The sequence below is a fragment of the Lepidochelys kempii genome, chromosome 1, assembly GCF_965140285.1.
Source record: "Lepidochelys kempii isolate rLepKem1 chromosome 1, rLepKem1.hap1, whole genome shotgun sequence".
Taxonomy (NCBI): Eukaryota; Metazoa; Chordata; order Testudines; family Cheloniidae; genus Lepidochelys; species Lepidochelys kempii.
In genome coordinates this window covers 2,461,944-2,534,032 of record NC_136380.1, presented here as the reverse complement: position 1 = coordinate 2,534,032, position 72,089 = coordinate 2,461,944, and the positions used below count along the sequence as shown (strand labels likewise).

The following is a 72,089-nucleotide window of genomic DNA, read 5'->3' as shown; positions in this document are numbered from 1 at the left end:
GATTTATAGACAGAGGCCTCCTCTCCAAACTCCTGCCTCTGAGCACAAGGTATATGAATAAAGAGTACAGGAGAAAACAAAAGATACAGACAGTTCATACAATCACACGTGTGTGAATAGGGTTAAATATCTCATCAATGTGCAATGGCAAGCAAAAAATCTAAGAGTGTTTGGAATCCTTAAGAAAGGATAGGTAATAAAACAAAAAATATCATATGCCTCTATATAAACCCCTGGTACATCCATGTATTGATTACTGTGTGAGGATTGGGTTGCCTCATCTCAAAAAAGATAGATTGGAATTGGAAAAGACACATAGAAAGGCAACAAATATTTAGGGGTATGGAATACCTTCCATATGAGGAGAGATTAAAAACTCTGACTTTTCAGCTTTGAAAAATGATGACGAAGGTTGGATAAGGGGTCTGTAAAACCATGCATGGTGTAGAAAAAAAAATGAATAAGGAAGTGTTGTTTAATCCTTCACATAACAGAAGAACTGGGGGTCACCCAATGAAATTAATAGGCAGCAGTTTTGAAACAAAAAAAAAATATTTCTTCAGTCAACCTGTGCAACTCTGGGCCAGAGGATGTTGTGAAGGCCAAGACTGTTTAGTATAGTTATACAAGGCACTGGTGAGACCTCACCTGGAATACTGTGTGCAGTTCTGGTCTCCCATGTTTAAGAAGGATGAATTCAAACTGGAACAGGTACATAGAAGGGCTACTAGGATGATCTGAGGAATGGAAAACTTGTCTTATGAAAGGAGATTCAAGGAGCTTGGTTTGTTTAGCCTAACTAAAAGAAGGTTGAGGGGAAATATGGTTGCTCTCTATAAATATATTAGAGGGATAAATACTGGAGAGGGAGAGGAATTATTTAAGCTCAGTACCAATGTGGACACAAGAACAAATGGATATAAACTGGTCACCAGGAAGTTTAGACTTGAAATTAGATGAAGGTTTCTAACCATCAGAGGAGTGAAGTTTTGGAACAGAGCCTTCCAAGGGAAACAGTGGGGGCAAAAGATCTATCTGGCTTCAAGATTAAACTCAATAAGTTTATGGAGGAGATGCTACGATGGGATAACATGATTTTGGTAATTAATTGATCTTTAAATATTCATGGTAAATAGGCCCAATGGCCTGTGATGGGATGTTAGATGGGGTGGGATCTGAGTTACCCAGGAAAGAATTTTCGGTAGTATCTGGCTGGTGAATCTTGCCCATATGCTCAGGGTTTAGCTGATATCCATATTTGGGGTCAGGAAGGAATTTTCTTCCAGGGCAGATTGGAAGAGGCCCTGGAGGTTTTTCGCCTTCCTCTGTAGCATGGGGCACTGGTCACTTGCTGGAGGATTCTCTGCTCCTGGAAGTCTTTAAACCATGATTTGAGGACTTCAATAGCTCAGACATAGGTAAGAAGAGCAGGAGTGGGTGGGTGAGATTCTGTGGCCTGCATTGTGCAGGAGGTCGGACTAGACAATCATAATGGCCCCTTCTGACCGTAGTATCTATGAACTGTATCAGGGCTCCAATAAGAGCTGGATACATTTATGGAGCGGCAATTAGCCACGATGGGCAGGGATGGTGGCCCTAGCATTTGTTTGCCAGATTCTGGGTGTAGACAACATGAATCACTTGACAATTTCCATGTTCTGCTCGTTTCCTCTGAGGCACATGGTATTGGCCATTCTCGACAAACAGAATACTGGGCTAGTTGGACCATTGGCCTTATCCAATACGGGCATTCCAATGTTCTTATGTAATCCCAAGGTTTATCTGCTCCCCTCTGGAACACACTCCCCTTCCAGAGCTGAGATAGAACCCAGGAATCCTGACAGGGTCCCTCTCTCTATAAAGATAGTAACTGAAGGACATAAATCCACACCGTGTAGAGGTCAAGCATAGGAGTTTATTACGTACAGCGCTGATGGAGTGTCACCTCTCTTATTAGGCTCAGAGACACTGAGGTGAGGCAAGGGGTGGGTTTTCAGGGGTCCAGTTAGCAGCAATTAGAAAGGTAACAGCCCATTATATTGTACGTAGACCAATTCCCCAGCTTGTCATGCTGACACAACACAGTGAGTTCAGGAAAGAGTTTAAAGTCTTTCTGACTCTCGGGTAAGTGATTCAGGGAAGATGGTCCAGCACCCTGTCACGAGCTAGCTCATCAGGGAGCTCAGTCATCTTTGTCAATGCCAGTCATGATTTAATATACCTCAATCATATCTCCCCTTAGCTGTCTCTTTTCCAAGCTGAGAAGTCCCAGTCTTATTAATCTCTCCTCATACAGAAGCCATTCCATATCCCTAATCATTTCTGTTGCCCTTTTCTGAAGCTTCTCCAATTCCAATATCTCTTTTTTTTTGAGATGGGACAACCACATCTACATTCAATATTCAAGATGTGGGCATAGCATGGATTTATATAGAGGCAATATATTTTCTGTCCTAATTTATATATAATCCTTCTGAGTGTAATATTGAATATTGTCCACGGACTTTTATTAAACCCATGTGTTGTGTTCCTGGGTAACACCCCTCTGGTAGATAGGGCCACATAGCTATGTGTTGATGGACCATCAAGGACACTTGGCTCTCACAACGGATCATAGAAGAAATACTCACTTGTAGGGAGCATTGAATTGTGGATGTAAATGCATGGTTACGCAGGCGGTGTTGGAGATAGGGCTTTGAATTCTTCGATCATGGGATGTTGATCTATTTCCCCATGTTAAGTATCCTCACACCTTCTTGTCAACTGTCTAAATGGGACATTTTGATTATCACTAAAGGTTTTTTTTCTCCCGCTGATAATAGCTCATCTTAATTAATTAGCCTTTTACAGTTTGTATGGCAACTTCCACTGTTTGTGTGTGTGTATATATATCTATATATACATATACTTCTTACTATATGTTCCATTCTATGCATCCTATGAAGTGGGCTGTAGTCCACGAAAGCTTATGCTATAATAAATTTTAGTCCCTAAGGTGCCACAAGTATGCTTGTTCTTTTTGCACAGGAGTACAGACTAACATGGCTGCTACTCTGAAACCTCCTTCTGATGAATTCCCAACCCATAGTATGAGAGAGAAGACCAGAGGAGAGGACAGAGGTAACAGGGCTGTGGTGAAGGAACAAAGAAGCCATCAGAGAGATGGAACAACTGGAAAACCCCAAGGAGTTGAAACTCTCAGGTGGTGCATTGGTCTCCAAGAAAGGGATTCAGGCAGAATTTTGAGATAAATTTAAAGCAGCTGGACTTGGTGAGAAAGAAGACCAGCAGAAACTGAAATCTTCAACATTGCGGGACTTGAGGCAGTGGTCATCTTTACGAACATGCAACTCAGTCTTTGTCTACACTACCACTTTTGTTAAGACTTTTGTCGGTCCATTGTGTGGAAAAAAACAACAAAAGTGTTACGTGTTCCTAACAGATGTAAGTAGGTCAACTGTCCCACTTTTTTTTGGAATTTTCATGGCTTATGCACCACCCCGGTGAATTTGGCTAGCAAAAGGATATGAGTCCTTGCTCTCACTCCATTTACCCAGAGGTCTGTCTCACCTCGAGAAATCTAATTCTTTTTTGAACCCGTTATAGGACTGGGCTTCAAAACATTCTCTGGCAAGGAGTTCCACAGTTGACTGTGTTGTTTGAAGATATACTTCCTTTTATTTGTTTTAAACCTGCTGATAACAAGAAAAAAGATCAGAACATGCAAAGCAACTTATTTGTGTTTCTAGTCTGTTGAGGTTCAGTAAAGAATAGGGACAACTGTGCATAATAAAGATTTACAAGCATTATATTATATACAAAAACATTAAAAATTAATAGAACATTTAACATCCCATGTCCACTTCTTTATACTAAACATGATATTCATTAAAACACAACTTAGAACCAATAATGGATTCATCTCAAGTTTAACATTACACCCCTCGTAGTTATCTGGGACCTTCTTAAGAGTGGTGGCTCATTACCCACATTTCCTATTCCCCTGTCTCTGGTAACACCAGGTCAATTTGAGGGATCTGGCCATTTTTGCAGGGTTTGAGTTTATCCCATTGGTTTGAGTCTCTATGCCTCCATGAGCCGTGAACAGACTAAAAGTCCAGTATTTTAGTGGGTCTCACCTTTGGGATAGGCAGTTTGTGTTTGTGAATTGTGCTTGTCTTTGCGATAAGCTGTATCATTACTCTGTCTAATGTTAACAATGGTATATCCGTAAAGTGTTTTGGCTTCACACATACAACCTCAGGATCACAGTCCTCCTCATTTTTGCTGGCTTAATGGAAGTGGCCTCAGAAAAGCAAACAGGACCTTCTGCAGGAAGTTATGTGGCAGTCCCTTGCTGAATAGCAAAAAAAATGCATGAGTGAGGGGAGAGCGAAAGGAGGGTACGCACCAAGAGAGCACAGCTGGCTGGCAAGAACCTGTGGAGCAGATGCTAAACATTGGGGAACACCAAGCAGACTCGATTCAGGCGCGCCTAACACTTTATACAGAGCAGCTCCGCCCCTGCCCCCCCGCCCCTGCAGTTCTTGTCCCAAAATTCTTTCCCCTGTGCCCCTATGTCACCTCCAACAGAGTTTGGCCACTGTCCTGGTTCATATCACCACCAGCTGCCTCCAACATCTCCACCTTCACTGTCGAGCCCTGCAGACTCCAACCATTACCCACTTCATTCAACCTCCACCCACAGGCAGTTCAGCTCGGATGAAGTGTTGCACTGCACTCCAGACAGCAAGGCTGCATATGACACCTGTATATACACAAATCTGTAATGATTCCAGACCCCCCGACCACCACATCCCTCCACTTTTCCCCCCCACTTCGCAGATATGTCATCCCATGTCTGTCTCGCTACTTTTTTTTAATATTAATAAATGCATTGTTTTGGTTTGAAAGCATTCTTTATTGCATTAAGTGAAAGCAAGCATAGCCCAGAAAAGCAGCAGGCACGGCTCGACAGTGCATCCTATGGAGCAATCACAGACTCCTAATAGCACTGGGACCACTGCACTCACGTGCATGGCACCAAACATTACTTGCTTTCAGCAACAAATTGCTGCCTCAAGGTATCTCTGATCCTCACGGCCCTGAGCTGGGCCCCTCTAATAGCCCTGGTCTTTGGCTGTTCAAATTCAGCCTCCAGGTGCTGAGCCTCAGTGGTCTATGCCTGAGTGAAGCTTTCACCCTTACCTTCACAAATATTATGCAGCTTCCCATACAGACTTCACCAGCGGGCTTTTAAAACAGCCAAAAGCACACTCAGTCATTCTGCACCGGCTCAACCTGTTGTTTGGCTGCTCCTTTCTATTGTCAAGGCTTCCCATGTATGGCTTCATGACCCACGGCATCCAGGGGTAGACGGGGTCTATCAGGATCACAGTGGGCATTTCAGCTTTCTTTACTGTGATCTTCTTGTCCGGGGAAAAAGGTCTCGGCTTGCAGCTTCCTGAACAGGCCTGTGTTCCGAAAGATTCCAGAAGGAGTCCAGGAGAGCTGGCTGTATTTCAAGGAATCCCTGTTGAGGTTACAGGGACAAACCATCCCGATGAGTCGAAAGAATAGTAAATATGGCAGGCGACCAACTTGGCTTAATGGTGAAATCCTAGCGGATCTTAAACATAAAAAAAAAGCTTACAAGAAGTGGAAGGTTGGACATATGACCAGAGAAGAGTATAAAAATATTGCTCGGGCATGTAGGAATGTTATCAGGAGGGCCAAATCGCACCTAGAGCTGCAGCTAGCCAGAGATGTCAAGAGTAACAAGAAGGGTTTCTTCAGGTATGTTGGCAACAAGAAGAAAGCCAAGGAATGTGTGGGCCCCTTACTGAATGAGGGAGGCAACCTAGTGACAGAGGATGTGGAAAAAGCTAATGTACTCAATGCTTTTTTTGCCTCTGTTTTCACTAACAAGGTCAGCTCCCAGACTGCTGTGCTGGGCATCACAAAATGCGGAAGAGATGGCCAGCCCTCTGTGGAGATAGAGGCGGTTAGGGACTATTTAGAAAAGCTGGACGTGCACAAGTCCATGGGGCCGGACGAGTTGCATCCGAGAGTGCTGAAGGAATTGGCGGCTGTGATTGCAGAGCCACTGGCCATTATCTTTGAAAACTCGTGGCGAACCGGGGAAGTCCCGGATGACTGGAAAAAGGCTAATGTAGTGCCAATCTTTAAAAAAGGGAAGAAGGAAGATCCTGGGAACTACAGGCCAGTCAGCCTCACCTCAGTCCCTGGAAAAATCATGGAGCAGGTCCTCAAAGAATCAATCCTGAAGCACTTGCATGAGAGGAAAGTGATCAGGAACAGCCAGCATGGATTCACCAAGGGAAGGTCATGCCTGACTAATCTAATCGCCTTTTATGATGAGATTACTGGTTCTGTGGATGAAGGGAAAGCAGTGGATGTATTGTTTCTTGACTTTAGCAAAGCTTTTGACACGGTCTCCCATAGTATTCTTGTCAGCAAGTTAAGGAAGTATGGGCTGGATGAATGCACCATAAGGTGGGTAGAAAGCTGGCTAAATTGTTGGGCTCAACGGGTAGTGATCAATGGCTCCATGTCTAGTTGGCAGCCGGTATCAAGTGGAGTGCCCCAGGGGTCGGTCCTGGGGCCGATTTTATTCAATATCTTCATAAATGATCTGGAGGATGGTGTGGATTGCACTCTCAGCAAATTTGCGGATGATACTAAACTGGGAGGAGTGGTAGATACGCTGGAGGGGAGGGATAGGATACAGAAGGACCTAGACCAATTGGAAGATTGGGCCAAAAGGAATCTGATGAGGTTCAATAAGGATAAGTGCAGGGTCCTGCACTTAGGACGGAAGAACCCAATGCACAGCTACAGACTAGGGACCGAATGGCTAGGCAGCAGTTCTGCAGAAAAGGACCTAGGGGTGACAGTGGACGAGAAGCTGGATATGAGTCAGCAGTGTGCCCTTGTTGCCAAGAAGGCCAATGGCATTTTGGGATGTATAAGTAGGGGCATAGCGAGCAGATCGAGGGACGTGATCGTTCCCCTCTATTCGACATTGGTGAGGCCTCATCTGGAGTACTGTGTCCAGTTTTGGGCCCCACACTTCAAGAAGGATGTGGATAAATTGGAGAGAGTCCAGCGAAGGGCAACAAAAATGATTAGGGGACTGGAACACATGAGTTATGAGGAGAGGCTGAAGGAGCTGGGATTGTTTAGCCTGCAGAAGAGAAGAATGAGGGGGGATTTGATAGCTGCTTTCAACAACCTGAAAGGGGGTTCCAAAGAGGATGGCTCTAGACTTTTCTCAATGGTAGCAGATGACAGAACGAGGAGTAATGGTCTCAAGTTGCAGTGGGGGAGGTTTAGATTGGATATTAGGAAAAACGTTTTCACTAAGAGGGTGGTGAAACACTGGAATGCGTTACCTAGGGAGGTGGTAGAATCTCCTTCCTTAGAGGTTTTTAAGGTCAGGCTTGACAAAGCCCTGGCTGGGATGATTTAACTGGGAATTGGTCCTGCTTTGAGCAGGGGGTTGGACTAGATGATCTTCTGGGGTCCCTTCCAACCCTGATATTCTATGATTCTATGATTCGTCCTTCGTGCACCTTTCTGGACCAGCCTGCGTTAATGTCCGTGAAACACCCATTGTGATCCACAAGCTCTTGGAGAACCATCAAGAAATACCCCTTCCTATTATTGTACTCGGAGACTCGGTGGTCTGGTGTCAGAATTGGAATATGCGTGCCATCTATCCCCTCTCCGCAGTTAGGGAACCAATTTGGGCAAAGCCATCCACAGTGTCACACATGTTGCCCAGAGTCATGTTTTTTTTTTTTTTTCTGAGAAGGATGTGATTAATGGCCCTGAAAACTTGCATCAACACGAGTCCAACGATCGACTTGCCCACTCCAAATTGCTTAGCCAACAATAGGTAGCTGTCTGGAATAGCCAGCAGGAATAGCCAGTGCGATCTCCATGTGCTTCTCCATCATCCTGGCAGCTCTCCTTCTCACGTCCTTGAGCCACAGGGTGGGGGCGAGCTCATCACACAGTCCCATGCAAGTGCCTTTTCTCATACAAAAGTTCTGCAGCCATTGCTTATCATCCCAGACTTGCATGATGATATCATCCCACCACTCAGTGCTTGTTTCCCGAGCCCCCAGACAGCTTTCTGGTGTGGTCAGCACTTCCGTGAGTGCCACAAGCAATCTCGTGTTGTCTCTACTAGGCATATCAACAGCTTCGTCGGACTCCTCACTCTCACCTTGCCGGTTAAGGAGCAGCTGAGCTGCCATTCATGATGTGCTAGTGAGAGCCATCAGCATATTTATCAAGAGTTCGGGATCTGTTCCCGCAGACCGAAAAGGAGGACAGACCGTGCAGTACAAAAACTGTTGAAAGATGGTGCCAAATGCGGATGGAAGGGAAAGGACGGCTGGGGTGTGAACCGATGTACGATGGGGCACTGGGACAGGAGCCAGTTTGCCCCGCGACCCCGTGACCCCTTCCCACAAAGCTTGGCGGCTGAAGGGGAAGGGGTGCTCTGCGGAAGCTGCCCAGAGTGCACCACTCCGAATGCCGCTGCAAGTGCCGCAGGTCTGGCCGTGCCATTGCGCTGGAAGCTGACAGTGTGAACACACAGCAGAGTGATCCCTGAAGCGCTCTCTGAGGGGGGGTTAACTCCCAGATCATTACATCTGCAAGTGTGGACATAGCCTAAGTCTGTTCCCCTGAAGCAACCACAGTGACCGTGATGCGTTGGCAGGTTTCTCAGTGGGAGCGGAAGTGGAGTCCCGGAGTTCCCACCTCACAGAAGCAGGGATCTCACAAATCCAGCTAGTTCTGAAAACCTCGGATTCACCTTGAGAGGATGGCAATGGCTCAGGCTCCCTCTTTCAGCCTTTCCTCTGCATCCCACCCAACGAACAATCCCTGAAAGAGTGGGAGTCCATTTCCCTCTTGGTGTGACAGAGAGACAGTGTGGTTACAGCTGGGAAGTCAGGTTTTCTGGGTCCTGTCTGCAATCATGTCTCTCATTCTGTGTCCCTGTGCCTCAGTTTACCTATGCATATACTGGGGATATTTTCATAATGACTTTCCTTTGGTAGCTGTTTTGAAGATCCTTCAATGAAGGGTGCTGCATATTGTGATGATAGGAGATTTATTGATCTCTGATCCCATAGTGACAGCCCCATATGTCTGCAAAAAATGCTCATGTCTCCCGTCAGTCAACCTTCTCCATATCTGTCTGTCTACTATCTACCCATCCATCCTGGGCATTTATGGGGTACCAGAGCCTATGGACATCTAGGTATTATCCCTTATTTTCTTTCTAATCAACTATATTTTATAAATATATACAAATATACAAATCATCCAATTCCTCTCTGACTCAGCCCAGAGCCCAGGTTTTCTCATCTCCCTTTGGGAAGGTTCCTTAATTAGTGTTTACTTCTAAAGCTGGATAATTACCACAGAAGCGGAGACATGCTTGTGTCCAGGCTGTTTACGTTCAGATGCTCCTTTCTCCCTTACAGGCTGAGTGAACCCCACTGGGATTTCACAGAGCTACATTATAAACTATGCACACCCCGTGTCAGCTCTCGGCGTGAGATGTTGCTGAAGATGCTGGGTTGAGAGAGCTGTTGGTCACGGATACCTGAGGGGGATTCCTAGGGAGGACACTTCCATCTCAGAATTCACAGGTACCCATCTCTTGCTGAGAAGCTCACCTGATTGACAAACCCTGTGCAACGTGGGCGTGGAGGGATAGAGAATAGGTCTGTGGTCCCTTCCACTCTGCACAACAATGACACATCCCAGAGCCCTTACCATAAGTGATGAGTTTGCTAAAGATTCACTAGCCAAAATCTCACTTATTTCTGTGTATCCCTGCACATCCCGCCTAATGGTCTCCAGCCCCGAGGTGGTGCATTTCAGTGACACAGTGAATCCTTCAGGACGGAAGACGTTATTAGATGTGCAATACAAGGCCAAATTCTAAGACCACGACCCGTGCTGTGCTCAGACCCAGTGAGGCAAAACTCCTCGTGGAGCAAGAACTGAGTAAAACGTCAGGAGCCAACTGTGTGTTAATGCACAGACACGGTCACTCCCTCTTCTTGCATTTCAGCGCTCTGTCTGTTAATGGGGCAGAGGGATAGGGGCTGTTACCTAACCTTTAGCTGCTGGAAAGCTTGGAGATTCTACGGTTGCTCAAGAGAACAATAATGAGATTTTTTTCAACATGGGTAACACATACTTTCTCTGAGCTTCATTCGAGAAGTTGTTTGAACTGTTATGCCTGAAACTTTAAAAAAACAAACAAACAAAAAAAACACAACAATTCAGGTCGAAGCAGACACCCAGAAAGGGAAATTTAAATCCAAACATCAAAAATTTGGCAAACTTATAAGCAACTGAAAAAGAGGTCTTCTAATGGAAGGTGTCAGACAGCCTTGACTACATTTTATGCCACCAGTACCATCTATTATGCCCAATCCATTTGTGAATAACATTCTTTGATGCTTTTGCTTCAATAATTTTGGTAGCAAGAAGTTCTACAGGCCAAATATGAATTATATTAGCAATTACCTTTTCTCAGTGTTATCTGTTCAGACTTTCAATTTAACTATATGTTCTGTTCATGTTATGAGACACATTAAATATAAATGCCTCATCTACTTTCTTTATCAATAGATCCCTAGGGTTTAAGGTCAGAAGGGACCATTTGATCATCCAGTCGGACTTTTTGTAAAACACCGGCCCATTAAAAATTCACTCACTTACCTCTGTATTGAACCTCTTGTGTGGCTAAGGCCTCGTGTACACTAGGATTTTACATCACAGAATGATACAGCCATCGAGTTAAAAGGGAACACAAGGGACAGCTAGTTTAACCCCCTGACAAGATGCAGGATTTGTTTTGGCTTAGTCATCTAAGACTGATGGCTATTCACACGTCTTTGGAAAACCTCCACAGAAGGAGCTTCCATGACTTCCCTAGGAGTCTGTTCCATTGGCCTCCTGTACTTCCAGTCTTCCAGAATCTCCCATGTCTTCCATGAATTTTCAAATATAATAGCTAATGGCTCAGATATCTCCTCAGTCAGTTCCTTCAGAGTATTCTAGGATGCTTTTCATCACACCCGGTGACTTGAAGATATATAACTTGTCCAAGTAACTTTTAACTTGTTCTTTCCCTATTTTAGTATTTGAACCTACCCCATTTTCAGTGGCATTCTTGTGTTATGTGTCCAAATACCACCAACATTCTTGGTGAAAACCGAAACGAAGAAGTCGTTAAGCACCTCTGCCATTTCCACATTTTTTGTTATTTTTTCCCCTCTTCATTTAGTAACAGACATACTCTGTCCTTAGTCTCCTGCTTGCTTCTAATGTATTTGTAGAATGTTTTCTTGTTACCCTTTATGTCTCTAGCTAGTTTGGTCTTGTTGTGTGTCTTGGCCTTTCTAATTTTGCCCCTACATATGTGTTATTTATTTATATTCCTCCTTTGTAATTTGACCTTGTTTCCACTTTTTGCCGATCTTTTTGTTGTTGTTGTTGTTTTTTAGATCATTCAAGATCTCCTGGTTAAGCCATTGTCATCTCTTGACAGACTTCCTGTCTTTCTTACACAGAGGGATAGTTTGCTTTTGTGCCCTTAACAATGTCTCTAAAAAACTGCCAGCTGTCGTCTATTGTTTTTTCCCCTTAGCCTTGCTTCCCATCAGATTTTTTTTTTACAAACTCCCTGAGTTTGCTAAAGTCTGCCTTCTTCAAATCCATTGTCTTTATTTTGCTGTTTCCCTCCTACCATTCCTTAGAATCGTGAACTCTATCATTTCATGATCACTTTTTCCCCAAGCTACCTTCCACTTTCCATTCGCAACCAGTTCTTCCTTGTTTGTCAAAAACAAGTCTAGAACAGCCTCTCTCCTAGTAGCTTTCTCCAGCTTCTGGAATAAATAAATGCCTCCAATACATTCCAAGAACTAGCTGGATAATCTATGCTCTGGTGTAGACAGCCTGAGATGAATTCTCCCATCCAGCTAGCTACCACCTCTCGGGGATTACCTATGCTCAGGGGAAAACCCCTTCCCTCTGTGTAAGTCGTGTCTATATTGAAGCACTATGGCAGCACTGCTGTAGCATTTTAAGTGTAAACAGCCATTGAAGGAGATCTTCCAGAAAACAATCAGTCTGGACTGATTGGGGGGAGGGATAGCTCAGTGGTTTGAGCATTGGCCTGCTAAACCCAGGGTTGTGAGTTCAATCCTTGCGGGAGCCGTTTAGGGATCTGGGGCAAAAATTGGGGATTGGTCCTGCTTTGAGCAGGGGGTTGGACTAGATGACCTCCTGAGGTCCCTTCCAACCCTGATAGTCTATGATTCTATGGACCTGCCAACACCTTCTGAAGTCCCTTCCAACCATGATATTCTATGAAAACATGGGGAATTGGAAAATCCAACACTTCCCTTCTCAGCGTGTCCCAGTGGTTAATTGCCAGCAGTGCTAAGTATTTGGCCCTAATTTCGAGCTGGAATTTGCCTGGCTTCAGCTTCTAGGCCATCGGTCTTGATCAGCCTTTCTCTGGTAGATTAGAGTCCATTACTACCTATGTTTTTGTCCCCATGAAAGTCTCCACTTGATCATCTTTTTGATAAATTAAAGAGAGATACACCTTCAAGTCTAGTAGTCTGGCTTTTTCTCTATCCTCCAATTATTTTATGGCTCTTTTCTGCCCCCTCTTGAAGTTTTCAACATATTTTTTTCAAATGCGGATCCAAGAACTGGATGCAGTTGTTTCACCAATCCCATGTGCAGAGGTAAATCCTTCCCCTGCTCCAACTCACCACTCCCCTGTTTATGTAACTGAGGACCCCATCGTCCCTTAATGCTAGAGCATCGCACTGGGCACTCACAATGAGTTGGTTTGAGTTGATTGTCCACAATGACCCCTAAATCCTTTTCAGGGTCCTTGTGTTCCATAATACAGTGCTGTAGTCTGTGGGTCAGGCCAGCATTCCCTGTTCTAAGAGAATCATTTTGCATTTGACTGTATTAAAACATTTTGTTTGCATGGGCCCCTCTTACCAAATGCTCCATCTCACTTGGTATGCCTGCCTTGCCGCCTCTTGTATCCACTCTGCAAATCTTTGCATCATTGCATATTTCATCTGCAGTGATTTTCTATTTCCTTCCAGATCATTGATTAAAATATTGAATAGCATTGAGCCTGGAACTGGGTTGCCTACAGAACCCCACTACAAACACCTGCATTTACTGATGAAGGCCTATTGACGACAGCTGTCTGAGATCCATCACTTAGCCAGTTTTCAGTCCATTTTACATGTTCTCTACTGATATTGTAGGGTGTTAATTTTTTCAACTCAATATTTTCCCCCACTAAATCAAATGCCTCTGAGAAATCAAGAATTGTTGCATCTGCGTGGTTCTCTTATATCAACCAAATCTGTACCCTTGATCAACCAATGTGTACTCTCATAAAAGGATGAAATCAGGTTTATTTGACAAGACTTGGTTTGCAGCAACCCTGTTGGTAACTGTCATTCCTCACATGTCTCAACTTTTTTTTGAACTAATCCCAGACCAGATTTTCCATGGTTTCTTAACCTTGTCAATTCTTTTTTATAAAAAAAACCTTCCCCTTTATTTTTAATACTTTACATTTTACACAAAAATTGCCATAAAACTTTTCTAGGATTTCTCTTGTTGCTAACATACTGAATAACCTCTTTTTTTGTGATCCACAGCCCTGCCCAACATGGAGTTTTCCCTGATATTTTAATGTCCCTTATCAATTTTCAGAACTTCCGATTTCTATTCTTGGCTCTCTATTTTCTCTTTTTCCTCTTTGTTACATATTGCTTCGACCCCTCCAATTGCTGCTTTCACTTTACCACAGAACTGTTTTTTTAACCCAGAGTTGTTCACTTTGTGGAATCATGATTTTTCCATTATCTAATAAACTGTTATAAAAGAACTACCAATATTCATTCATATTTTTTTTTGTTTACATTTTTCCTCCCAATCAGTTTTGCTGATAAGTTTTCTCAGCTTTGGGAATTAGTCCTCTTCGAGCACTAAGTGTCTATAGATAGTACTGGTTGGGAACTGTCCATGTGAATGTAAATAAGTTACATTTTTTTTCCTCTCCTATATCATATGATCTCTTCTTTCTCTCTTGTGTAAACTAAAGAGTCCCAGACTTTTCTATGTGTTTGTATATGGCAGCCTCCACCATTCTCAGAGCCTGTCTTGGAAATCCCTTTGAGACATACTGTATCCATAGTAGAGACTGGGTGACCAAAACTGAACACATATCTAGAACATGTTATTCTCCATCCCATATCTTAGTGATCGGAACATTGCTTTTGTTTTGTCCACTGCTGCGAATGAGCAGGTGTTTCTCTTGAGCTGCTATCAATGGTGCCCAGGTCTTTTCCCTGAGGTGTGTTCTAGTTGGGATGTTTCTCCCAGAACATATCTTCCCAAAAGTTTGTTTTTCTCCACTCTCAGATTTCTAGGAACTGGATGAATGGTGAACTCCCTATGGTATGGACTCCCTATCTTGGCTCTCATTCCATTAAGGAACAATGATGGATAACCAGTATCCACGCTTGTCTCCTGCTGGTGCCTCCTAAGGTTCCCCCAACAAAAAGTGTCAGAATTATTAATGCAGAGAGTACCACAATATGGAATTGGATTTAGTGCGCTCACTATTCATAGTTATTGTCTCTGAATAATGAAAATGTAATTTTTCAGTGTGTGAAGAGTGATCAGTCTCCTTCTCCCATGAGAACAGCCTCCACTTGTGCATGTAATGTCTCATATTGACGTTGTCTCTCCATTCAGGCATTTCTACTGCGAGCATCACCCGAGACCCTACGAACACACAGAAAGTCAGGGGAACATACAGTGCATGCAGGAGACACTCATGCCTCAGAGTTGGACACCTTCTCCCCTACTCCATGTCAGATTCCAACACAACTGACTTCACCAACCCGTCCACCTTCATCCTTCTTGGCATTCCTGGCCTAGAGGCAGCCTATATCTGGATTTCCATCCCCTTCTGTGCTATGTACACCACAGCCGTATTGGGGAACTTCACCATCCTGTTCATCGTGAAGAGGGAGCCGAGCCTCCACACGCCCATGTTCTATTTCCTGGGCATGCTGGCTGTCACTGACCTGGTCATGTCCACATCCACCCTGCCCAAAATGCTGAGCATCTTCTGGTTCAATTCCAGGGAGATCAGTTTCAGTGCCTGCCTCACCCAGATGTACTTCGTTCACTCCTTCTCAACGATGGAGTCTGGAATCCTTGTGGCCATGGCTTTGGATCGCTATGTGGCCATCTGCCATCCTCTGAGACATTCCACCATCCTGACAAACTCTGTTGTGGCCAAAATATGCCTGGCTGTTGTGCTGCGCAGTGTCATACTCACATTACCCTATCCCTTCCTGGCGAGGCGGTGGCCATATTGCAAAACCAACATCATCCCCCACTCCTATTGTGGGCACATAGCTGTGGTGAACCTGGCCTGTGCTGATATCCGCATCAGTAGTTACTATGGCCTGTTTAACCTTTTATCTGAGATCGGAATGGATGTGTTTTTTATAGCTGTGTCCTATACTCAGATCCTCCGGGCCATCTTCCGCCTCCCTACAAAGGATGCTCAGTTCAAAACTTTTGGGACCTGCATCTCTCACCTTTGTGCAATCTTAGCTTTGTACATCCCAGATTTATTCTCCTCTCTCACACAGCGGTTTGGCCACAATGTGCCATTGGATTTGCGCGTTCTCATTGCCAGTGTGTACCTGCTGGTTCCCCCCATGTTACACCCCATCATTTACGGGGTGAGGACCAAACAGATCCAGGGCAGGCTGCTCCAGCTATTTACATGTAGAGAGACCTAAATATGTTCTCCTTGTGCTCTGGCTCTCAGATTGAGCTCTCTGTAGAGCTGGCTAGTGCATGGTGCTGGGGCCACTTCCCTGAAACACTCACGGAGAGACGGAGAGACATTAAACCCTTTCCTGTCCTTACTGTGCTGTGTCAATGTGATGAACTGGGGAATCAGTCATGTACACTACACTGGGTTGCCACCTTTCTAATTGTTGGTAACTGGATCCCTGAAATTGCAATCTTGCCCCATCTCCTCTCTCAAGCCTGGACCCTGCTGTGTGTCTTCTCCCCAAGACCCTGCCCCATCACTTGCTCCTGTCTTCCCCTCCCCTTCTCACCTGTGACCCAGTCATCTCTAAAACCAATCTGTTCTCACATCTTATGGCCAGTCCCTTAAGGGGGACTGGTTTGTGTTAACATTTTAATGTTTATTCTTACTTTGTTACTAACTCTGTGGAGAGAGAGACCCTGTCAGGACTCCTGCAATATGTCTCAGCTCTGGGAAGGGAATGGGGTACAGTGTTTTACAGCAGGAGGCAGAGACATCTGGGGTCTAAATAAGATCAGAATGGCCATACTGGATAAAACCAATGTTCCGTGTAGCCCCATAGCCTGGTTTCTGACAGTGCCCAATGCCAGGTGTTTCAGAGGGAATAAACAGAACATGGCAATCCTCATGTGATTCTTGTGCAGCAGGAGGAGAGGAGCAGGGGAGAGAAGCCCTACTCATTTTTATCCCCCCATCTTCCATACTGCTGCCGTTCATGAGTTGACTCATTTCCCCTGCCCTTGGACGAACTTCAGGGGGCAGTTTTTTTGTCTCCCTTCCCTGACCCTTTAGGGGCCGCTCTCTTTCCTCCACCTCCCTTTCCCTTTCCAGAGAAAGAGACGGGTTGCACGGTGCCACCAGTACAATTGCCGCACCAGTGGTCTTCTCCCTCTTTGCCCGTCTCCGTGGGCCAAAGGGTCATAACAGGCGCTCAGCCAGAGGATCATCAGGGGTCCACTACCCCTTTCCCAAACTGTGCTGCAGAATGAGCTAGTGGACACCTGTCATTTCAAGGGTAAGGTGAAGCTCCCTCACCAGCGTTGGGGAGACATCCATCTCATCCTCTGGGCCATGAGGACTGTTCTAGAGGAGTGGAGGGGAACTGAGAGGTAGGACATCCTGGTCTACCAGTGGGCCTACAACATCTGTGACAAGCCTTTCAGGTTGGTCAGTGATTGTTGCAAATCCGGCTGGGGATCCTCCTGCCCATGAGGATCCTAATCAGCCCTCAGAATGAAGCCAACAATCTTTTCAACATTGAACTCCAGAGGCTCTAGGGTAGGTCTCCACAGTTGCCAGGTGGTCTCCTTCTTTTGTGATGTAGGGTATTCTTTGGTTTGCCTGCAGGAAACCCACAAGTATCCAGCCTCCAAGATGAGTGGGGGGCAGGGTATATTTTAGACATCTCAGTGCTCATGCGGCTTTGTTTGCCATCCTGTTCTCCCCTGACCTTCATCCTCAGATGCTGGGAGTTGCCTAGGTCGTCCCAGGTTGCCTGCTGCACCTCCAGGGCTGTGTGGAGCGGCAGACATTCAATCTGTCCAATGTCTACCCCCAAAATGCAGACCCAGCGTGTGTGTATTTCTATCAACAGGAGTCTGCCGTCCTCTGCACCTTGGATCCTCACTAGTGCCTAGTCCTGGGTGTGGATTTTAATACCATTTTGAGGACCAGAATTGCTCAGGGATCAAAAGCAGCCAGGCTGCTGCAGGCATCCTCAAAGAGATCTTCAGTCATCACTGCCTGGTGGACATCTGGGACAACCAAGATCGGGATGACAATTCCACTTTTACCTATGTCCAGGTGGAGGTTGATTGGGTTTTCCACTCCTAGTTGGACTGCACGTATATATTTTGTTTCCATCTTCCATGGGCTCACTCCTCCAGCATTTCGCTGTCCCAGTTCTCGGCCCACCACTCAGTGGCCATGATGGCCTCTTTCATCTCGGAGCTCATGTGGGGCTCTTCTCGCTTCAGACCTCCCTGTGCATACTCCAGGAGGTGGGGGCCACCTTATTGCCTACTGTTTGGTTTTTCCTTGAACGGGTCCCACAAGAGAGTGCTCCCCATCTACCCCTCACCCCCGGACCTCTGGAATTCTTGATTGGGCTCCTGTCCCATGAGTCCCCCTGAACCCCTCTCTTTCATAACCAAGGTGGGCTGCACGCCCTGAAGCTGGTTCTTTTCTGAATTCCACCAAGGGAACAACTTTACATGCTCATGCTCCACACGCTTCACTTCCTCAGTTGCTCTGATACCAAGTGGCGGGACCTAGTACCATCTTCGGAGGGTGAGAAAGCCTCGTGGTCCAGAAAGTACTCCATCCTGGTCCCATGGAAATATCAGTTGGTGGCTCCTTCATGGAGCCATGAGCACAGGGATGTATGTGGCACTGTTCTCCCCCATTCCAGATGCCTCCCCATTTTGTGGCATGAGGCAGACACTGATGCATGCTTATCTCGAATGTGCAAAGTTGCAGCCCCTATTCCAACTCCTCCACAACTTCATCATGAGGCTCTGGCTGCACTTTCCACCACACCTTGTCATATATGCTCACTGCTTTAGCTCAACATACAGGATGCGACCTGCAGGTCCCTTGTGTTACAGGTTAAATATACTCTATCATAAATCGGCTATCTTATTAATAAAACAAATAATCAAACCCATAAGAAAAGATATATAGGCAAGCAAGTATGCTACCACAGCTGCAGGGACTTAGAAGTGACAGAGGGAGGCACATGTGTATGTGGGTGAGTTACAAAGGAGAGAGAGAGAGATGGGATGAAACCCACTAGAACCGGGACTTCCGGTCTCCGCCGTTCTGGGGAGCACTTTCCAAGGGAGATACAAACTCTCTCCCTGACCCCAAACAGGCACTGTGTGTTCCAGAAACATTTCCTTCAGGGAAGCCCGTCTGGATCAGGTCTGGAACGAGAGCACTTGGGGAAACACAGAAGGCAGAGGAGTCACATTTGAGTGAAAAAAAATCTTGTGGCACATAGCTCACCAGCTGAGCATGTTTGGGTCTCACAAACAAGACCCATGTGATTTTGAGTCACAGCACTGTTCAGGCCCTGCCTCTGGTTCTGGGTTTCCAGGCCCACTCTTGCAGTGCAGCTTCCATTCTCTTGCCTCCCTCAGGGAGCAGAAACCTGCACGGCAAGCCCCAAAGCCCTGAGGCTAGCTTTGGCTCAGCTCCCCCAGACTCTCCAATTGCTTCAGCCCACCCTTCCCAGAGCTCCCCCTTGGGCACATTCTGTTGCCAGTTTCTCCTTTTTGGGTCACATGACCTCTAAACCAAACAGCCCCAGGCCTTTCAAAATGGCTTGTGTGACACATGACCAGAAAGAGTTAAGCAACTTGCAAGCAATTGACCCAGATTCACCCTTTAGAAAGAAGTTAGAAAAGTATGTAAATGGTAATTAGGGCCATTCCATCTTAAATAGGCTAGAGCTTTGAAATGTAGACTTGTATTATTAAAGAACTGGAAGAAGTTAGTAACTTTAGCAGTCTACGTTTACCGGCAGCTTGTCAGAGATTAACAGTGTAACCAAACAATTCCTGTCTAAAACTGTATTCAGTTAATTTAGAGATGAAAAGGAAATATTATTAGATGGAACTTGGGTGCAACAATATCATTTCTATATATCTCTGTAAAGTTTCTGGTGAACTATCTTTAACTTCTTAATGGATAGTAACCTTATGTTAATCCAGGTAGTTAAATACCAGTGATGTTTAGGAAAGAGAAGGTTACTTCAAAAGCCTATTCTCCACCCAAGGACTGCTGTGCTGCCTAGGACGTGTATAAAGGGCTCTTGGGACCTGATCCTTTTTATCTCAGATTTGCTTAAGTATCATCAGGGGAAGCCTGAGTCCCAAGATTCTGGTCTCCTGTGTGGTGGAAAATTAACCACTTGTGTTTGAAATCAAAATCACCTGAGGCTCCTTTATTTATGTGAGCATATATGCAAGGAGAGTCAGCATAGCCCCATGCAAGGTGGCAAGCTGCTCTGCCCTCCTTAAACTTTAACCAGCTTATAAAGTTTAAAAGCACAGACAAATTACACATACTTCCTTTTAATTACCTTCTTTGGAATACATTGCAAAATCAATACTGGTCAAAAGCAAAAACAAGTGTCTTCCCTCTGTAGGCCCCTCCTGTTACTCACTGTTCTTTTGTGGTCAGCCACCTTTCTAACACAACTGTTGTGGTTATATATTTCATAAGCTTGACTATTGCAAATTTGTTCTGTCTGGGGACTTTTCCATCCTGCCTCTTCATTCCCCTTATGCACAGAAAACCATTGTTCTGTTTTGGGGACTTCCCACTGTGACTTCTCCTACCCCTTGACACACATAAACAAGCAGGATCTCAGTTGACGGGCTGCAGGCAAGCTTGACCAAAGTCAGGGCCTTGACCTGAATTTTATGTCCTGTTAATTTTCCCTCACACCTGTTACACCCTGAACTGTCCTGCTAATGAATATTTCAACATTGGACTGTGATCTCTTGATTAATTCTGAAAGAACTCTGTGGAACTCTGAAGCCAGCCATCTCTGCTATGAAAATGACTTAAAAACTCCATGTCCCTGTGTATAATTATCTTTTAACAACACTCAGCCTTTTTAAATAAATCTTAGTTTAGTTAATAAGAATCGGCTCTAAGTGAGTATTTGGGTTATATCTGAAATATTTATTCACCTGGGAGGTGATTTGGGATTTGTAGAACTTTATTATATGATGAACAAGATTTTCAATAATCCCCATAGTACTTGACTTGTCTGTCTGGGTGGAAGCCCAAGGCTGAGTTGCTTTAAGGGAATTGTGTTTTGGCTTCTGTGTAAGCAGTAAAGCATTGCAAAAGTCTTTTTGTTGCTGACTTGGTTAGTCCAAGTATTAGAATAACCACCCATTTTGAGGATTGTCATCCCCTTTCTTTGCAGTTTGCCCTAACTGAGCAATCTCAGATTGGGGCCCCCTGGAAACCCCATTCACAGGTTGCTAAAACTACTCATCTACCTTAGGCAGCAGAAGAGATACCCAGATCCAGGTAAACACAACACAACATCTGCACACCATTTCTTTCTTCAGTGAACTTAAGAACGGACATGTTGGGTTAGACCAAAGGTTCATCTAGCCCAGTATCCTGTCTTCCAGCTGTGGCCAATTTCAGATGTTTCAGAGGAAATGAACAGAACAGATAATTATCAAGTGAGCCATTCCCCATCACCCTTTCCCAGCTTCCAGCAAACAGAGGCAAGGGACATCATCCCTGCCCATCCTGGCTAATAGCCATGGATGGACCTATCCTCCATGAATTCATGTCATTCTTTTTGAAAGCTGTAATAGTCTTGGCCTTCACCACGTCCTCTGGCAAAGAGCTTCATAAGTTGACTGCATGCTGTGCGAAGAAATACTTCCTTTCGTGTGTTTTAAACCACTGCCAATTAATTTCATTGGGTGACCCGTAGTTTCTGTGTTATAAGAAACAGTAAATAACAGTTCCTTATTTAGGTTCTCCACACCATTCATGATTTTATAGACCTCTCTCATATACCCCTCAGTCATCTCTTTCCCAAGTTGAAAAATCCCATTCTTATGATTCTCTCCTCATATGGAAGCTGTTCCATACCCCTAATCATTCGTGTCCACTTTTTCATACATTTTTAATTCCAATATATCTTTTTGAGATTGGATGCCCGGATCTGCAGGCAGTATTTTAGGTGTGGGCATACCATGGATTTAGATAGAGGAAATAAGATATTTTCAGTCTTACTGTCTTTCCCTTTCTAACTGATTCCCTGCTGCACATTGAGTGGATGTTTTTAGAGAACTATCCATAATGACACTAAGCTCCCTTTTTTGATTGCTAACAGCTAATTTAGACCCCATAATTTTATATGCATAGTTGGACTTATTTTTCCAATAGCCATTTCTTTGTCCACACATCCCTGGAGCATAATTTGTCCCTCCTGCAACTCATAACTTCTCCTGCATCTGGAGTCTCTCTATTTTCTGCAGCCATAGCCCTGCAACCCAAGATTCCTCTCTGCCACCCTTGTGTCTCTCTCCTGCCCAGCTTCTCCTGACTCAACCAGTCTCTCTGGTTTTGAAAGGCTGAACAACACTTCTTCTCTTTGATACCTCTTCTGGGGAGGTTCAATTTCTTCCATGCCCAATTCTGAGCAGGGAACCTGGAAGAAACTGGTTTAATCTAGAATGTAGTTTCTTCCTTCTTCAGTCCAGCTGAGATTTTGTTAGGGCTGATAATCTTCAAGACAAACCTATTTATAGACAGATGCCTCCACCCCAAACTCCTGCCTCCGAGCACAAGGTGTGTGAGCAAAGAGAACAGGAGAAGACAAAAACCTAAGGATACAGACAGTGCATGAAATTATATGTGCATTAGTAGGGTTAAAGTATCTCTTCAATGTGCGATGGCAAACAAAAGCTAATCGAGTATTTCGAATCACTAAGAAAGGATAGATAATAAAACAGAAAATATCATATTGCCTCTATATAGACCCCAGGTACATGCACATATTGATTATTGTCTGGATATCTGGTGAACCCCACCTCAAAAAAAGATAGTTGGAATTGGAAAAGTTTCAGAGAAAAGCAACAGAAATAACTAGGGGTATGGAACACCTATGTTCTGTTGATAGGTCAATCAGTGGCTGTTATCAAGGATGGGCAGGGATGGTGTCCTTAGCATTTGTTTGCCAGAATCTGGGTGTGGGCGACATGGATCACTTGATGATTTCCATGTTCTGTTCATTCCTTCTGAGGCACGTGGCACCGGCCAATCTCAGCAAACAGGATACTGGGCTAGATGGATACTGGTCTGACCCAATGTGGGGAATCCGATGTCCTTATGTAGTCCCAAGATTTATGTGACCCCCACTGGAACCCACTCCCCTTCCTGAGCTGAGATAGAACCCAGGAGTCCTGACAGGGTCCGTTTCTCCATGGAGTTAGTAACAAAGTAAGACTATACATGAACATTTTATACTTAACCAGTGTCCTTTAAGTGACTTGCCACTGGATTTCAGGACTTGTTAGTATTAGAGCTGAGGGGATCTCATCTTTAATTAATTTTCTTTCTTTTATGTAGTAATTAGATACAAAGAGAAAAGGAGTACTTGTGGCACCTTGGAGACTAACCAATTTATTTGAGCATAAGCTTTCGTGAGCTACAGCTCACTTTATCTGATGAAGTGAGCTGTAGCTCACGAAAGCTTATGCTCAAATAAATTGGTTAGTCTCTAAGATGCCACAAGTACTCCTTTTCTTTTTGTGAATACAGACTAACACATTAGATTAGATACAGTCCTTCTGCCAAAAAAATTGAGTTTTCAAAAGTCTAGGTAGCCTTTGGAGTCATGGTTAAAGTTGCCACCCCTATCAAAAACTGAAATGTCTCTCTTGCAGCTTGGCGGGTCGGGGGAGGGGGGGCGGGGGGAATGTGGAAATAATCCAGCAAGTGACGGGGAAGTGAAGGGAGGAACAAGAGACAAGGACAGGTCCTTGGGTAGACAAGAGGCAAAACAGGGGTGGAGTTTTGGCAGAAGAGGTGAGGGAAGGGTCGGGTTCTTGGGGGTCCAGTTAACAGCAATTAGAAAGGTGGCAACCCATTATATTATACATAGACCGATTCCTCAGCTTGTCATGCTGACACAGCACAGTGAGGTCAGGAAAGAATTTAAAGGCTTTCCGACTATCTGGAAAGTGACTCAGGGAAGAGAGCCCAGCACCCTATCACCAGCTAGCTTGTCAAAGAACTCACTCTGAGATCAGAAGCACCAGGAGAAAACTTTAGGTCCCTTTTTGAATAAAGAGCAGGGGCGGCCTGTGCCGGATTTGATGGGTCCTCACCTCATAGATGATGGGGTTCAGCATAGGGGGCAACAGAAGGTAGCCGTTGGCAATGAGAATTTGAAATGCAGAACCACATTGTGGCCAAACCTGTGCATGGGGAAGCTGAAGAGAGCTGGGATGTAAGAACATCAAATCACACAAAGGTGGGAGCTGCAGGTCCCAAAAGTCTTGAGTGGGGCGTCCTTTCTGGGGAGTATGAAGATGGCCCTGCAGATGTGGATATAGGACACAGCAATAAAAAAACACATCCAGACTGATCAAACAAAATGCTCACAGTACGAGTGGGGGATAATGTTTGTTCAACAATAGGGCCACTGCCTCACCAGGAAGGGATAGGGCCATACAACCCTATCCCTGCATATGGTGTCATGCAGCACCACAGCCAGGCCCATCTTGGCCACCACACACAGAAGATGATCAACATTTTGGGAAGGATGGATGTAAACAGGACCAGGTTGGTGACAGACAGCATGCAGAGGAAATAGTACATGGGCCCATGGAGTCTCGGCTTCCTCCTGACAATGAACAGGATGGTTAGGTTCCCCAAGACGGCTATGGCATACATGGAACAGAAGGGGCTAGAGATCCAGACATGGGCTGCCTCCAGGCCACGTATGCCCAGCAGGATGAAGGTGGAGGGGGTTGGTGAAGTCGGTTGTGTTGGAATCTGACATGGAGTAGGGGAGAAGGTGTCCAACTCTGAGGCAGAATCGTGTCTCCTGCATGTACTGTACATTCCCCTGACTTCCTGTATGTGCCCAGGGATGGTCTCAGTATAAATGCCTGCAGGGAGCCCCAGGTGGGGTGGTGGTGGATCATATCATCTGTGCTTGTTTCCCGAACTCCAAAACAGCTTTTCACTGTGGTCAGCACATCTGTGAATGCCACAAGCAAGCTCGAGTTTTCTCGACTATGCCTGTCAACATCTTCTTGGTGGACTCCTCATCCTCACTTTGCCATTTAAGGAGTAGCTGGTCTGGCATTTGTGACGTGTTCGTGAGAGCCATCAGCATATTCATGAACAGTTCAGGATCCGTTCCCGCAGACCATAACAGTGTACAGACCATGCATTACAAAAACTCTTGAAAGATACTGCCAAATACGGATGGAAGGGAAAGGACTGCTGGGGAGTGAACCAATGCACAACGGGGCACTGGGAAAGGACCCAGGTTGCCCGAAACCCCCCACCCCCTTCGCACAAACATTGGCGGCTGAAGGGGAAGGGGTGCTCTGTGGGAGCTGCCCAGAGTGCACCACTCCAAATGCCCTGCAAGTGCCGCAAGTCTGGCCGTGCCATTGCGCTGGCCGCTGACAGTGTGAACACACAGCAGAGCGATCCCTGCAGCACCCTCTGAGGAGGGGTTAACTCCCAGATCATTACATCTGCAAGTGTGGACATAGCCTAAGTCTGGTTTCAGAGTAGCAGCCGTGTTAGTCTGTATTCGCAAAAAGAACAGGAGGACTTGTGGCACCTTAGAGACTAACCAATTTATTTGAGCATGAGCTTTCGTGAGCTGCAGCTCACTTCATCGGATGCATTGAACAGCCTAAGTCTGTTCCCCTGAAGCGACCCATGTTACTGTGATGCGTTGGCAGGTTTCTTAGTGGGAGCGGAAGTGGAGTCCTGGAGTTCCAACCTCACAGAAGCGGGGAGCTCACAATGTCCAGCTAGTTCTGAAAACCTCAGATTCACCTTGAGAGGATGGCAATGGCTCAGGCTCCCTCTTCCAGCCTTCCCTCTGCATCCCACACCACAAACAATTTTTAAAAGAGCTGGAGTCCATTTCCCTCTTGGTATGACAGAGAGACTGTGGTTACAGCTGGGAAGTCAGGACTCCTAGGTTCTGTCTGTCATCGTGTCCCATTCTGTGTGTGACCTTGGCCAGCTCATATCTCCCCGTGCCTCAGTTTACCTATCTGTATACTGGGGATAATGACTTTCCTTTGCTAACTGTTTTGAAGATCCTTCAATGAAGGGTTCTGCACATTATGAATATAGTGAGGAGATTTACTGATCTTTGATCCCATAGCGACAGCCGCATATGTCTTCAGAAAGTGCTCATGTCTCCCCTCAGTCATCTTTCTCCAGATCTGACTGTCTCCTATCTACCCACCCATCGTGGGCATTTACAAGATACCAGAGCCTATGGACATATAGGCATTACCTACTATTTTCTTTCTCATCAACTATATTTTATAAATATACACAAAACAGCCAATCCCTCTTTCCCTGAGCCCAGGAGTTCTCAACTCCCTTTGGGAATTTCCCCTACTTATTACTTACTTCTAAAGCTGGATAATTAGCACAGAAGCATAGACATGCTTGTCTGCAGCCTGTTTACGTTCAGATTCTCCCTTCTCCTCTAGAGGCTGAGCGAACCCCACTGGGATTACACAGAGCTACATTATAAACTGTGCACACCTCTGTGTTGGCTTTCGGCGTGGGATGCTGCTGCAGATGCTGGGTTGAGAGAGCTGTTGGTCACAGATACCTGAGGGGGATTCCTAGGGAGGACACTTCCGTCTCAGAATTCACAGGTACCCATCTCTTGCTGAGGAGCTCACCTGATCGACAAACCCTGTGTAATGTGGGTGTGGAGGGATAGAGAGTAAGTCTGTGGTCCTTTCTCCTCTGCACAACCATGACACATCCCAGAGCCCTTGCCGTAAGTGATGAGCTCACTAAAGAATCACTGGCCAAAATGTCACTGATTTCTGTGCATCCCTGCTCATCCCACCTGATGGCCTCCAGCACCAAGGTGGTGCATTTCAGTGGCACAGTGAATCCTTCAGGATGGAAGATGTTATTAGATGTGCAATACAAGGCCAGATTCTGAGACCACGGCCCATGCTTTGGCCCCAATGAGGCAAAACTACCCTTGGAGCAAGAACTGAGTAAAATGTCTGGAGCCAGCTGTGTGTTAATGCACAGACAAGGTCACCCCCTCCTCTTGCATTTCAGCGCTCTATCTGTTAATGGGGCGGGGGATAGGGGCTGTTACCTGTCTTTTAGCTGCTGAAATGCTTGGAGGCTCTACGGTTGCTCAAAAGTACAATAATGAGAATTTTTCAACATGGGTAACACATACTTTCTCCAAGCTTCATTCGAGAAGTTGTTTGAAATGTTATGCCTGAAACTTTCAAAAAAACAATTCTGCTCAAAGTAGACACCCAGCATTTGAAATTTCAGTCCAAACACCTAAAATTTGGCAAACTTGATGCCACCTGCCGCACCTACAATGGCCAATCCATTTGTCAATCCCATTCTTCTATGCTTTTCCCTCCAATAATGTCAGTAGCAAGGAGTTCTACAGGCCAAATATGAATTATGTTGGCAATTTTCTTTTCTCGGTGTTATATGCTCAGACTTTCAATTTAACTAAATGTTCCATTGTTCACATTAAATGTAAATGCCTCATATAATTTCTTTATCAATAGATCCATAGGGTTTAAGTTGAAGGGACCATTTGATCCTCCAGTTTGACCTCTTGTAAAACACAGGCCCATGTCTTGTAAAACACAGACCTCTTGTAAAACACAGGAGTGCCCCAAGGGTCGGTCCTGGGGCCGGTTTTATTCAATATCTTCATAAATGATCTGGAGGATGGTGTGGATTGCACTCTCAGCAAATTTGCGGATGATACTAAACTGGGAGGAGTGGTAGATACGCTGGAGGGGAGGGATAGGATACAGAAGGACCTAGACCAATTGGAAGATTGGGCCAAAAGGAATCTGATGAGGTTCAATAAGGATAAGTGCAGGGTCCTGCACTTAGGACGGAAGAACCCAATGCACAGCTACAGACTAGGGACCGAATGGCTAGGCAGCAGTTCTGCGGAAAAGGACCTAAGGGTGACAGTGGACGAGAAGCTGGATATGAGTCAGCAGTGTGCCCTTGTTGCCAAGAAGGCCAATGGCATTTTGGGATGGATAAGTAGGGGCATAGCGAGCAGATCAAGGGACGTGATCGTTCCCCTCTATTCGACATTGGTGAGGCCTCATCTGGAGTACTGTGTCCAGTTTTGGGCCCCACACTTCAAGAAGGATGTGGATAAATTGGAGAGAGTCCAGCGAAGGGCAACAAAAATGATTAGGGGACTGGAACACATGAGTTATGAGGAGAGGCTGAGGGAGCTGGGATTGTTTAGCCTGCAGAAGAGAAGAATGAGGGGGGATTTGATAGCTGCTTTCAACTACCTGAAAGGGGGTTCCAAAGAGGATGGCTCTAGACTGTTCTCAATGGTAGCAGATGACAGAACGAGGAGTAATGGTCTCAAGTTGCAGTGGGGGAGGTTTAGATTGGATATTAGGAAAAACTTTTTCACTAAGAGGGTGGTGAAACACTGGAATGTGTTACCTAGGGAGGTGGTAGAATCTCCTTCCTTAGAGGTTTTTAAGGTCAGGCTTGACAAAGCCCTGGCTGGGATGATTTAACTGGGAATTGGTCCTGCTTTGAGCAGGGGGTTGGACTAGATGACCTTCTGGGGTCCCTTCCAACCCTGATATTCTATGATTCTATGATTCTATGTTGATTGTTTATTCCTGTCCTGACCAGTTTGCCTTATTGGGATAGTTTTTGAGCACTTGGATTTGATCTTGTGCAGGTGTGCATGCATCACAGGACTTTCCGTGCTTGTATTTGCCGGCCCTTACCAGGCAGACTTCAGCATTTAGCCTTTTATCAAGCTGTGATTACAGGGCTTCCTGTTATGCACCTTCTGCTAGCGGCTTGCCAGCCCGGATTTACTCTTGACAGTTTACCAGATAGGGCTCAGACCTCACCAAAGCAGCCCCCCACAAAAACTATTTCTTGAACATTTTTACCTTTTCTCCATCATAAACAAGTTGACTTTTCCCTTTAGAAATTGGCATGATCCTTTTATAGAATTTCTTTAGTTCTTTATCTTCTTAATAACCTCATTTTTGTGATCCTTAGCCCTAACAAGCATGGATTTTTCCCTGATGTGTTTAACGTCCCTTATCAATTTTCATAACTTCCAATTTGTATTGGTGGCTATTTACCCTTTCCCTCGTGTATTATATATTGCTTTCCTGCTCCCCCTTGCCTCTGATTGCAGCCTTCCCTTTGCAAATGAACCCAGGTTTGAGCCAAATTTGTCCACATTCTTGACTGTGGAATCATGGACATTTAGCTATCTACTAAACTCATCTTAAAGAACTCCCAAGTTTCATTCCCTTTTTTCTTTTTTAAAGTTTTCCTTCCAGTTTTCCTGACAATTTGCTTCAGCATTCAGGAATTAGCCCTTTTGCAGCATTCAGTCTCTATAGATATTACTGGTGGGAAATATTTTCTTTTTGTCCATTTGAATGTAATCAGTTCCATTCTTTTATTTTGTTCTCCTATATCATATGCCTCCTTCTTTGTCTCATCTCTAAACTAAACAGTGCCAGACTTTTTGGTCTGTCCATTAATGACAACCTTCCCCATTCTCACAGCCTGTCTCAGAAATCCCCTTTCTATCTGCTACATCATTTATAGAGACTGAGTGCCCAAAACTGAGCGCATGTCCAGAGCAGGTATTCTGAATCCCATTCCTTAGGCATCTGAACATTGTCTTTCTTTTGGGCACTGCTGTGAATGAGCAGGTGTTTCTGTATAGCTGCTATCAAATGACGGTCAGGTCTTTTCCCTGATGTGTGTTCTAGTTGGGATGTTTCCCCCAGCACACGTCGTGGAAAAAGGTTTTTTTTTTTCCACTCTCAGTTTTTGAGCAACCAGGTGAATGGGAAACTCCCTACAGCATGGATTCTCTAGCTTTGTTTTCATTGGAACAATGATGAATAAACAGTATCTACATTTGTGTTTTCTGATGGTGACGATTAAGGTTTCCCAGACCACAATATGTAGCAATTATTGATGTATGGAGCAGCATCAGATATGGAATTGGCATTAGTAGGCTCGGTTGTTCATAATTCATTTTTTTTGAATGAATGAAAATGTCATTTTTCAATGCATAAAGAGCGACCAATCTGCTTCACCCACGATAACATCCACCAGAAGTGCATGTAGTGTCTCATATTTATATTGTCTCTCCATCCAGGCATTGTACTTTGGCCATCACCGTAAACCCTGGGCATATAGAAGAAGTCAGGAGAGGAGATACCATTCTACCGCACGTGTAGGAGACACCATTCTCTCTCAGAGCTGGACACCTTCTCCCCTCCTCCATGTCAGATTCCAACACAACCGACTTCACCAACCCCTCCAGCCTCATCCTGATGGGCATTCCTGGCATTGAAATGGTCCATGTGTGGATCTCCATCCCCTTCTGCACCATGTACGCCTTAGCCGTCTTGGGGAACTTCACCATCCTGTTCATTGTGAAGAGGGAGCCAAGCCTCCATGGGCCTATGTACTATTTTCTCTGCATGCTGGCTGTTAGTGACCTGGTCATGTCCACGTCCACCTTACCCAAAACACTGGGCATCTACTGGTTCAATTCCAGGGAGATCGATTTCAGTGCCTGCCTCACCCAGATGTACTTCATTCATTCCTTCTCAGTGATGGAGTCTGGGATCCTTGTGGCCATGGCTTTTGATCGCTATGTGGCCATCTGTGATCCTCTGAGACATTCCACTATCCTGACACTCCCCATGGTGGCCAAGATTGGCCTGGCTTTCCTGCTCCGCGGTGGCTTGCTCATACTGCCATATCCCTTGCTGGCAAGGCAATGGCCATATTGCAGAACCAACATCGTTCCCCATACGTACTGTGAGCACATGGCTGTGGTGAAGCTGGCCTGCGCTGACATCCGCATCAGTAGTTACTACAGCCTCTTTGTGGCCCTCTCTGTGACCAGTTTGGATATATTTTTAATTGTTGTGTCATATATTCAGATCCTAAGGGCCATCTTCAGCCTCCCCAAAAAGGATGCCCGGCTCAAGATCTTTGGGACTTGCGGCTCACACCTCTGTATCATCTTAGCCTTTCATATCCCACGTCTCTTCTCCTTTCTCACACACCGATTTGCTCAGAATGTTCCCCTTCATTTCCGCGTTCTCACTGCCAATGTGTACCTCCTGGTGCCCCCCATGCTAAACCCCATCATCTATGGGGTGAGGACCAAACAGATCCGGGGCAGGCTGATTCGGCTTTTTACTCATAAAAGGACTTAAAAGTTTTCTCCTGGTGCTCTGGCTCTCAGATCGTGCTCCCTGCACAGCTGGCTGGTAACATGGTGCTGAGCCCTCTTTCCTGAGTCACTTATGAGACAGTCTTACTGTGCTGTGTCAGTGTGACAAACTGGGGAATCAGTCTGTGTACAGCTCCTTAACTCAGAGGGTTACCACCTTTCTAATTGCTGGTAACTGGACCGTGGAGGCCCTGCCTTCTCTCCTGACTCTTCCCCAAGGTCCCACCACTGTTGCTTCCTCCTCTCATCCCTCTCTCACTGCCTGGATCATCTCCACCTCTCTCCCCCACACATACCCTAGTGGAGCTCCTTCTACTCCAGCTTTGGACAGGGGCTGCTGCAGCCTTAGTAGGAGCCTGCAGTGTGTGCAGCAAGGATGTGGTGACAGGGCAATCAGGAGCAGAGAGGGAAACCAGGAAGCCATATAAAAGTAGCTGAGGTTTGGGAATAGAGTTATGAAGCAGGCAGGTGAGATTGTGCATCATACAGTTTGTGGACCCTAAAGCTCAGCTACAAAGTCCTGAGGGAAGGGGGAAGCTTGTTTGGCTTATTTCTTTAACTTGCAGTTCCCTTTTGTTCCTCCTGACTGGGGGCCTGTAGCATCCCCTGTAGCCTGCAATGGGGATGGTCTGGGAGCCCTTTGCCTTGAGCCAGGCCTCAAGGGAAGGGCAAGGGATCAGCTTTGAAGCTAGGAGAACAGCTGAGAGAGGCAGAAGGATCAGCCCCTGCGTTAGCTGGGAAGGCGGGATGCTGGGCAGAGTCCGGGGTGACTTTGGTAGCTCATAGAGAGGGAGATAAACAGCCCACCTGCCATTAGCCAGCTACTTACACACGCATGCGGCATCTTATCTGGAACTACAGGGGCCCCCGTTGCCCAGGGGCCGAAGCTGAACAGTGAAGCTGAGTCAAACATGTGCTTCTCATGTTGCTTTTTATAACTTCATCTCGCAATTCTTTAGCTTGTCTGCTAGCAGCGTCTTCCCCATGTCATGGGTGGACTGAAACACGCAACAATAAATTGATTTACCCAAGGCCACACAATGAGTTGGTGACAGAGCTGAGAATAGGAACCAGGAGTCCTGAAACCCCAGCACCATTGCTGTGGCCATGAACTGCCATTGCTCTTTGCTAAAGGGATTTCCATTCACTCCTCTCCCCCCCCCCCCGGTTCTCGTCACGCAGACAGAAAGCAGCAGCCTGAAGTGCAGGCAATGCGATGTTTATTGGGGTTAGTTCCAAGCAAACATATCCAGAGCTCTACATGCCGGCAGAGTCTGTTTCCCAGGGTTCTGCTCCCAGCTCTCATGCCTTGGACTGTTTACCGCATGCCCCCCTTCTCAGCTCTGATCATGCAAAGCCTGGTCTGTGTCCCTATTGCCCATTCCCTAATCCCATTTCCCATCTCCTCCTCCTCTTCCTCAGCAGGCCCCAAATATACAAGCAATGCAGGCCCTCTGTCCAGCCCTGGGCAACTTATTGTCATGTTACCTTTTGGAGGGTTATGAGTCTAGTGTTGTCATCCCACCTCTTTTGTATCTCATGGGAGGGATGAGGAGTGAGGTTGTGCTGCAGTCAGGGACAGGCATTTCTTTAGCCTTTTACTGTTTTATACCTTCCCTCCCATATTCCCTTGCTCCTCCCAACTGGTTGCTTGACCTTGCCTTGGAAGAAGAGCCAGGCAGCATTCCAGTGTGTGCTCATATATTCCATTCCACCCTACCCTGTAACCCTTTAGTGCCATCTCTTAACTCTTTTCACCCCCTCTGCTTGTGGGCATGTCATAAATATAAAGGGAAGGGTAACCACTTTTCTGTATACAGTGCTAGAAAATCCCTCCTGGCCAGAGGCAAAACCCTTTCACCTGTAAAGGGTTAAGAAGCGAAGATAACCTCGCTGGCACCTGACCAAAATGACCAATGAGGAGACAAGATACTTTCAAAAGCTGGTAGGAGGGAGAGAAACAAAGGGTCTGGGGCTGTCTGTATGCTGCTTTTGCCAGGGATAGAACAGGAATGGAGTCTTAGAACTTTAGTAAGTAATCTAGCTAGGTATGTGTTAGATTATGATTTCTTTAAATAGCTGAGAAAAGAACTGTGCTGAATAGAATGACTATCCCTGTCTGTGTGTCTTTTTTGTAACTTAAAGTTTTGCCTAGAGGGATTCTCTATGTTTTGAATCTAATTACCCTCTAAGGTATTTACCATCCTGGTTTTAGAGAGGTGATTCTTTTACTTTTTCTTCAATTAAAATTGTTCTTTTAAGATCCTGTTTTTTTTTTCATTGTTCTTAAGATCCAAGGGTTTGATTTGGTGTTCACCTATGCCAATTGGTGAGGATTTTTATCAAGCCTTTCCCAGAAAAGTGGGTGTAGGGCTTGGGGGGGAAGACATCTCCAAGTGGGCTCTTTCCCTGTTCTTTGTTTAACAAGCTTGGTGGTGGCAGCATAGGGTTCAAGGACAAGGCAAAGTTTGTACCTTGAGGAAGTTTTTAACCTAAGCTGGTAAGAATAAGCTTAGGGAGGTTTTCATGGAGATCTCCACATCTGTACCCTAGAGTTCAGAGTGGGGAAGGAACCTTGACAGGGCAGCTGTAGCACATGGTGTCTTTGTCCTTTGTTTACACATATTAATATAAGATATAAGAGTGTCAACAGGTCACACCCAAAATTCAAACAGATTTATATACTAACACTCCTCTGAGTTGTGTTAGACACAGTGAATCTATTTGTGTGGCATGATCAGTGGAGTTGCTGTGCTTCTTAAATAGGAAGATTTTATTAAAGAAACAGTTGAAAACGACATCCACAAAAACAGGTTTCCACACAGCTCAGCCTTCAGCCTTGTCTTGCTTGTTTACCAGGGACCACACTCTGGCTGGAATTCTAAATAATGCATAGAGCCCAAGGATGTGTTGCAGGGTATCAAATCAATGCAGTGTGTGATTCTACAGCCCTGATTAGGGCCTTTTGGTAGCAGCACACTAGAAATAATAAATAATACTCTTCATTTAATGCCTGTAGAGGTTGTGGTTCAGAGGGAGGAAGTGACTCTGGTCACCCAGTGAGAAGGTAACCCAGTGAATCCATGGCAGAGCTGGGACTCTTCGCTACCAACTCACTGGTCCCTACTGATTCTTTATCTCCAGTTCAATGACTTGAGCCAAATCCTCAGCTGGTGTAAGTTGGTGCAGCCCCATTGAAATCAGGGGAAATTCCCTCAATAGAGAAATAAAGGGAAGAAAAAGAAATCAGCTGTTTCCACCAGCTATCTGAAAATATATACCCAGACCTCTTACCTCCTACGATGCAGGATTCCAGTCATGTTCTTAAAAAATGTAAATTTATTTAAAAAAAAAAAAAAAAAAAAACAGGGAAAGGAAATACATCTGGGAAATCAGGCTGTTGCTAGATATTAAAAGAGCCACTGAAAGGATAAAACACCAAGAGTAGCTATCCTGGGGTCCAGCTGAAAGCTGACAAAAACACTTGTGTGTTTAGCACATAGAAATCCACAAGGTCAAAATAAGGAAATAAACCTGATCGCGTCTAACTAAAAGAGTTGGGGGTACCCCACAGGAAGGAATTCCCAAGTGCACCTTTCTGGGCTCTCAAAGGGATGGTGGCAGCATTTACCAACCCAAGGCCTGGGGGATCTGCAACCTTTGGAGTTTAATACCAGCCTGGAGTGGCCAGTATTAATTTTTAGAACCCTTGGGGGCCCTCACCTTCTGCACTTGAGGCGCCAGGGTGGGGAATCAGCCTTGAAACATACATGTAGGATTCATACAAGGTTTATGCGCTTGGCAACATTCAGGGCACACCCGGAGTGTTGTGCTGGACCTGTGCACACACAGCTCCTTTCAAGGGCATCAACCTTGGAATCTCGCCCAGATGACATGAACCGCGGGAAGCCTCCCAGGACTGGGCTCAAGGCCCGAGAGCAAGGAATGCGGTAGCTAGAAACTGGTAAATAAGAATGTTAAACAAAGCCAGTGTATTCCTTTTATTTGTTGGAGAATGTAATGCGCGGGGTGGGGGGGAGAAAGAATAAAGGGGAAGGTGGAAATCTGACAGGCAGAAGCCTGTTAGCAGACCAGCCGCTTGCTTGCTAAAAGCTCTGTGCTGTCTTGTCATTGAACCGCCACACATACACATACCAGGAATTGTCCTTTCCAGCCTGGGACCACCTCCCCAGTCAAAATCTTCTCCTTCTAGCCATGTTTTCAGGTGTTCAGTAGTGGGGGGACGGGAATGAAGCCAACTGGTGATGTCACTTCTCATGGTTACAGCTTCTGCCATGTGGAGGGAACTTCATTGTCCCAGACAAAGCCCCCAGGGCATTTAGTGGAAAAAGTACGGGCACAAGATGGAGTCCACTGTGACATGAGTTGGTCACATGCCCTTGATTGCTTCAATGAGTCATAGCAGGGGCCTTTACACATATTCTGGTTAGAACATCACCAGAAATGTCCATCAGGTGGGGATAAGCATCTTCCATGGCCCATTGTGTTAACTTGAATAATCCATTCACAATTTGCTGACTAAACTGGTTGTAAACACCCATGTGGGAGTTACCACAGGAGAAAACACGTTTGAAATACAGATACATAGTTAGTATTCTCATAACTTCAGATACAAAAATGAGACATGCATACAAATAGGATAATCTTATTCAGCGAACCATAACTTTTTAATTGACACCTCACATGACATATTTTGTACAAGATTTGTTGCTATTATATAACAGTGATGAATATGGAGTTCTCAAAGTGTTGCTTTGAGGTACAGAGTTTCACAGCATTATATCTGTAGAACTAGAGCTCTCTCAGATCTAATTTTGTATTTTTACCAAAGGCATACATCCATGTCCTGAAAAAGACTGTAATTCTAGTCTGCACCACAGGAGAAAAGCAAGCAGAGGTACTGAGCAAAGGAAAAGGAAAGTGTTTACCTCACTACCTATCACATGTGTAATATGTGACCCCCTGAAAATGTTCCTTGTTCAATGAGTGTCACCCGTCCTTTCTGCTTGTCAGTCCTCAGCCTCACACACTGGATCAACTGACCATTTGACACAGTGTCTGGGGGCCATTCATCCCATCACTCGTCAACACACACACACGGACAACCACACACTGACCCACGTGCACACACACACACATGGGGATGGACATGCACACACACACATGGACCCAACTGCATATACTCACACACAAATGGACACACACACGTGTGTGCATATGTACATACACACATTCCCGACCTGCAAGGCCCCATCCAGGAGGCATGGTCTGAGAATCCCTAGCTGATCGGGCCTGCTGGGGAGATCATTGGAGAACCCCAACAGAATTGAGGCCTGAGCAAAGACTCTCAGCAGCTCGTTAGCTGTGGAGCAGCGTCAGCCCCCAGGTTGCTTTGTGCAGGCTACTGGCAGAACCTTAGGCACCTACAGGGTCCGGCAGCAGATGAGCCGGTGTTTGAGAAATGCAGTGATGCCTAAATTTAGTATTTACCCGAGTGCCTTTGTGGGTCTAAGCCTGGACACCTTTCTGGCAGATATTTTAGTCAAACACAAGTTAAGGTTGTTCAGAGCCAAGGGGGCTGGCTGGCGATGCTTGGAGGAAACAGCCAAGTTAATGAACGTCCACCTCTCACTATTAAATAACTCTTTCCTCCTTTCTTTGTACAAGGACCAGGGTCCCTGTGGCAAAAGAGGTTTTTATGTGCTCTTCCCGTCCTCCAGTGGCTCTCGTGTCCCAGCTGCTTGCCCTGCTCGAACCTGGGCAACGCCCCTTCCTTAGGTGGCTAGCGGCTATAGCAGCATCGAGGGAGGAGAACACAGTGTGATGCTGTATGATTGAAAATGACCATTTTTATCAATGTTGCTACCACTGTTGTACAATTGCTACAAATATTGTACAAAGTATGTGCTATCAGGTGTCAATGGGAAAGTTATGATTTCTTAACTATGATTATCCTGTTTATATACATGTATCAACTTTGTGTCTGAAGTTATGATTATTGGTGATGTACTGGTATCTTACACATGCGTTGTGTTCCTGGGTAACACTCCTCAGATGGATAAGGCCAGATAGCTGTGTCAAAGGACCATCAAGAAAACTTAGCTATCACAATGGACCATAGAAGAAACACATCTCTGTAAGAATAGGATCAGTGGCTTCCCTTGTGAGTCATCAGAGCATGTAAGGACATGTGATATGCTCATGTGACCCTGGACTCCCACTTGGGCCCATAATTTTCCAGGCATCTGGGCTGTGGGCTTTGTTTGGGACAGTAAAATTCCATGCACAGGGCAGAAGCTATGAAATGACCCCTGAGATATCCCCACCTTGTCTTCATTTCTCTGATCTGGATTTCTATCAAGGAAGCACTCATAGAATCAAAGAATCATAGAAGATTATGGTTGGAAGAGACCTCAGGAGGACTGATGACCCCCAAGCTGTTTGGATGACACCAGAGAAACTTTTGCAAACTAGCAGTTTATTCCATCACTGATATGATCTTGATCTATATATACTTAAAATCATATACAAGTGTTTTATTTGTGGATAACACCGCTTAGGTAAAATTTACTCTAAGGCCAGACCTCTGTGTGTTGAGGGCACTTCAAGGACACTTAGCTCTCACAATGGGCCATAGAAGAAACACACTCATCAAAAATACAGGCAATGGCTGCCCCTGTGAGGCATCGAAACATGTGAGCACATGTGGTATGCTCTTGTGACCCTGGACTCCCTCTTGGGCCAGTAACTTTCCACAAACAGAGACAGTTGTCTTTGTTTGGGGCAGTAAAATTCCATGCACAGAAAAGAGGATATAAGAGGACCACTGAGACATCCCCATCCTGTCTTCATTTCTCTGCACTGGATTTCTAAAAAGGAAGGTCTCATAGCATCATGGAAGATCAGGGTTGGAAGAGACCTCAGGAGGTCATCTAGTCTTCTGAGCAAGGACAGATGACTCCCAAACTGTTTGGGTGACTCCAGAGAGACTTTTGAAAGCCAGCAGTTTATTCCATCACTGCTCTGATCCTGATCAATGAACACTGAAAAACCACTTAGATGTATCTGATCTGTTAACCATTTATAACTCTTCTTCTTTTCTTTTATTATTACACCTTGAGTTTTTAGTTACTAACAGGTTGGCAACAGCATGATCCTTGGGCAAGTTCTGAGTTATATATTAACCTGGCTAGGTGGCTGAGGTCTTGAGATCAGAAGGAATGAAACTGGTTTTCCCTGACCCTCATAATCAAGTTCAATGTCCGGGTGGTGATCCAGGGGCTGGGATGCCTCAGGAGACTGCGATTTTTTGCTTGCAGTTAACCATTGTGGTGAGACAGAAGTTTACATTTGTTACTGGCTTGGTATAATCTAATGATAGAACAACCACCAGCCTGGGGTGAGTCTGCCCCATTTCTTAGCACTATGTCCAGAATTTGGCATCCACAGCTGTGTCCCACTAAAGGACAGTGGCACACTGACAAGTTCTTCACACACTATTGCTCACTACTCCCAGGAGGTATCCCCCTTTTACAGATAGGAAAACTAATGCAGAAGGAAAGGCTTAGTCGCTCTCAGCCCTGGCTTGTATGGCCCATGCAGCAGCACAGAGGCCTAGTGCTTTCTCTGCATTGGTTTCTCTAGTGAGGGGATCTCCCCTGATTTCAGTGGGGCTGCAGTCACTTACACCAACTGAGGATTTCACCCAAGTCATTTAACTAACATCAGCAGAGACCAGCGAGCTGGGAGCAAAGAGTCCCAGCTCGGTCACAGATTAGAAGGATGATAGGGGGCACAGCCTCTCCATGTGTTTAATGGAGATGATTATTTATTAATTCTAGTGGGCTGCTACAGAAAGCATCATGCAGAGCGTATGTTAGACGCAGCTCCAATGTTCAGCTTCACGCCCCGGGGAACGGGTGCCCTGTAGTTCCAGCTAAGGTGCTGTGTACACATGTAAATACCTGGCTAATGGCAGGTGTGCTGTTCATCTCCCACCCTGTGAACTACCGAAGCCCCCCTGGCCTCTGCCCGGCATCCTGTCTTCCCAGCTAATGCAGGGACTTATCCTTTCGCAGTCGTGAAGAGGAGGAGCAGGGAGTGAGACCTCAGAAGTTATTGTGAATAGTCCTTGAAAACATCCATTCAGTGTGCAGCGGCAGTCAAAAAAGTGAACAGAATGTTGGGAATCATTAGGAACGGAATAGATAATAAGACTGAAAATATCATCTTGGCGCTATATACATTATGCCCATTTATTGAATTCTGCATGCAGCTGTGGGGGAGGAGGGATAGTTCAGTGGTTTGAGCATTGGCCTGCTAAACCCAGGGTTGTGAGTTCAATCCTTGAGGGGGGCATTTAGGGATCTGGGACAAAAATTGGGGATTGGTCCTGCTTTGAGCAGGGGGTTGGACTAGATGACGTCCTGAGGTCCCTTCCAAACCTGATATCCTATGTGATTACACCCCATCACAAAAAAAAGTATGATTTGGAAATGCTACAGAGAAAGGAAACAGAAATGATTATGGGCATGGAACACTATACATATGAGGAAGTCTTAAAAAGACTGGAAGTTTCCAGCTTGGAAAAGAGATGTGTTAATGTGTGAGGTGTCTGTAGAATCATGAATGGTGTGGAAAATTGAATATGGAAATGTAATTTACTCCTTCACATAACACAAGAACTAGGGGGGGAACTCAACTAATTTAATAGGCAGCAGATTTAAAAGAAACAAAAGGAAGTATTTCTTCACAGTCAACCTGTGGAATCATTTGCTAGGAGATGTTGTGAAGGCCAAAACAATAACATGGTTTCAACAGGAACTAGATAAATTCATGGAGGATACGTCCATCAATGGCTATTAGCCAGGATAGGCAGGGATGGTGTCCCTTCTCTTTGCTAGAAGCTGGGAGTGGGAGACATGTCATGGATCACTTGATGATTGCCCTGTTCGGTTCATTCCCTCTGAAGCACGTGGCATTCTCCAGTGTCAGAAGATAGGATACTGGGCTAGTTGCACCATTGGTCTTACCCAGTAGGGCCATTCTGAGGTTCTTATATAGATCCCAGATGTATCTGCTCCCTGATGTAACGTAGAATTCCCCACTTGCCTGCTAGAACTGAGAAAAAAAAAACGCAAGTCTTGACACCATCTCACTCTCCACAGATTTAGTAAGAAAGTTTGAATATACATTTAAATTTTAACCTAACCAGGATCCCTTAAGTGACTTGCCGCAAGACATCAGAACATATTAGTATTGGAACTGAGTGGTCTAATATTTATTTTTTCTTCTTTTATCTATGAATATGAATGACCAGCGAGTAGCAGAGCGGCTAACAGAGGGTCTTTGACTGGGATCTGCCTGAGAGGAGGTACTCTAAGGGCTGTATTAAGGAGGCTGTGTTGGTGAATATCTGAGTGTCTGTTGTGGGGACAGTTTGACCGTGTGCTTGATTGGTGGTTTGAAATGTGTGAATTGGGAGTGCTTTGTTCCAGGTGAGCCTTGAGTGGGCCTGATTGTATAAAAAGCCAGTCAGTTGGGAACCAGCTGAACAGCAAAGAGCAGAGCAGCTAAAAGAGGGAGTTTGCCTGGGATCTGCCTGGGGAGAGCTTGCTGAGGCTTACATCTTGCCGGCTTCTCTGAGTAGTTTCTACAACTCCTGAGTGAGCTCGTAGAAGGAAGGTAATATGGATGGGGGGTGTTCAGCTGTTGTGACCTGCACTGGATGTGCCATGTTTGTCTTTCTTCCACAGGACAGAAGTGACTTTGTCTGTACAAAGTGCAAGCTGGTCTCCATATTGGAAGAGAAGGTTCAAGGTCTGGAGCAACAGGTATCGACCCTGTGTTACATAAGAGAAACTGAAGATTTCCTGGACAGATGTCAGGATATACTTCTATGGGCACAATGTTCTGAAGATTCAGAGCAGCCTGCGCAGCAGGGACAGGAGGACGGTGAAGAAATTTGGCAGCGTGTGACCTCCAGAAGAAGAAAGGGGAGCGTCCATGTACCAGCAGCGCAGATACAGGTAAGGAACCGTTTTCATGTTCTCTCCACAGGTACTAATGCGGAGAGTGGATTAGATGATACATCTGAGGGAACGGAACAGAAGGAGACTCCACCGATTGGAAGGCATGAGATGCACTGTCCTAGGGTTGGGGGTTCCACGACCACCACTCCCAAGAGAAGGAGGTGGGTGGTGGTGGTCGGGGACTCTCTCCTCCGGGGGACTGAGTCATCTATCTGCCGCCCCGACCGGGAAAACCGAGAAGTCTGCTGCTTGCCAGGAGCTAGGATTCACGATGTGACAGAGAGACTGCCAAGACTCATCAAGCCCTCGGATCGCTACCCCTTCCTGCTTCTCCACATGGGCACCAATGTTACTGCCAAGAATGACCTTGAGCGGATCACTGCAGACTACGTGGCTCTGGGAAGAAGGATAAAGGAGTTTGAGGCGCAAGTGGTGTTCTCGTCCATCCTCCCCGTGGAAAGAAAAGGCCTGGGTAGACTGTCGAATTGTGGAAATCAACGAACGGCTACGCAGGTGGTGTTGGAGAGAAGGCTTTGGATTCTTTGACCATGGGATGGTGTTCCAAGAAGGAGGAGGGCTAGCCAGAGACGAGCTCCACCTAACGAAGAGAGGGAAGAGCATCTTCCCAAGTAGGCTGGCTAACCAAGTGAGGAGGGCTTTAAACTAGGTTCACCGGGGGAAGGAGACCAAAGCCCTGAGATAACTGGGGAAGTGGGATACCGGGAGGAAGCACGAGCAGGAGAGCATGAGAGGGCAGGGCTCGTGCCTCATACTGAGAAAGAGGGACGATCAGCGAGTTATCTCAAGTGCCTATACACAAATGCAAGAAGCCTGGGAAACAAGCAGGGAGAACTGGATGTCCTGGCACAGTCAAGGAATTAGGGTGCAATTGGAATAACAGAGACTTGGTGGGATAACTCACATGACTGGAGTACTGTCATGGAGTGATATAAACTGTTCAGGAAGGACAGGCAGGGCAGAAAAGGTGGGGGAGTTGCACTGTATGTAAGGGAGCAGTATGACTCCTCAGAGCTCAAGTATGAAACTGCGGAAAAACCTGAGAGTCTCTGGATTAAGTTTAGAAGTGTGAGCAACAAGGGTGATTGTAGTGGTGGGAGTCGGCTATAGACCACCAGATCAGGGGGATGAGGTGGACAAGGCTTTCTTCCGGCAACTCATGGAAGTTACTAGATCGCAGGCCCTGGTTCTCATGGGAGACTTCAATCACCCTGATATCTACTGGGAGAGCAATACAGCGGTGCACAGACAATTCAGGAAGTTTTTTGAAAATGTAAGGGACAATTTCCTGGTGCAAGTGCTGGAAGAATGAACTAGGGGCAGAGCTCTTCTTGACCTGCTGCTTACAAACCGGGAAGAATTAGTAGGGGAAGCTAAAGTGGATGGGAACCTAGGAGCCAGTGACCATGAGATGGTCGAGTTCAGGATCCTAACACAAGGAAGAAAGGAGAGCAGCAGAATACAGACCCTGGACTTCAGAAAAGCTGACTTTTACTCCCTCAGGGAACTGATGAGCAGGATCCCCTATTAGACTAGTATCTTGTCCCCTTATTGGTCCTTTTGGTCAGGTGCCAGCCAGGTTACCTGAGCTTCTTAACCTTTACAGGTAAAAGGATTTTGTGCCTGTGGCCAGGAGGGATTTTATAGTACTAAACACAGGAAGGTTGTTACCCTTCCCTTTATATTTATGACATGGTTTCCCACAGTATTCTTGCCAGCAAGTTAAAGAAGTATGGGCTGGATGAATGGACCATAAGGTGGATAGAAAGATGGCTAGATCGTCGTGCTCAACAGGTAGTGATCAATGGATCCAGGTCTAGTTGGCAGCCAATATCAAGCAGAGCGCCCCAAGGGTTGGTCCTGGTGCTGGTTTTGTTCAATATCTTCATTAATGATCTGAAGGATGGCGTGGATTGCACCCTCCATAAGTTTTCAGATGACACTAAACTGGGAGGAGAGGTAGATACACTGGAGGGTAGGGATAGGATACAGAGGAACCTAGACAAATTAGAGGATTGGGCCAAAAGAAATCTGATGACATTCAACAAGGACAAGTGCAGAGTTCTGCATTTAGGACGGAAATATCCCATACACTGCTACAGACTAGGGACCGAATGATTCGGCAGCAGTTCTGCAGAAAAGGACGTAGGGGTTACAGTGGACGAGAAGCTGGATATGAGTCAACAATGTGCCCTTGTTGCCAAGATGGCCAATGGCATTTTGGGATGTATAAGTAGGGGCATTACCAGCAGATTGAGGGACGCAATCATTCCCCTATTTTCGACATTGGTGAGGCCTCATCTGGAGTACTGTGTCCAGTTTTGGGTCCCACACTACAAGGAGGATGTGGAAAAATTGGAAAGCATTCAGCGGAGGGCAACAAAAATGGTTAGGGGACTGGAACACATGACTTATGAGGAGAGGCTGAGGGAACTGGGTTTGTTTAGTCTGCAGAAGAGAAGAATGAGTTGGGAGTTGATAGCTGCTTTCAACTACCTGAGAGGTGGTTCCAGAGAGGATGGTTCTAGACTATTCTCAGTGGTAGAAGAGGACAGGACAAGGAGTAATGGTCTCAAGTTGCAGTGGGGGAGGTTTAGGTTGGATATTAGGAAAAACTTTTTCACTAGGAGGGTGGTGAAGCACTGGAATGTTACCTAGGGAGGTGGTGGAATCTCCTTCCTTAGAGGTTTTTGAAGGTCAGGCTTGACACAGCCCTGGCTGGGATGATGTAGTTTGGGATTGGCTCTGCTTTGAGCAGGGGGTTGGACTAGATGACCTCCTGAGGTCTCTTCCAACTCTGGTATTCTATGATTCTATGAACGGGGGTGATTCAAAAGAGGAATTCTGCATACAATAGCCTGATTTGGCCCATACTAAAAGCTTCAGGAGATTGGAGATTCACAGTGGATTTTAGACAAATTCATAAAGCTACCCCCGCCCTGGCACCAATAGCAGCAGATTTGACTCAAGTGATGGCAAGAATACAGGGGGTCTCTAAATGATTCTCTGTCATAGATTTGGTAAATTATTGTTTTGCTATCCCATTGCATCCAGATTCTTGGGCCAGCTTTGCATTTACCTTTAAGGGACAACAGTAGAATCAGAATCATAGAACTGGAAGGGAACTCGAGGTGTCATCTAGACCAGTGCCCTGCATTCAAGGCAGGACTAAGTATTATAGACCATCTCTGAAAGGTGTGTGTCCAACCTGCTCTTAAAAATCCCCAATGAAGGAGATTCCACAACCTCCCTAGGGGTATGTCTACATTGCGGAATAAGGTTGAATTTATAGAAGTTGTTTTTTTAGAAATCGGTTTTATATATTCGAGTGTGTGTGTCACTTAGAAAATGCTCTAAGTGCATTAAGTGCATTAACTCAGCGGAGTGCTTCCACAGTACCAAGGCTAGAGTCGACTTCCGGAGCGTTGCACTGTGGGTAGCTATCCCACAGTTCCCGCAGTCTCCGCTGCCCATTGGAATTCTGGGTTGAGATCCCAATGCCTGATGGGGCTAAAACATTGTCACGGGTGGTTCTGGGTACATATCGTCAGCCCCCGTTCCCTCCCTCCCTCTGTGAAAGCAAGGGCAGACAATCGTTTCATGCCTTTTTTCCTGAGTTACCTGTGCAGACTCCATACAACGGCAAGAAGGAAGCCCGCTCAGGTAACCGTCGCCATATGTCTCCTGGGTGCTGGCAGACGCGGTACGGCATTGCTACACAGTAGCAGCAACCCATTGCCTTGTGGCAGCAGACGGTACAGTACGACTGGTAGCCGTCATCGTCATCTCCGAGGTGCTCCTGGCCACGTCGAGGTGCTCCTGGCCTGGGCAGACATGGGCGCAGAGACTAAATTTGGAGTGACTTGACCAGGTCATTCTCTTTAGTCCTGCAGTCAGTCCTATTGAACCGTCTTATGGTGAGCAGGCAGGAAATATGGATGGCTAGCAGTCCTATTGCATCATCTTCTGCCGGGCAGGCAAGAGATGAGGATGGCTAGCAGTCCTACTGCACCATCTTCTGCCGAACAGCCATGAGACGTGGATGGCATGCAGTCCTTCTGCACCGTCTGCTGCCAGCCAAAGATGTAAAAGATAGATGGAGTGGATCAAAAAAAGAAATAGACCAGATTTGTTTTGTACTCATTTGCCTCCTCCCCTGTCTAGGGGACTCATTCCTCTAGGTCACACTGCAGTCACTCACAGAGAAAGTGCAGTGAGGTAAATCTAGCCATGTATCAATCAGAGGCCCTTGTTCCAATAAGAACAATAACTTAGGTGCACCATTTCTTATTGGAACCCTCCGTGAAGTCCTGCCTGATATACTCCTTGATGTAAAGCCACCCCCTTTGTTGATTTTAGCTCCCTGAAGCCAACCCTGTAAGCCATGTCATCAGTCGCCCCTTCCTCCGTCAGAGCAATGGAAGACAATCGTTCCGCACCTTTTTTCTGTGCGGACCCATATCAAGGCAAGCATGGAGGCCGCTCAGCTCATTTTGGCAATTAGGAGCACATTAAACACCACACATTATCCAGCAGTATATGCAGCACCAGAACCTGGCAAAGTGATACCGGACGAGGAGGTGACGTCAGCACGGTCATGTGAGTGATCAGGACATGGACACAGATTTCTCTGAAAGCATGGGCCCTGCAAATGCATGCATCATGGTGCTAATGGGGCAGGTTCATGCTGTGGAACGCCGATTCTGGGCTCGGGAAACAAGCACAGACTGGTGGGACCACATAGTGTTGCAGGTCTGGCACGATTCCCAGTAGCTGTGAAACTTTTGCATGCGTAGGGGCACTTTCATGGAACTTTGTGACTTGCTTTCCCCTGCCCTGAAGCGCATGAATACCAAGATGAGAGCAGCCCTCACAGTTGAGAAGCGAGTGGCGATAGCCCTGTGGAAGCTTGCAACGCCAGACAGCTACCGGTCAGTTGGGAATCATTTTGGAGTGGGCAAATCTACTGTTGGGGCTGCTGTGATGCAAGTAGCCCAAGAAATCAAAGATCTGCTGATATCAAGGGTACTGACCCTGGGAAATGTGCAGGTCATAGTGGATGGCTTTGTTGCAATGGGATTCCTTAACTGTGGTGGGGCCATAGACGGAACCCATATCCCTATCTTGGCACCGGAGCACCAAGCCGCAAAGGGTACTTTTCAATAGTGCTGCAAGCTCTGGTGGATCACAAGGGATGTTTCACCAACATCAACGTGGGATGGCAAGGAAAGGTACATGACGTTCGCATCTTCAGGAACTCTGGTCTGTTTCAAAAGCTGCAGGAAGGGACTTTATTCCCAGACCAGAAAATAACTGTTGGGGATGTTGAAATGCCTATATGTATCCTTGGGGACCCAGCCTACCCCTTAATGCCATGGCTCATGAAGCCGTACACAGGCAGCCTGGACAGTAGTCAGGAGCTGTTCAACTACAGGCTGAGCAAGTGCAGAATGGTGGTAGAATGTGCATTTGGACGTTTAAAGGCGCGCTGGCGCAGTTTACTGACTCGCTTAGACCTCAGCGAAGCCAATATTCCCACTGTTATTACTGCTTGCTGTGTGCTCCACAATATCTGTGAGACTAAGGGAGAGATGTTTATGGCGGGGTGGGAGGTTGAGGCAAATCACATGGCTGCTGGTTACGCGCAACCAGACACCAGGGCGGTTCGAAGAGCACAGGAGGGAGCGGTATGCATCAGAGAAGCTTTGAAAACCAGTTTCATGACTGGCCAGACTACAGTGTGAAAGTTCTGTTTGTTTCTCCTTGATGAAACCCCCTGCCCCTTGGTTCACTCTACTTCCCTGTAAGCTAACCATCCTCCCCTCCTCCCTTCAATCACCGCTTGCAGAGGCAATAAAGTCATTGTTGCTTCACATTCATGCATTCTTTATTCATTCATCACACAAATAGGGGGATGACTACCAAGGTAGCCCAGGAGGGGTGGTGGAGGAGGGAAGGAAAATGCCACACAGCACTTTAAAAGTTTACAACTTTAAAATTTATTGAATGTCAGCCTTCTTTTTTTGGGGGGGCAATCCTCTGTGGCGGAGTGGCTGGTTGGCCGGTGACCCCCCACCGGGTGTCTTGGGTGTCTGGGTGTGGAGGCTATGGAACTTGGGGAGGAGGGCAGTTGGTTACACAGGGGCTGTAGTGGCAGTCTGTGCTCCAGCTGTCTTTGCTGCAGCTCAACCATACACTGGAGCATACTGGTTTGATCCTGCAGCAGCCTCAGCATTGAATCCTGTCTCCTCTCATCACGCTGCCGCCATATTAGAGCTTCAGCCCTGTCTTCAGCCCACCACTTACTCTCTTCAGCCCACCACCTCTCCTCCCGGTCATTTTGTGCTTTCCTGCACTCTGACATTATTTGCCTCCACGCATTCGTCTGTGCTCTGTCAGTGTGGGAGGACAGCATGAGTTCAGAGAACATTTCATCTCGAGTGTGTTTTTTTTTTCTTTCTAAGCTTCACTAGCCTCTGGGAAGGAGAAGATCCTGTGATCATTGAAACACATGCAGCTGGTGGAGAAAAAAAAAGGGACAGCGGTATTTAAAAAGACATATTTTATAGAACAATGGGTACACTCTTTCAGGGTAAACCTTGCTGTTAACATTACATACATAGCACATGTGCTTTTGTTACAAGGTCGCATTTTGCCTCCCTCCACCGCGTGGCTACCCCCTCAACCCTCCCCCCTCCCCATGGCTAACAGCGGGGAACATTTCTGTTTAGCCACAGGCAAACAGCCCAGCAGGAATGGGCTCCTCTGAGTGTCCCCTGAAGAAAAGCACCCTATTTCAACCAGGTGACCATGAATGATATCTCACTCTCCTGACGATAACACAGAGAGATAAAGAACGGATGTTGTTTGAACGCCAACAAACATACACTGCAATGCTTTGTTGTACAATGATTCCCGAGTACGTGTTACTGGCCTGGTGTGGTAAAGTGTCCTACCATGGAGGACGCAATAAGGCTGCCCTCTCCAGAAACCTTTTGCAAAGGCTTTGGGAGTACATCCAGGATAGCCTCGAATGCCAGGGCAAAGTAATCCTTTCACATGCTTGCTTTTAAACCATGTATAGTATTTTAAAAGGTACACTCACCGAAGGAAATCCTCAAGGGCTTCTTTTCCATGGGTTCTTTTCATGTTGGTGTAGCGGGCTTCTTTTCCATAGCCCTCTACACCAACATTCCACACAAAGATGGAATACAAGCCGTCAAGAACACTATCCCCGATAATGTCACAGCTAACCTGGTGGCTGAACTTTGTGACTTTGTCCTTACCCATAACTATTTCACATTTGGGGACAATGTATACCTTCAGATCAGCGGCACTGCTATGGGTACCCGCATGGCCCCACAGTATGCCAACATTTTTATGGCTGACTTAGAACAACGCTTCCTCAGCTCTCGTCCCCTAACGCACCTACTCTACTTGTGCTATATTGATGACATCTTCATCATCTGGACCCATGGAAAAGAAGCCCTTGAGGAATTCCACCATGATTTCAACAATTTCCATCCCACCATCAACCTCAGCCTGGTACAGTCCACACAAGAGATCCACTTCCTGGACACTACAGTGCTAATAAACAATGGTCACATAAACACCACCCTATACCGGAAACCTACTGACTGCTATTCCTACCTACATACCTCCAGCTTTCACCCTGACCACACCACACGATCCATCGTCTACAGCCAAGCTCTGCGATACAACCGCATTTGCTCCAACCCCTCAGATAGAGACAAACACCTACAAGATCTCTATCAAGCATTCTTACAACTACAATACCCACCTGAGGAAGTGAAGAAACAGATTGATAGAGCCAGAAGAGTTCCCAGAAGTCACCTACTACAGGACAGGCCCAACAAAGAAAATAACAGAACGCCACTAGCCGTCACTTTCAGCCCCCAACTGAAACCCCTCCAACGCATTATTAAGGATCTACAACCTATCCTGAAGGATGACCCAACCCTCTCACAAATCTTGGGAGACAGGCCAGTCCTTGCCTACAGACAGCCCCCCAACCTGAAGCAAATACTCACCAACAACCACATACCACACAACAGAACCACTAACCCAGGAACCTATCCTTGCAACAAAGCCCATTGCCAACTGTGCCCACATATCTATTCAGGGGACACCATCAAAGGGCCTAATAAAATCAGCCACACTATCAGAGGCTCGTTCACCTGCACATCCACCAATGTGATATATGCCATCATGTGCCAGCAATGCCCCTCTGCCATGTACATTGGTCAAACTGGACAGTCTCTACATAAAAGAATAAATGGACACAAATCAGATGTCAAGAATTATAACATTCATAAACCAATCGGAGAACACTTCAATCTCTCTGGTCACGCAATCACAGACATGAAGGTCGCTATCTTACAAAAAAAAACCTTCAAATCCAGACTCCAGCGAGAAACTGCTGAATTGGAATTCATTTGCAAATTGGATACTATTAATTTAGGCTTAAATAGAGACTGGGAGTAGCTAAGTCATTACGCAAGGTAGCCTGTTTCCTCTTGTTTTTTTCTATCCCCCCTCCCCCCCAATGTTCTGGTTAAACTTGGATTTATGCTGGAAATGGCCCACCTTGATTATCATGCACATTGTAAGGAGAGTGGCCAGTTTGGATGAGCTATTACCAGCAGGAGAGTGAGTTTGTGGGGGGTGGGGGGGTGAGAAAACCTGGATTTGTGCTGGAAATGGCGCAACTTGATTATCATACACATTGTGAGGAGAGTGGTCACTTTGGATAAGCTATTACCAGCAGGAGAGTGAGTTTTTGTGTGTGGTTTTTGGAGGGGGGTGGGGGGGTGAGAAAACCTGGATTTGTGCTGGAAATGGCCCAACTTGATGATCACTTTAGATAAGCTATTACCAGCAGGAGAGTGAGGTGAGAGGAGGTATTGTTTCATGTTCTCTGTGTATATAATGTCTTCTGCAGTTTCCACAGTATGCATCCTATGAAGTGAGCTGTAGCTCACGAAAGGTCATGCTCAAATAAATTGGTTAGTCTCTAAGGTGCCACAAGTACTCCTTTTCTTTTTACTGATAGATATGCACAGCTGTTTGCCTCCCCCACCCCCCAGGTATTAATGTATACTCTGGGTTAATTAATAAGTAAAAAGTGATTTTATTAAATAAAAAAAAATAGGATATAAGTGGTTCCAAGTAATAACAGACAGAACAAAGTGAATTACCAAGCAAAATAAAACACAGAAGTTAAGCTGACTGGTCTGTTGTTGCCTGGGTTGCCTTTGTTTCCGTTTTTATAGAGAGGCACGATATGTGCTCTTTTCCAATCTGCCAGAATTTCCCTTATCTTCCATTTTCAAAGATAACAGTGAATGGCTCAGCTATTTCCTCATTCAGTTCGTTGAGTTTTCTAGGATGCATTTCATCAGGCCCTGGTGACTTGAAGACATCTAACTTGTTAAAGTAGCTTTTAACTTGTTCTTTCCCTATTTTAGCATCTGAACTTATCCCATTTTCATTGCATTCTTTATGACAACCTTCTTGATGAAAACCAAAACAAAGAAGTCATTAAGCACTTCTGCCATTTCCACATTTTCTGTTATTGTTTTCCCCTCTTCATTTAGTAATGGGCCTACCCTGTCCATGGTCTTCTTCTTGCTTCTAATGTATTTGTAAAATGTTTTCTTGTTATCCTTTTTGTCTCTAGCTAGTTTGATCTCATTTTGTGCCTTGGCCTTTCTAATTTTGCCCCTATATACATGTATTATTTGTTTATACTTCTCCTTTCTAATTTGACCTTGTTTCCACTTGTTGTAGGACTCTTTTTTTTTTTTTTTTTTTAGATCATTTGAGATCTCCTGGTGAAGCCTGGGTGGTCTCTTGCCAGACTTATGCCTTCTTGAAATCCTTTGTCTTTATTTTGATGTTTTCAGAGTAACAGCCGTGTTAGTCTGTATTCACAAAAAGAAAAGGAGTACTTGTGGCACCTTAGAGACTAACCAATTTATTTGAGCATAAGCTTTCGTGAGCTACAGCTCACTTCATTGGATGCATCCAATGAAGTGAGCTGTAGCTCACAAAAGCTTATGCTCAAATAAATTGGTTAGTCTCTAAGGTGCCACAAGTACTCCTTTTATTTTGATGTTTTCCTCCTGCCATTCCTTAGAATCATGAACTCTATCATTTCATGATCACTTTCCCCCAAGCTGCCTTCCACTTTTAAATCCTCAACCAGTACCTTCTTGTTTGTGAAAATCAAGTCTAGAACTAGTGGGAGAATGTCACCTAATATAGTGATTGGGATTGAACCTGGGACCTTTGAGTCTCTACTGCATGAACTAAACACCAGCTGGCTCTTAACTCAGGCCATAGAGTAGCCAGACTTCACTCTCCATCTAGTGGTCTCAATGCCTCAGAGTTACATGTAGATGACATGTTAGTTGGGGGAGACTTTGAGGAGGAGGTAACTGAGAGGACTAAAAGGATGCTTAGACTTATCCAGGAAACGGGTTTTAACACTAATAGAGAGAAAGAACAATTAGTGCAACAGAGGGTGAATTACCTGTGGGTGACCCTAGGGGAACAAGAAGTTCGTGTAGATCAACAAAAAATGAAATAATTGTTGACTTTACCCAGACCAGAGGGCTCCCATGCATTGAGGGTAATGTTAGCAGGGTTTAACTATTTAAGGTAACACATATGGAATTTCACCATTATAACTAAACCCTTGTGGCATTTATTCAAAAAGAAATTAGAAAAGGCATGGTGACCTGAACAGGAAAAAGCTTTCTGTGATTTAAAACAGGCTTTTGTACAAGTCCCAACACTGAAATTCCCTGAGATAAACAAGCCTAAATCAAGTTTGTGATTAAGTTATCGGTGGCCCAACATTCCCCCCTTTCCCTCTTCCTTGTGTTGTTAAAATGATCAATACATGCTGGTTCATCATCAGAGACTGCCATTAACACAAAATATATGACAGAATGCAGGCAAAACTATGGAGCAGGAGACATACAATTCTCCCGCAATGAGATGAGTCACAAATTTAAATAACAGTATTTTTTTTTAACGAGCATCATCAGTACGGAAGCATGTCCTCAGGAATTGTGGCAGAAGCATCAATGGTTAGCATATCTGGCGCGTAAATACCTTGCAATGGCAGCTACAAAAGCCCTCACTTTCAGACGACATTGGAAATAAGAAGAAGGCAACATTATCCCCCCAAAATGTAAACAAACTTGTTTGTCTTAGTGATTGGTTGAACAAGAAGTAGGACTGAGTAGACTTGGATGCTCCAAAGTTTTAAATTGTTCTGTTTTTGACTGCAGTTATGTAACAAAAACATATATATGTAAGTTGTACTTTCATACTTTTAATAGAGAGATTACATTATAATACTTGCATGAGTTGAGTTGAAAAATACTGTTTCTTTTGTTTATCATTTTTACAGTGCAAGTATTTTAAATAAAAAATTAAGAATATAAAATGAGCACTGTACACTTTGTATTCTGTGTTGCAAATGTAGAAAAACATTCAGAAACATTTAATAAATTCTATTGTTTAACAATGTGATTAAAAATCCGATTAATAATGGTTAATTAGTTCGCTTAATCACGTGAGATAACTGCAATTAATCAACAACCCTAATCTGTACACTCTTCATTATAATCACCTAATATCTATCTTTCCATACTTAATTAATCTATTTTCTTTTTTTTTTTAGCTATAACAGTGTGTTCTTTGAAATGGAAAAGGGAACTATGCTCATGATCAGGAGCTGGTGCGTACTCCTCTCCACATGGAGGAAGGAATGGACTGAGTAATAATCTAACTCCAGTCAGGCTTCTGACCAGAACAAGACCATACAGCTCTGAGGTCCTAGGCTGGGAAGCTGTTGGGGAAGTCCTGGAGCCTCTGTATTGTTGGTCCATCAGTGGCTACTGAAAGCATTCATGTAACTGCAGCAGGGTGTCTCACTCTTTGTGTACGGCTGTGTAAGTGTGTGACCTGGAGAAGATTTCAGCTTCCCACAGACTTAAAGTGTGAGACGGGGTCCATATTGGTATGCCAGAGGAATCAATGGTACCCAAGTTCCAGGTTGTGCACTTGGGAAAATCCATTACACCCACCCAAGGAACAGGCCCTACTAGACTGTGAGTCCATTTCCTTCTTGTCATGCGCTAAGTTACTGACAGAGAGACGGTGGTTACAGCAGGAAAGTCTGTCTGCTGGAGTCTGTCTGCTTTCTCTGCACTACCTTGCCTAAGTCACATATCCCTGTGACTCAGTTCACCTATCTGTATTATGAGGATATGTTCATAGTGACTTTCCTTCGCTGGGTGTTTTGAAACTCCTTCAGTGAAAGCTGCTGCAAAGTAAGGTGACAGTTACTGATGAGAATTACTGATTTCTGATCCCTTAGCAAAAGCCCCAGGTGCCTGCAGAAAGTGCTCATGTCTCCCCTCAGTCATCTCTCTCCAGAACTGTCTGACTACTATCTACCCAACCCTCCTGAGCATTTACAGGGTATCAGGCCCTGTGGAGATTTAGGCATTATCCCTAATTCTCTTCCTAATCTACTATAATGTTTTAAATATACACAAATACAGAGAACAGCCAATTTCTCTCTGACTCAGCACAGAGCCCAAGAGTTCTCATCTCCCTTTGGGAAGGTCCCTTAATTACTATTTACTCCTAAAGCTGCATAAATAGAACAGAAGCACAGACACGCTTGTTTCCAGCCTGTTTGCATCCAGATGCTCGCTTATCCACTATAGGCTGAAGAAACCTCTGCTGCTGCACAGAACTGTATGGTACACACCACTGTGTTGGCTCTCAGCATGGGAAGATGCTGAAGATGCTGGGCTGAGAGAGGTTTGGGACACGGCTATCTGAGGGGATTACCAGGGAAGGCACTTCCATCCCACAATTCACAGGTACCCATCTCTTGCTGAGGAGCTCACCTGCTTGATAAACACAGTGTACCATGGATGTGCTGGGACAGAAAGTAAGTCTGTTGTCCTTTCCTCTCTGCCCAGCCTTTAAACATCTTAAGGCCCTTGCCACAGGGGATGAGCTTGTTCCGGTATGATTAGCCAAAGTATTCCTCTTTTCTGTGTATCCCCACCCATCCTAGCTGATGGCCTCCAGCCTCAAGGGAGTTGCATTTCAATGGCACAGTGGCTGCTTCAGTGTGAAAGGTGTTAGTAGATGTACAATACAAGGCCACATTCTGAGGCCATGGCCCATACTTTCCTCAGGCTCCACTGAGTTCAAACTCCCCTTGGAGTAAGAACTGAGTAAAGACCTTAGGAGTCGGCTGTGTGCTAATGCACAGACACTGTCACCTGCTCCTCTTGCAATTCAGAGCTCTAGCTGTTAACACGGGGGTGGGAGGGCTGTTACCTGATCTTTATCTGATGGAACGCAGGGACGTACTAGGGCTTCTTACTGGAATCATAAAAATTATAAAAACTATAAGAATCTTTCATCATGGGCAAGACATCTTATCTCCCAGCTTCGTTCAAGAAGTCAGCTGAACTGTTATGATGGAAAACAGTTCAGCCCATAGCAGACACCCAGCAAGGGAATTTACAGTCCAAACTCTTAAAGTTTGGCAAAGTTATTACAGGCATTTGAATATGAGGTCTTCTAACTGACATTTTCAGACAGCCTTAACTAAAGATGGTGCCATCAGCACCACATATAATGGCCAGTCTATTTGTGAATCCCATTCAGCTAAGATTTTCCATTAATGGCCCCGGCAAGGAGTTCCACAGACCAAATATGGTTTATGTAAACAATTTTCTTTTATCAGTATTAAATGTAATTGAAGGTTCCCTTGTTCATGTGTTGTGAGAGACAATAAATATAATTGTCTGATCTACTTTCTTTCTCAATGGATTCATAGAGTTTAAGGCCAGAAGGGACCATTAGATCATCCAGTCTGACCCTGTGTATAACATAGGCCATTAAATTTCACACACTTACCCCTGTATTGAGCTCCTCAACTTGTGTTTGACAAAGGCTTGGTTTACACTCAGATTTCACATTATAGAAAGGTAGAGCCAGAGGTTGAGAAGGGACAACAATGGGCAGGTATTCTACAACCTATAAGATGCAGGATTTGTTGCACCTAAACCATTCAAACTGATGAATATCCAGCCTCCTTTGAAAAACCTCCAGTGAAGGATCGAGGCGTCTGTTCCACTGTCCTCCTGTTCTTACAGTTTGGCAATTCCTGAAACTCTGAGATTTCATCTAACTCAGTTCTGCTGGAGTTTGAACCCATTGCCTCTTGTCCTGTACTATGTGGCAGGAGAGAACAACTTTTCTCCATAGGTTTTATGGCAGCCCTTCAAGTATTTCAAGACTGATCTCATGTCCCCGCTCAATCTCCTTGTTTCCAAATTGTACATACCCAGTTCCTTCAGCCATTGCTTGTATGGCTTTTATTCCATCCCATGGATCCTTTCCAGGTTCTCTACAGACTTCCTATACGCTGGTGACCCAAACTGGACACAGTACTGCAGCTGAAGCCTAATCAGCTCCCAGTAGAGGAACAATATCACCTCCCGTGAGTTGCATGCTCTGCTGCTGTTAATGCAACCTAAAATTGCATTTTCTTTTTGTGCCAGAGCAAAAAAACAATGCCCCTGTGAGATATAGCTATATCAACTTAACCCTGGTGTAGACAGAATGAGGCTGAGAGAAGAATTCTTCCATCAACCTACCTACCACTTCTCAGGGAGATGGATTACCTACGCTGATGGGAGAGACCCCGCCATTGGTGTAAGTTGTGTCTACGCTGAAGCACTATGGCAGCTCTGCTGTAGTGTTTTATGTGCAGACAAGCCCTCAAGCAGCTCTTCCAGAAAAGCATCCAGTCTGAATCTGCAGCCATGAGGAGATGGAGAACTACTTCCCTTCGCAGTTTGTTCCAATGGATAACAACCCCTAGTGCTAAACATTTGACCTTTATTTCCATCTGGAATTTCTCTGGCTTCAGCTTCCAGCCATTCTGTCTTGCTCATCCTTTCTCCACTAGATTACAGAGTCAATTATCAGTCTTTTCCCAATGAAAGTTTCCCCTTTATCATCTTTTTTGATAAATGAAATTTTTGAAGTCTCTTTCGTCAGTCTCAAATAATTTTTATGGCTCCTTTCTCCACTCTCTCCAATTTTTCAAAATCCTTTCTGAAGTGTGGGCCCCAGAACTGGATGCAGTTGGTTACACCCGTGCCACTCTCCTGTTTATGCATCCAAGGTCACATCAGCCCCTTTGGCCACAGCTTCAAACTGGGAGCTCACGATGAGTTGGTTGTCCACAGTAACCCGTAAATCCTTTTAAGGGTCCCTGCGTTCCATAATGCAGTGATCTAGTCTGTGAGTCGGACCTGTATTCCCTGTTCCTAGATGATAAATTTGCATTTTAATATATTTAAACATTTTGTTTGGCTGGGCCCAGATCACCATATTCTCCAAATCAATTGGTATACCTGCCCTGGCCTCCTTATTGTAACCACTATGCCAATCTTTGAGTCGGTCATAAATTTTATCTGAAGTAATTTTCTATTTGCTTCCAGATCATTTATTAAAATATTGAATAGCATCTGGCCTAGAACTCATCTCTGCAGAACCCCACTAGGAACAGCCCCACTTGCTCACAATGGCCCATTGAAAGCTGCTTTCTGAGATCTGTCAGTTAGCCAATTTTTAGTCCGTTTTTATGTGTGCTCTACTGATATTGTACCGTGTTTATTTTTTATTTGAATATTTTCCCCTACTAAATTGAATGTCTCCGAGAAATCAAAATTTATTGCATCTGCTCAGTTCCCAGGTCGGCCAAACATACTCTCATTAAACATTGAAATTGGTTTTATTTGAAAAGACCTGGTTTCCATAAACCCTATTGTTGACTGGCATTAATTATATTCATAGACTTTTTTAAACTAATCCCATACCAGCTTTTCCATTGTTTCTTATCCATATCAAATCTTTTTTTTAAACTTTCCCTTGATTTTTTAATCTTTTACATTTAACAGACTCATGTCCTGTATTTGACTTTTCCAGTTTTCATTTTGTTTTGTTTTAGTGTTTGTTTTGGCTCTGCTGCCACCTGATTGCACATTGCTGGCTCCGAATGACAGGTGTGGTTGATCGGTGAGTTCCTAACCCTGATGTTTGTAACTCTAAGGTTCTATTGAAGATGCTGTTTAACATCCTCCTTGACAGCTAATGGACTGGAAGATATTTCATCCTAATCAGAGATGAGTACATCATACTGCTTCTTTCTAAATGCAGAACAAAACTATCTCTTGAACACTGTGATGTTGGACTCTATATGACGTGGCATGATTGTGATGTTGCACTCTATGCTTGAAACCACTTACAGCCTCAGAGGTAGTCTCAGCACGAAAAGTGACAGTCCCAAGGGTTCCTCTGTGGCTGAACCCGTCACAAACATATCTTCTTTTCCTGCAGCATTAACAAGTTTCCTTTCTCCCTCTTGGAATTGGCCCAAACCTTTTCTAGGATTTCTTTTGTTCTTAATACACTTACTAACCTCTTTTTTGTGATCCTTAGGCCTGCAAAACATGGATTTTCCCCAGATGTCTTCAACTTTCCTTTTCAGTTTTCATATCTTCTGATTTATATTACTTGTTATATGTTTCTCCTTTTTTCCTCTTTCTTATATATGCTTTTCCCCATCTAATGGCTGCCTTCTGTTGGCCACACAATTGGGTTTTTAGCAAAAATGATCCACTTTCTTGACTCTGGAATTGTGGTTTTTAGCTATTATACAAACTCTGCTTAAATAATTACTAATTTTTCCTCCCAATCATTTTGCTGATAATTTGCCTCAGCTTTGGGGAATTAGCCCCTTTGAAGCAATAAGTGTCTATAGATATTACTGGTTGGGAACTGGTCTCTGTTTCTCCATTTGAATGTAATCAGTTCCATTCTGTTATTTTGTTCTCCTCTATCATATACCCACTTCATTGTCTCTTCTCTACACTAAATAGGCCCAGACTCTTCAGTCTATGTGCATATGGCAGCTTCCCCCATTCTCACAGACTGTCTCAAAAACCCCCTCTCTGTCTGCTATATCCTTTATAGAGACTGGTTAGCCAAACTTAGCGCATATCCAGAGTAGGTTATTCTCCATCCCATTACTTAAGCAACCAAACATTGCCTTTGCTTTGACCACTTCTGTGAATGAGCAGGTGTTTCCATGTAGCTGCTATCAATTATGCCCAGCTCTTTTCCCTAAGGTGTGTTCTATTTGGGATGTTTCCCCCTGGCACATGTCCTGGCAAATCTTTCATTATTTCCTACTGTCAGATTTTGAGCAACTGGGAGAATGGAGAACTCGCGAGAGCATGGACTCTCTGGTCTGGGTTTGATTTTATTAAGGAATAATAAGGGATAACCAGTATCCACACTTGTGTTTCCTGCTGGTGCCTTCAAAGGTTTTCCACACCATGATGTGTAGGAACTATTGATGCATGAAGCACCATCAAATGTGGAATTGGCATTAGTAGTGTCAGTTGTTCATGATTTGTTTATCTGAATAATGAAAATTTCACTTTTCAGTGTACGAAGAGCAAGCAATTGGCTTCACCCATGGGAACAGCTTCTAGTAGCTCATGCAGTGTCTAATATTAACATTGTCTCTCCATCCAGGCATTAATAATGCGACCAGCACACTAGAATCTGTGCACATACAGGATCTCAGGGCAACATGTTGTGCATTCATGAGACAACTTTCTGCCTCAGAGTTGGACAATTCTCCCATACTCCATGTCAGATTCAAACAATACAAGCGACTTCACCAACCCCTCCACCTTCATCCTGCTGGGCATTCCTGGCTTGGAGGCAGCCCATATCTGGATCTCCATCCCCTTCTGTGCCATGTACACCATAGCCATCTTGGGGAACTTCACCATCCTGTACATTGTGAAGATGGAGCCAAGCCTCCATGGGTCCATGTACTATTTCCTCTGTATGTTGGCTGTCACCGACCTGGTCCTGTCCACATCCACCCTGCCTAAAATGCTGAGCATCTTCTGGTTCAATTCCAGGGAGATAAATTTCAGTGCCTGTCTCACCCAGATGTACTTCATTCACTGCTTTACAGTGGTGGAGTCTGGGATCTTTGTGGCCATGGCATTTGATCGCTACATGGCCATCTGTGATCCCCTGAGACATTCCTCCACCCTGACAAACCGTATCATGGCCAAGATCACCATAGCTGTGGTGCTGCGTGGGGGAATACTAATAATCCCCAAACCCTTCCTGGCGAGGCAGTGGCCATATTGCAGAACCAACATCATCGCCCACTCGTACTGCGAGCACATGGCTGTGGTGAAACTGGCCTGTGCTGACATCCGCATCAGTAGTTACTACGGCCTCTTTGTAGCATTCAATGTGGCTAGTCTGGATTTGTTTTTCATCACTGTGTCCTATATTCAGATTCTCAGGGCCATCTTCAGCCTCCCCACAAAGGACGCCCGGCTCAAGACTTTTCGGACATGCAGCTCCCACCTTGGTGTCATTTCAGCCTCTTACATCCCATCTCTCTTCTCCTTCCTCACCCACCGGTTTGGCCAGAATGTGTCCCTGAATTTCCATGTTCTCATGGCCAATGTGTATCTCCTGGTGCCTCCCATGCTGAACCCCATCATCTATGGAGTGAGGACCAAACAGATCCGGGACAGTCTGCTCCGGCTATTTACTCATCAATGGGCCTAAAGTTTTCTCCTGGTGCTCTGGCTTTCAGACAGAGCTCTGTGCAAAGCTGGCTGGTGACTTGGTGTTGAGCCCTCTTTCCTGAATCACTTATTGCATAGTCTGAGAGACATTGAAACCTTTCCTGACCTTACTTTGCAGTATAAACATGAGAAACTGGGGAATCAGTCTGTGTGAAACTCACTGGGTTGCCACCTTTCTAATTACTTATAACTGGATCCCCAAAACCCAACCCCTTGACCCACCTCTTCTACCAAGGCTCTATCCCTGCTCTCCCTCTTCCACCAAATGCCCTGCTCCTGTTGCTTGCTCCTATCTTCCCCTCTCCTGTAACAGTCTTGATAATTTCCCCAGCAGCAAGGGAAGCATTTCAAATTTTGATAGGGATTGCAACATTAAGAGTGATTCCAGGGGCCATCGGGGCTCTTGAAAAACTCTAGGTTTTTTTTGGCTAACAACTTCGCAATTAGGTGAAGGGGCACTATATCTAATTTATATATTAACAAAAAAAATATTAGACTCATTCAATTCCAATACTAATATGTTTGACGCCTTGTGGCAAGTCACTTAAGGGATCCTGGTTAGGTTAAAATTTAAATGTATATTCAAACTTTCTTACTAAATCTGTGGAGAGTGAGATGGTGTCAAGACTTACATTTTTTTTCTCAGCTCTGGCAGGCAAGTGGGGTATACTAGGTTACATCAGGGAGCAGATACATTTGGGATCTATATAAGAACCTCAGAATGGCCCTACTGGGTAAGACCAATGGTGCAACTAGCCCAGTATCCTATCTTCTGACACTGGAGAATACCACGTGCTTCAGAGGGAATGAACAGAACAGGGCAATCATCAAGTCATCCATGACATGTCTCCCACTCCCAGCTTCTAGCAAAGAGAAGGGACACCATCCCTGCGCATCCTGGCTAATAGCCATTGATGGACCTGTTAGGATATAGATATTCAGGCCTGTCTGTAAAGGCCTGTACTTTAAGAATTTAGGTGTATTCTTATCACTTGGCTAGTTCTAGAGGTATAAAAGAAAGAATCAAAATCACTGTCTGCCGGTGTAAGGCCTTCTCTTACTGTGACAGTCTGAGGCCCTGTTCTTAGGCTAAGGCCTTTGGATAAGCAGCAGAGGCAGCCATAAACTAGGAAGCGACCGGTCACCTCCTCACATCCCAAACTAGTCACATTGAAATAAGGTGCTATTGGGCTGTCAGGCACTATCAGGACAGGATTGTATTCCTATCACCTCCAGAGAAAGGGAAGTGCCTAGAAAACGTAACAGGAAACTTAGTTTGATAGCATCCTGTCTGGCAAAAACTCACTTAACAATAGTTGGGATGTGAAATCCTCACTTCTGTATTGTTTTGTCATTATAGTTCCCACTTTGCTATTGTTTGTCTGTATAATCTCTGTCTGGTTCTGTGATTGTTTCTGTCTGCTGTATAATTAATTTTGCTGGGTGTAATCTAATTATTGTGGTGGGATATAATTGGTTAGCTAATCCTGTTACAATATGTTAGGATTGGTTAGTTAAATTTCAGTAGAATGATTGGTTAAGGTATAGCTAAGAATATTACTATATAAATTAGGGGCAAACAGGAAGTAAGTTGGGATTCGAAAATAAGGAAAAAGGAACTTGTATTTAAACTTGCTGGAAGTTCACCCCAATAAACATCGAATTGTTTGCACCTTCGGACTTCGGGTATTGTTGCTCTCTGTTCATGCGAGAAGGACCAGGGAAGTGGGAGAGTGAAGGAATAAGCTCTCTAACAGGACCTATTTCTCCATGATTTTTTCTAGTTCCAACTGGAACCTTGTTATTGTTTTGGCCTTCACAACATCTCCTGGCAAATAGTTCCACAGTTTAACTGTGAAGAAATATGTCCTCTTGTTTCTTTTAAATCTGCTGCCTATTAAATTAGTTGGGTGACCCCTAGTTCTTCTGTTATGTGAAGGAGTAAATAACATTTCCATATTCAATTTTTCTACACCATTCATGATTCTATAGACACCTCACACATCCCCCCGCTTTTCCAAGCTGAAAAGACCCAGTCTTTTTAATCTTTCCTCCTATGGACTGTGTTCCATGCTCATAATCATTTCTGTTTCCCTTCTCTGTACATATTCCAAACCCAAAGTATATTTTTTGTGATGGTGCAACCACATCTGCATGCAGTATTCAATATACAGGCATACCATGGATTTATATAGCGCCAATATGATATTTTCTGTCTTATCTGTTCTGTTCCTAATGATTCCCAACATTCTGTTCACTTTTTTTGACTGCCACTGCACATTGAATTGATATTTTCAGAAAACTATCCACAATGTCAACTGAGGCCCATCTCCCTGCTCTACCTCTTCCACGAAGGTGGAAGGACAAGCCCCGGTGTTAGCTGGGAAGGCTGGATGCTGGGCCGAGTCTGGGGTGCCTTAAGTAGCTCACAGGGAGGGAGATTAACAGAAGGTGTGCTGTTTGTCTGCTATTTATACACATACAGGGCACCTTATCTGGAACTACAGGGCACCTATTGCCCAGGGGCTGAGGCTGAACAGTGACGCTGAGTCTAACATACGCTCTGCATGATGCTTTTTGTCACTACATCTAGAAGCTCTTTAGCTAGGCTGCTAGGCAGCATTATCCCCATGTCATGGAGGGACTGAGAGAAGCAGCAGTAAAGTGATTTACCTAGGGCAATGCAATGAGTCAACAGCAGAGGTGGGAATGGGTACTGGAGGTCTTGGCCCCCCCAGCACCGTTGCTATACCTATGAACTGCCATTGCTTCTTTCGGTTGTATTAGGTGCAGTGAGGTTATTTGTGTGTTGTAATCAGTGGCGTTGCAGTCCTCCTTGAACAGGAGGAATTTATTAAAGAAACAGTTACAAAGTACGGCCACATAGCTCTGTATTCAGACTTGTCTTTCTTGTTCACCAGGGACCAAACCCTGCCTAGAAGTGTACACAGTGATAGAGGCCCAAGAATGTTCTTCGAGGAATGAAATCAGTGCAAGGTGTGACTTGTAGGCCCTGATTAAGGCCTTTTAGAAGCAGCACATTAAACACAATAACAAATAATCTCCATTTAATGCATGGAGGGGCTGTGCCCAAGGTCACCCTATGAATCCATGGCAGAGCTGGGACTCGTCACTCCCAGTTTACTGGTCTCTGATGACACTATATCTCTAGTTAAAAGACTTGGGCCAAATCCTCAGGTGGTATAAGTGGGTGCAGTCCCAATGAGATCAGGGGAAGTCCTCTGAAATAGAGAAACCAATGGAGCAACAGCACCAGGTCTCTTTGCTCCTGCATGGACTGTACAAGCCAGGTCTGAGAGAGACTAAACCCTTCCTGCTGCCTCAGTTTCCTGATCTTTTAAAGGGGGATATCTGTTGGGAGTAGTGAGCAATAGTTCATGAAGAACTTGTCAGCGGTATCCAGGTGTCATCGTGCTTTAGTGGAACACAGCTGAGGATGACAAATTCATGACAAATTGCTGAGAAATAGAGCAGACTCACCCCCATTAGATTGTACCAAGCCAGTAACAAACTTCAACTTCTGTGTCACCACACGGCTTAACTGGAAGCAAAAAAAGTGCAATCTCATTAGGCATCACAGCCCCAGATCACCATCCACATACTGGACTCCAGGATGAGTGGTCAGTGAAGACAAATTTTGCCACGTATAGGATCCTTCTTATCTCAATCTTAGCTCAGCCACATAACCAGGCCAATATATAACTCAGATCTTATCCAAAGATCGCGCTGCTGCCAATCCATTAGTAACTAAAAACTAAAGGTTTAATAATAAAAGAAAAGAAGAAGAGATTTAAATGGCAAATGAAGTGTAAAAATACAATTAGGAAGGCCAAAAAAGAATATGAGGAACAGCTAGCCAAAGACTCAAAAACTAATTGTAATTTTTTTTTTAAGTACATCAGAAGCAGGAAGCCTGCTAAACAACCAGTGGGGCCACTGGACAATCGAGTTGCTAAAAGAGTGCTCAAAAAAGATATATTGGAATTGGAAGAGGTTCAGAAAAGGGAAACAAAAATAATTAGGGGTATGGAATGGCTTCCATATGAGGAGAGATTAATAAAATTGTGACTTTTCAGCTTGGAAAAGAGACTGCTAAGGGGAGATATGACTGAAGTTTATACAAACTTGACTGGTGTAGAGAAAGTAGAAAGGGAATTGTTGTTTTCTACTTCTCATAACACAAGAACTAGGGTTCACCTAATGAAATTAATAGGAAGCAGGTTTAAAACAAATAAAAGGAGGTATTTCTTCACAAAATGCACTCAACCTGTGTAACTCCTTGCCAGAGGATGTTGTGAAGGTCAAGCCCATAACAGGCTTCAAAAAAGAACTAGAGCAATTCATGGAGGATAGATCCATCAATGGCTATCAGCCAGGCTGGGCAGGGATGGTGTCCTTAGCCTCTGTTTGTCAGAAGCTGGGAATGGGCAACAGGGGATGGATCACTTGATGATTACCTGTTGTGTTCATTCCCCCCTGGGGCACCTGGCACTGGCCATTGTCAGAAGACAGGATACTGGGCTATATGGACCTTTGATCTGACCCAATATGGCCTTTGTTATGTTTTTAATTGTTAATATATCAGATACATCCAAGTGACTTTTCAGTGTTTATAGATCAGGATCATAGCAGTGATGGAATAAACTTTTAGCTTGCAAAAGTTTCTCGGGAGTCATCCAAACAGCTTGAGGATCATCAGTCCTCCTGAGGTCTTTTCTATGAGAGCTTCCTTGATAAAAATTCAGACTAGATAAATTAAGCAGGAAATGAAGACAAGGTGGGGATCTCTCAAGGGCCATTTCATATCCTCTACTCTGTGCATGGAATTTTACTGTCCCAAACAAAGCCCACAGCCCAGGGGCCTGGTAAATTACTGGCCCAAGACAGAGTCCAGGGTCACATGAACACATCATATGTCCTTACATGATTTCTTACAGAGGTATCTTTCTTCTATGGCCCATCGTGAGAACTAAGTTTTCTTGATGGGCAACCAACACAGCTATCCAGCCTTATCCATTTGAGTAGTGTTATCCAGGAACACAACACATGTTTAAGATGCCGCTACATCGCCAATAACCCTAACTGCAGACACACACAAAAAATGGAATGTTATCATTATATCCCAACCATGCTATTCCAATAGTGTGGTACCACATATATATTTTTTCAAAGGGTACACATTTTAATTTTGTTGGAATAAAATAAAAATAATAATAAAAAGTAGTCATGTGTCACACAACATACAACACACATGACATTCAGGGCAGCTTACAATTAAAAATAAAGGGTGCCATAATTCTATTTATAACTGTACAAAATACAGCAAACAAAAATAAAAAAGGGTCAACATTTAAATGCATTATTACTTTATTTAAAACTTAATAAAACTGATAAATATCATATTAATATTTGCCAAATTTGTTGTATAAATTTAGTAACGAGGAGTTCTGCATTACTTTATATTCAACTTTATTTTAAAACTCTGCTACACGGAAATAAGAAAAGCCCATGTTCCAAATATTAGTTTGTGGTTAGGATTAGAAGTAGGGTGTGCATTTCTGTTGCTTGGCAACCATATCTTCAAGAAAGTTAGGAATAATTCCAGCTGTTGCATTCCTGAAGGGTTAAAATAATTAATTTACTGGATTTATTTAAAGTAAAGGTTTTACCTTGTTTTCTCTTTGTTTCTTGCTTTGTTCTGTTTTCAATTGCTTTATCTTTTGGACGTGTCTGTAAAATCTGTAACTTGTAACACAGAGAGGGAGTTGAAGTGAGGACAAGCAGGGAAAAGGCTGGGAGGGAAGGGAAGGGGGAGGTGAAGAGCAACCTAGGAAGGTAGTGAGACCTGAGCCAAGGGAGATTAACTCTTAAGGTACAGACAGAAACAGCAAGTTGAGTAAACTGAGAAAGGATCTAAAGGAAAACCTACCTCTATGTAAAAATATTTGAGAAAAAAGGTTATATTTTTAGCTGAACGTGGAGTGCGGTTCCATGGGTCAAAGCAGTTGGGAAGCCACATCCCCTGTTTTTATCCTGGCTTTGAAAGGAGAGTGGGGGTTTTTACCTGCTCTTGTAAAACCTGAATTTGTTCCACCAGTACCTGTTGCTGTTGTGTGCATGTCAAATGGATGGCGGGAGTGCCCTTTTTTCTGCACTTAACTATTTTTGGGCAAATCCGTGTGTTAATGCATCCGTTCTATGGGATAAGCTAGATTTTTCACTTTGAAATTATTTTTTATTCACTCCCCTGCCATTGAATTGCAATCCCTATCTTCTAGTGTGCTCTGTGAACTGTTCCATTGTTTCCTGCATTGGGTTTCCCAATCCATTGAAAGTATTATGGCTATTTTTTCTTTCTCTGCTCTTACTTGTTCTGTTCTGACAGGCACCAGGCCAAGAAGGCCAATGGCAGTTTGGGATGTATAAGTAGGAGCATTACCTGCAAATTGAGGGACTTTCCCTCTATTCAACATTGGTGAGGCCTCATCTGGAGTACTGTGTCCAGTTTTAGGCCCCACACTACAAGAAGGTTGTGGATAAATTGGAGAGAGTCCAGCGAAGGGCAACAAAAATGATTAGGGGTCTGGAACACATGAGTTACGAGGAGAGGCTGAGGGAACTGGGATTGTTTAGTCTGCAGAAGAGAAGAATGAGGGGGGATTTGATAGCTGCTTTCAACTACCTGAGAGGTAGTTCCAGAGAGGATGGTTCTAGACTATTCTCAGTGGTGGCAGAGGACAGGACAAGGATTAATGGTCTCAAGTTGCAGTGGGGGAGGTTTAGGTTGGATATTAGGAAAAACTTTTTCACTAGGAGGGTGGTGAAACACTGGAATGCATTGCCTAGGGAGGTGGTGGAATATCCTTCCTTAGAAGTTTTTAAGGTCAGGCTTGACAACGCCCTGGCTGGGGTGATTTAATTGGGTATGGGTCCCGCTTTTGAGCAGGGGGTTGGACTAGATGACCTCCTGAGGTCCCTTCCAACCCTGATATTCTATGATTCTATGATTCTATGATTCTATGGCCAAAAGGGCTGATGTGATCCTTGGCTGCATAAACAGGGGAGTGGTAGCCATAAAAATTATTCCAGGCTGGACAAAATTCCAGATAGAGAAAACGTTTTAAAGAGCTTCATGTATTTATCTGATCAAATAGATGTTAAGTGGAGATTTTCATGGGGAGAAAAGTGTGACAACGGTGCCCGTGGGAGCCAGCTGAGGCCACTCAATTAGGGTGAGCTGCAAACAGAACGGGGTGGAGAAACCCCAAACACTGGTGGATAATCCAATACTTAGATTTACCCAGCCAGCACAAAACAGCTTCTGTATTACCTCACTGGTTACTCAGAAGTCCAAACAACACAGTTCCCTTAAAATGATCCAGCCTCAGGCCTCCATCCAGACACACATGTCAAACATATGATGATAAATTTTGATAGCAGCCTTCAACTACCTGAAAGGGGGGTTCCAAAGAGGATGGAGCTCGGCTGTTCTCAGTGGTGGCAGATGACAGAAGAAAGAGCAATGGTCTCAAGTTGCAGTAGGGGAGGTCTAGGTTGGATCTTAGGAAACACTATTTCAGTAGAAGGGTGGTGAAGCACTGGAATGGGTTACCTAGGGAGGTGGTGGAATCTCCACCCTTAGAGGTTTTTAAGGCCCGGCTTGACAAAGCTTTGGCTGGGATGATTTAGTTGGTGTTGGCTATAGTCCAATGTCCATTTTCAGGGTGACTCCAGCCAAAGACTGGAGGTCTCAAATCTTATGGCTTAAGGTTTCCCCATCTTGAAACCCTAAGCAGATCTGAGATGAATAAGGATCATATCTCAGGGTTTCTATACATTTCCAGCAGCCTCTTGACCTGAGAGAACAATAGGCTTAACTTTGTCTCCCAAATATCATGACAGTTATCATAGGGTAATTTATCCATTAAACAGTTCATCCTCCTGTCCCCACTGCACAGCTTGCTCTGAATCTTCAGAACATTGTGCCCGTAGAAGCATATCCTGACATCTGTCCAGGAAATCTTCAGTTTCTCTTATTGAACGCAGGGTTGATACTTGTTTCTCCAGATCTTGAACCTTCTCTTCCAATATGGAGACCAGCTTGCACTTTGAACAGACAAAGTCGCTTCTGTCCTGTGGAAGAAAGACAAACATGGCACATCCAGTGCAGGTCAAAACAGCTGAACGCTCCACGTCCATATTACCTTCCTTCTACGAGCTTCCTCAGAAGTGGTAGTAACTACTCAGAGAAGCCGGAAAGATGGAAGCCTCAGTCGGCTGTCCCAAGGCAAACTCCCTCTGTTAGCCTCTGTACTGTTTGCTGCTCAGCTGGTTCGCAGCTGACTGGCTTTTTATAACAGTCAGGCCCACTCAAGGCTCACCTGAAACAAAGCACTCCCAATTCACACTTTTCAAACAACCAATCAAGCATACGGTCAAACTGTCCCCACAACAGACACTCAGATACTCATCAACACAGGCTCCCTAATGCAGCCCTTAGCGTACCTCCTCCAGACAGATCCCAGGCAAACTCCCTCTGTAGCCTCTCTGCTGTTTGCCACTCAGCAGGTTTGCAGCTGACTAAATTCCCTCCTCAATGTCACCCTCCTCTGTCATAAATATAAAGGGAAGGGTAAACACCTTTAAATCCCTCCTGGCCAGAGGCAAAACCCTTTCACCTGTAAATGGTTAAGAAGCTAAGATAACCTCGCTGACACCTGACCAAAATGACCAATGGGGGGGACAAGATACTTTCAAAGCTGGAGGGACAGGGGGAACAAGGGGTGTGTGTGTGTGTGTGTGTGATGCTTTTGCTGGGAACAAATCAGGAATGCTCTTCAGAACTCCTGTAAAAAGTTAGGTTTCAGAGTAACAGCCGTGTTAGTCTGTATTCGCAAAAAGAAAAGGAGTACTTGTGGCACCTTAGAGACTAACCAATTTATTTGAGCATAAGCTTTGAGCATAAGCTCACAAAAGCTTATGCTCAGATAAATTGGTTAGTCTCTAAGGTGCCACAGGTACTCCTTTTCTTTTTGTAAAAAGTTAGTAAGTAATCTAACTAGAAATGGGTTAGATTTCCTTTTGTTTAAATGGCTGATAAAATAAGTTGTGCTGAATGGAATGTATATTCCTGATTTTTGTGTCTTTTTGTAACTTAAGGTTTTTCCTAGAGGGATTCTCTATGTTTGAATCTCATTACCCTGTAAGGTATTTACCATCCTGATTTTACCGAGGTGATCCTTTTACTTTTTCTTTAATTAAAATTCTTCTTTTAAGAACCTTATTGCTTTTTTCATTGTTCTTAAGATCCAAAGTTTTGGGTCTGTGTTCACCTCTGCAAATTGGTGAGGATTTTTTATCAAGCCTTCCCCAGAAAACGGGATGTAGGGCTTGGAGGGATATTTTGGAGGGGAGATGTTTCCAAGTGGGAACTTCCCCTGTTCTTTGGATAACACTTTGGTGATGGTAGCTTTTAACCTAAGCTGGTAAGAATAAGCTTAGGGGGTCTTTCATGCAGGTCCCCACATCTGTACCCTAGAGTTCAGAGTAGGGAAGGAACCTTGACAGACACAATTTCATTTGCACAGATCCATGAACAGCAAAACCATCTTGTCATAAATATAAAGGGAAGGGTAAACCCCTTTAAAATCCCTCCTGGCCAGAGGAAAAATCCTCTCACCTGTAAAGGGTTAAGAAGCTAAAGGTAAACTCACTGGCACCTGACCAAAATGACCAATGAGGAGACAAGATACTTTCAAAAGCTGGGAGGAGGGAGAGAAACAAAGGGTCTGGGGCTGTCTGTATGCTGCTTTTGCCAGGGATAGAACAGGAATGGAGTCTTAGAACTTTAGTAAGTAATCTAGCTAGGTATGTGTTAGATTATGATTTCTTTAAATAGCTGAGAAAAGAACTGTGCTGAATAGAATGACTATTCCTGTCTGTGTGTCTTTTTTGTAACTTAAGGTTTTGCCTAGAGGAGTTCTCTATGTTTTGAATCTAATTACCCTGTAAGGTATCTACCATCCTGATTTTACAGAGGGGATTTCTTTACTTCTATTAAAAGTCTTCTTGTAAGAAAACTGAATGTTTTTTCATTGTTCTAAGATCCAAGGGTTTGGGTCTGTGGTCAGCTATGCAAATTGGTGAGGATTTTTACCAAACCATCCCCAGGAAGTGGGGTGCAAGGGTTGGGAGGATTTTGGGGGGAAAGACGTGTCCAAACTACGTTTCCCAGTAAACCCAGTTAAAGTTTGGTTGTGGCAGTGGAAATTCCAAGGGCAAAGGATAAAACTAATTTGTACCTTGGGGAAGTTTTAACCTAAGCTGCTGAAAGTAAGTTTAGGAGGTTTTCATGCGGGTCCCCACATCTGTACCCTAGAATTCAGAGTGGTGAAGGAACCTTGACTCCTCCCTTTGTCTCTTGTCTGCGCCAGGGTATTCAACTCCAGTGAACCCTTCTCTCCTGCAATGGCAATGGTTAGACAGAGGGGACGTGGCCACCTGCCTCCCTGACAGGGAGATATTACCTATGCTCTTTCTTTATGCTGTTGTTGTTAGTCCATAAAACACCAAGGATGGAATGCAAGGCTGAGTTCATGCACCAACCCCATGAAAAGTTTCCATGCCCCAGAGAAATCCTGATACCTGCTATTGGAACAATGTGCTGGAGATTTGAATAGGAAAGGGACTGTCTGACTGTTACTGATGATGATAGTTACTGATGAGAATTATTGATTTCTGATCCCTTAGTGACAGACCTATGTGCCTGCAGAAAATGCTCATGTCTCCCTTCAGTCACCTTTCTCCAGGTCTGTCTGTCTACTGTCGAGCCAGCCATCCTGGGCATTTACAGGGCATAGCGATCTACTCATTATCCTGAGTTTTCTTCCTAATCAATGATAATTTTAAAATATAAACAAATAAACGTTTATATTCCTCTCTCACTCAACACAGAGCCTGAATGTTCTCATCTCCCTTTGGGAAGGTCCCTTAATTACTGTTCACTCCTAAACGTGGATAAAGAGCACAGAAGCATAGAAATGGAAACAGAGACATTGGCTAGAGTGTCTCCAGTCTCCAGCCTGTTTACATCCAGATGACACTTCTCCCCTAGAGGCTGAGTTCAGCCCAGTGGGATTGCAAAGAGCTATATTATAAACAGTTCTTACCACAGTGTTGGCTCTCGGCATGGGATGCTGCTGCAGATGCTGGTGTGAGAGAGGTGTGGGACACGGCTACCTTAAAGTGATACCAGGGATGATGCTTCTGTCTCAGAAATCACAGGTACCCATCCCTTGCTGAGGAGCTCAGCTACTGAACAAACCTAGTGCAACAAGGGTGTGATGGGATAGAGAGTAAGTCTATTGTCTCTTTCGCACTGTACAGCCATTAAATATCCCAGGGCCCTGGCCAGTGTGGTGGATCCAAATGTTATTCTTTTTTGTACACCCCCACTTCCCCCAGCTGATTGCTCCCAGCCCTGAGGTGGCTGCATTTCAATGGCACAGGGGATCTTTCAGGATGAAAGGTGTTAGAAGATGTACAATACAAGGCCAAATTCTTAGGCCATGGCCCATACTTTGCTCAGGTTCTGCTTAGGCAAAACTCCCCTTGGAGTAAGTTACATAAAGACCTCAAGAGCCAGGTGTGTGTTAATGCACAGAGACTGTAATTTCCTCCTCTGCCATTTCAGGGCTCCGGTTGTTTACATAAGAACATAAGAATGGCCATACTGGGTCAAACGACAGGCCCATATCGCCCAGTATCCTGTCTTCTTTCAGTGGCCAGGGCGAGGTGCCCCAGAGGGAATGAACAGAACAGGGAATCACCAAGTGATCCATTCCCTGTCTCTTGTTCCCAGCTTCTGGCAAACAGATGCTAGGGGCACCATCCCTGCCCATCCTGGCTAATAGCCATTGATGGACCTATCCTCCGTGTATTTATCTAGTTCTTTTTGGAACTCTGTTATAGTCTTGGCCTTCACAACATCCTCTGGGAAGGAGTTCCCCACGTTGACTGTGCATTGTTTGAAGAAATACTTCCTTTTATTTGTTTTAAACCTGCTGCCTATTCATTTCATTTGGTGACCCCTAGTTCTTGTGTTATGAGAAGGAGTAAACAACACTTCCTTATCTACTTTCTCTACACCAGTCATGATTTTATAGACCTCAATTATATCTCCCCTTACTCATCTCTTTTCCAATCTGAAAATCCCAGTTTTATTAATC

General features: G+C 44.8%; 3 protein-coding genes across 3 annotated transcripts; all 3 read left to right on the top strand.

The window, feature by feature from the left end:
* The first annotated feature begins 14,987 nt into the window (after positions 1–14,987).
* On the top strand, positions 14,988–15,935 carry LOC144930743 (olfactory receptor 52R1-like). The gene has a single exon (XM_078853793.1). It carries the CDS (start codon positions 14,988–14,990, stop codon positions 15,933–15,935), a length of 948 nt encoding a protein of 315 aa, XP_078709919.1.
* A 14,104-nt stretch (positions 15,936–30,039) lies between these two features.
* On the top strand, positions 30,040–30,987 carry LOC144929296 (olfactory receptor 52E2-like). Its single transcript, XM_078848438.1, has one exon. It carries the CDS (start codon positions 30,040–30,042, stop codon positions 30,985–30,987), a length of 948 nt encoding a protein of 315 aa, XP_078704564.1.
* Positions 30,988–58,870: 27,883 nt separating this feature from the next.
* On the top strand, positions 58,871–59,821 carry LOC144929237 (olfactory receptor 52R1-like). The gene has a single exon (XM_078848304.1). The coding sequence runs from the start codon at positions 58,871–58,873 to the stop codon at positions 59,819–59,821; it is 951 nt and encodes a 316-aa protein (XP_078704430.1).
* The last annotated feature ends 12,268 nt before the right edge of the window (positions 59,822–72,089 follow it).

Bases quoted from the DNA above. Each gene is read 5' to 3' on its own strand.
- LOC144930743 (XM_078853793.1), top strand. From the start codon at position 14,988: ATGTCAGATTCCAACACAACTGACTTCACCAACCCGTCCACCTTCATC.
- LOC144929296 (XM_078848438.1), top strand. From the start codon at position 30,040: ATGTCAGATTCCAACACAACCGACTTCACCAACCCCTCCAGCCTCATC.
- LOC144929237 (XM_078848304.1), top strand. From the start codon at position 58,871: ATGTCAGATTCAAACAATACAAGCGACTTCACCAACCCCTCCACCTTC.